The 60948-nt window shown below is 51.1% G+C and overlaps 2 protein-coding genes across 5 annotated transcripts; both read right to left on the bottom strand.

The window, feature by feature from the left end:
* Positions 1-463: 463 nt before the first annotated feature.
* Positions 464-32810, bottom strand: LOC144728765 (inositol-tetrakisphosphate 1-kinase-like). Of its 3 annotated transcripts, none has more exons than XM_078608402.1 (11): positions 32522-32810; positions 14058-14165; positions 12339-12363; positions 9944-10069; positions 9539-9656; positions 8080-8184; positions 6743-6783; positions 5774-5939; positions 4284-4351; positions 2175-2340; positions 464-535 (listed from the first exon to the last, which is right to left on the bottom strand). In XM_078608402.1, exons 2-11 carry the CDS (start codon positions 14141-14143, stop codon positions 471-473), a joined length of 966 nt encoding a protein of 321 aa, XP_078464528.1. In that variant the 5' UTR covers positions 14144-14165; positions 32522-32810; the 3' UTR covers positions 464-470. The 3 variants fall into 3 exon arrangements, with proteins under 3 accessions (XP_078464528.1, XP_078464527.1, XP_078464529.1); XM_078608401.1 differs by lacking the exon at positions 32522-32810 and adding an exon at positions 21428-21524; XM_078608403.1 differs by lacking the exon at positions 32522-32810 and adding an exon at positions 21428-21524 and having other exon boundaries at positions 8080-8181.
* Positions 32811-34146: 1336 nt separating this feature from the next.
* On the bottom strand, positions 34147-58335 carry LOC144728764 (calpain-9-like). Of its 2 annotated transcripts, XM_078608398.1 has the most exons (21): positions 57862-58335; positions 56696-56906; positions 55953-56022; positions 51140-51264; positions 49661-49794; positions 49024-49468; positions 48344-48429; positions 47561-47635; positions 46894-47054; positions 45999-46141; positions 45343-45354; positions 44114-44322; positions 43506-43539; positions 42672-42761; positions 41915-41972; positions 41303-41367; positions 40107-40169; positions 39190-39268; positions 38794-38910; positions 38052-38119; positions 34147-34719 (listed from the first exon to the last, which is right to left on the bottom strand). In XM_078608398.1, exons 2-21 carry the CDS (start codon positions 56900-56902, stop codon positions 34693-34695), a joined length of 2268 nt encoding a protein of 755 aa, XP_078464524.1. In that variant the 5' UTR covers positions 56903-56906; positions 57862-58335; the 3' UTR covers positions 34147-34692. The 2 variants fall into 2 exon arrangements, with proteins under 2 accessions (XP_078464524.1, XP_078464525.1); XM_078608399.1 differs by lacking the exon at positions 45343-45354 and having other exon boundaries at positions 57862-58334.
* Positions 58336-60948: the final 2613 nt, after the last annotated feature.

Below are 60948 nucleotides of genomic sequence, written 5' to 3'. Positions count from 1 at the left end.
ACAAGATTAACAAAATGGTTGTGCACAGTTTCTGCATTTCTTTGCTGATGTATAGTAGGCTAATACAATTAGATTTCGTTCGCTTACATTTGCGTAGAAAAATAGTGTTTCGTCGTACAGACTCACATCTGCGACAATATTAACAGCTTCTTGCGCAATAGTTCCATTAAAGAAATTAAACAATCCAATTTTACGGTCATAAGCATTACCATGCATAAAAATGGTAGACTTTAATCTCAACCCAATGTGTCACAATACGTTTCTTTTTCTTTCATTAATCCGCTGACAGGGTTGCGTTAATCAAGACGCCGGGTGTATGCGCGTAAGGAATGTGTTCCTCCGCTCTGCTGGCCTCAACTGAACCCAGGTGGAGCCAAGTGCGCAGTGAAGCCAAGGGTGTGATGGTGGTGGTGGCAAACTCAAGTGTACGTGCTCGCTCATGGAACAGGCTTCAGGGCGACTCTTTGTCCTCATTTCATCACAGAGTTGAGGTAGTCGGCCAGCCACTCTGAAAACTCCGGCACGCAGTCGTACGCTGCGACGACAAAATCATCACGGTTATCGTCGACGTCAACAGCATCGTGATCATCGTCATCATTTTAACCACCACTGGGTCACTGGGCAGCTGGGCATTTGCCTGGGTGGGCAAGTGGGTGCATCACACACTCAGAAAATCGTACACGTCTCAACTACAATCATCCAGCAAATAAAATCCGGCCGAGTGTGTAATGGCACAACTGCAGGACCTGATTATAAGGAAAATGCTTGGTTGCCTATAGGGTTCGACGAACAATGCCGCCACCACTACTATCATCAAACAATATCAATATATACTCTTTGGTTCTTTCGGTAAAGTCACGTAGGTAGAAAAAATAATTTGATCGCGACATTTCGATCGCAACACAAGCAACCGTCTTCAGGTGAAACAGAGGGGGAATCTGCTGAGGCAGGCTGTTTATCAAGGTGTAGAGATGGGCAGGGCAGCTAATGTTATCATGTAGGAGCGAGCAGCAGAGAGCGAGTAGGAGAGACAAATTTGCTTGTAAATGTAAATGTAAGCTCGGCTCAATTAGCTTCATGTAAAGGAACCACCCACTTACACAGAATTACCCACTTTCTATGCATGAGTCACGGTGTTTAAATGTCTACCCTTGGCAAAGGCCGCCAGGCACGGTCGTAGACATTGCAACCGCCGGGCGCTGGTGGCCATGCTGCTCGTGGCCTGTAATCGAGGAGCGCCGTGGAGGCAGCACCGAGCGATGGTGGATCGCACTCATCCGTGAAACTCTCTCCCTACCTCGGGGCTTTGTGGTTGCCATCTCCTGGCTCGCTAGATTCATGTATATCTGCACGGGGATCGAGTGCTAGCACCGCACCCCCGCTCCCGCGCACGTGTGGGTTTTGTGCAGGTGCTCTGGTTTCCTCCCACACGACAAAACACATTCCAGTATAGGTCCACAGAGCTTGGGCAACTAATCCCGCCGGTTCTGGCTGCCTTCCCGCTTCTCTGTGCTATTCTGCGCCGAATCACTCTCTCGCTATCTTTGACAGTTAATGAAACCTGCGTGCGTTACAAACTATACATGAATATTACGTTGTTGGTCTTATTATCATTGTGCGACTGGCAAGCCTTAATAGGTGCTCGCTAGACACCATTGCCCCCACAGTCTAGTACGCTAAATTACTCAACTGGGATTAGACATTGCAATCACCGCACCTTACTGGCAGACTCGTGCCCGAGATCACTCTTGTAAAAGAGACCCAATCCTGGTCTCTTGAGTTCTCACCTGGTTAAACATTATAAACTTGACAAGATGGCCTGCGGCCAGATCTGTAGCATGAAAGCTGTGAGTCTGCCTGCTGCACGTATTTCATTCTCTGCTTTTATCACCTGAAATCAAAAGGGAAGTTCGACCTCTGTATGCCCAGGACTTCCCTTTTTAGGACCCGCCCCCTCTTGCTTAGGCTCTGCCTCATCCTGCTTAGGCCCCACTCCTTCATCTAGACACTATGGTAGGCATGTTTGGGTGGTGGGGGTGGCAACAGTCAGGGAAGGGATGGGGCAGCTTCACGACGACAACAACCACCACAATCCCTCTTAGAGCAGCAAGCTAATAACGGATGCTGCAGCGGGCAGCGTGTGCGTGTGCGTGCTGTGCGAGTGCTGCACGTACAGGGCAGGGCGTTGACGTCGATGACATAGTGCCGCCCGGTGCCGTTCTCCACGATCACGTCCACGCCGACGAGCGTCACGTGCAGCGCGTCCTGCAGGGCGCGCACCACCTTGTGCACCCAGCGCTCGCACAGCGGCATCGGCATGGGCGGTTCCTCGTCGTCCAACTGGAGACCATTCAAAATGAGCGTCGTTAAAGGGATCACCGCTAAACCGGGTTCACAATCGGTTACCGCGTTGCCAAAAGCCAGGAAGCGGTAACCGATTCCGGCGGAAGTTTAGTAACGAACGCAGCGATTGGCACGCGCGAACATGAACAACGCTTCACGGTAAAAAGTTAAAGGTACAGCCTTGCAATTTCTTTGCAAGGCTGAACCTTTGGTGGATGAGCCCACACTGGAGGAAGATCTACCGGGCATTTTTGTCTGCTCTTCTTCCACGCTGACGAGGCGTGTTGGAAGAGGTGGAAGTACCCACGTTTTACTCCGCCACATTGCACCTGCTGATCGACTCACTGTGGCGCCTCCCTTTGTTTCTCAGTTAAAAGGTAGAACATTTACATTCAGAACTCAACATTCCGATTTATTGCTTGTGAGAAACCAGCGACCGGTTTTTGGCCACGTATTTTATGCCAGTTACGGGTAATGCAACAAAACCGATGTAATCCCAAACCCTCGTGGAGATGCAGCGTTAGTGACCCGCGCTCGCACGCACCGGCGGGCAACGCCTGTCGCGTTATTTTAACACGTGTCCACAACCTTTGATTTTTACACGTCAGCATTACAGTACTGCCACTTTATACCTTGGATTTTCTATAATCTACGCCTCGAGTTGGCTGGGCTCTTCTCTACCCCAACAGCGACTCTGTTGTTGTTGGTAGTGGCTGCCGTGGGCCACTGCCACCAACACCACCGACGCAACTGGCTAAACCGGATTTTTTGCGTAACCAATAAGCATCGAATTAAATTGAAACGGCGGAAAAAGTTTGAAAGACATAATCGTGACATCGAAGAGGTGGGAGTAACTAATACTGACACGGATATTTTAAAATTGCTCTAACTTTTCAATTTGTGCTATTAAAGTAATTATTTTGCCAGACTAATCTTTAAATCCAACAGAATATATAAAAAAAAATATTTTCACAATACATATTATCACGGCATTGTATTACATAAAAGAAGACTACTTTTAGTGTGCCAAGTACAGGCTTGTGAGTAGAGTATGAAAAAGACAGCCGTCTCTTATTTTGCTGCGGCAGAGCAACGCGTCCTCTACGAGTAATCGCAAACAAAAACGTCAAAGTGAATTTCTGCTCGAATGAGCTTTGTGAGCGGTGATGGGGATTCCACATTCCTATGGCTGGGGCAAGTCTGCTCCTCTGGACAACCACCGTTGACTATCAGCACACCGGGTGGCATTCACGAAGCATAAACGCTTCCCTCTGCCTCATACTGGCTGGTCCGCACCGCTCACGTTGCCGTTGGCTTTTACAAATAAGCTGGTAAGTGGGATGCTGCCCGTCTGCGAAGATGTTTATCCTGCATGGGTGAGGCTTTCTCCGTTCACACCTTTCTCCTCCCACGCAAAATACTCGCAGAGGAATGTATCGGTGTTGTGACACCAGCGACAGTTTTCTTGGGTACACAGAGTATAATAATCGACATCACGGGACCTCCTTTGTCAGTACCAAAATATGAGATTAAGTTTTTTCCCCTTTTTTCTGGCAACAAAAAAAGTATTCTCATAATTTGGAACTGGCAAAGGAGGTGCCATGATGTAGCTGCTCACCCCGAGCTCTCATCACTCTGACAGTGCAGCGTTGTCTTTGTGCTGTGTACGCCTTATGGCGTCCTCTGATCTAACACCGTTTGAGACGAGGCTCAAAAGAAAGCTGTCTCTGGTGTGGACCAATCAGATTCAAGGACAATGCATCATAGTATCAGAGTGTGTTTTTTGTTTGCATTCTGACCACGAGTATTGTGGTTAATGCAGACATGATTCCTTAGAAAAGGTGTTTATTTCTGCCAGAAAAAAGGGTAAAGAAACCTATTCTCAAAGTATAATAATAATAATATATTTTACTCGGGAAAGCCACGGTGAGTAAACTTACGACTGAGAGAGGGGAGTTCTTGTTTGGTTTGCAGACCTCATGGCTGTGAAAGAAAACCGTGTCTGCATCTGCAAGGCGACATCACCGCAGTGAAACTTTAATGAGTGCATGACACCGACTAATACATCATTTTTTACAATATATTATATAATGCATCCGAGGTGAATAAAAAAAAATGTGCTATCGGTTCACATTACGAGGTATCAGTAGGAAGCATACTTCGGGTTGCCACCTGTCCTGGTTTTCCCAGGATCCTCCTCTTTATGAGATCGCCGCCCTATAATATCTGCAAGTCTTCCGGGGACATTACCAGTCTCAGCTTGTCAGTTGCGTAACCATACACTTGTCAAGTCACGTCCTTCTCCCCTCTTACAATATTTCTGGATATTCCACTTTACATAACATGTGTGTCGGTTTAATTGTATCTATGAGGTGGCAACCCACGACTGCTAAGGACTTGAGGACAGGGCCACTATTTCAGTTTGTTTGCTTTTATCCACAAATTAAAATCGTGTTCTTGCCATGACACTAGGACGTTTTCGTTTGTAACTCCTACAACTCGCAGTGTACCACAGAGCTACTTCTGAAATCACTTCAATAGGCCTCTTTCATCCACGCTCGGGGCATACCTTTGATATGCCTTGCGAGGAGTGTTCATTGCATGCGTATAATGCCAACTTGTTAAATTCTCAAAGCTGGAAAATCCATAGGCGACTTATTTTTTATGTGCTGGGTTTTATTGTGCAGTTATTGGTGACTGGACTGAGACCAGCAACTCGTGAAATATGAGAACCCGGTTTCATCTTTGACAGTTGCTTGGAATTTGAGCGCAGGATCTACATGTTCTGTCACAGGCATCATTGATCACTGCGACAGTCCACCCGACTGCCTTCTCGTGCAGCTAAAACTTTGCTTATTGTTAATGCAGGACACTGTTAATGAAGGACATGAATACAAAAAAAAGCAGAATGCATTTCATCATGAACGCTTGCTATTTACAGAAAATATATACAGCACTGGCCCTTCTTCAGATCAGAGGGAGAGAAGGGCAGAGAGATTGACAGCATGTATACTTGGAGATCACATGATACTTGTAAATCTAGATTGAATATTCATTTCCTTAGAACTGCTTTTTGTGTTACTTTGTCGTCCTTCCCCCGCACCTCCGATTAGCACGGTTGTGACCACCATGCATTGAACAGGTGCTATAGGCTGCCATGTCCCCCACGTGCTCCCTTGCCTTCACCAACCTGCGCCAAACAGCGTGAAGTGTGGCCAAATAAACCCCCCAGGGCCCCCCCACGGCATGGGGAGGCCCTCATCCAGCAGTGGATTGACAAAGAGCTCGACAACAGAATGATGAAGGTGGCGAAAAGTTCGAACACTCTCTCTCTGGAACAACGCACGACGCACTGTGCTCTATCCCGAGTCCTACTTGGGTTAAGTAAAACGTGAAAGTTTGCACGCTCTCTCTCTCTGGAACAACGCACCGTGCTCTCCCTGTGGGAAGTTTTTGATGGAGAGCCGCAGGCTGTGCACCCAGCGAGTGCCCACCACGTACACCTTGTGCAACACGGCGTTGTGGTTGATGAAGCTCTGCGCCACGCACGGGAGCCGCACGTCCCTCAGGCCCCGACGCCCAAAAATCACCATCATCTGCAGGAGTCAACGCGGGGAGGCAATCATCGCCCACCGAGCGCGTCACTATATTTTATCCCGGGCCGACGTTAAATTAGCTACGGCGCCATCGGCTGGGCCAGGCCGAGCGGATGAGCGACTGCGGGCGATGCGACGGGCAAGACGAGAGATCTGCGTTATTCTTTGAAGAAAATAAAACTAAACGTGCCAAGCTGCCAACGCGTCGTGGGTTATTCGTGAGGCTACCATTTTGGCGAGGACACTTTTGGGGGGAAGGGAAATTGACGGCCGAGGGGTGGGAAAAAAAAAAGCACAATTCGTGGAAAAAACGGTCGGCAGGGGAGCAAATAATGATGTCCCCGTTTAATAACAAAGCTCCCACCCGAGGACACGAGTGTCGGAGCAGCCCAACGCCCCTCCCCTCAACACGCCCCCACCTGGCAACCATGACCCAGGCACCGCCCCACCCACCAAGAATCTGCAAATCTGATTGGGCGACCTAAAATACATTCTAAGGGAAAAGTCGAAGTGATTTCCTGCCGCTCAAATGAGCATTGAGGCAGTGCTCAGCCCTGAGCCAGTGGTGGAAAATACAATTGCCTATGACAAGGATGAGCCTCTCCAAAGGCTTCGTGGCTTCTACTCAAAGTGATATCTTTTTTTGGAATGCTAAATCTGTAATGAATTAAGTGCATCATAAGTTTGAACAACATCATTGCATTTACATTTAGTCCAGGACTAACATTTACCAAATTAGCATGGTTGGCTACGTACGATGCGAAATAAATTGCGCGTACACACACGTCGCCATGAGACCTTACCTCGTTAGAGTTGTTTGCTTCAGCCACTTTTGTCTTACAAACTGCAAAAGGCAAAAGGATGTGAACACGTGATAGAAAAGTGCATCATTTAAACATCTCAGATGAATGTAGACTGCAAGATGTATAGAGCACTAACTTGTATTGATTTGACCTCTATGGCCTCTCTATTTATGTGCAATGAATCAGGGTCATTGCCCAAAACGTCACCTATTGTGTTTGTCATTGACAAACACATTGTCATTTCGTCTGTGCTTGTGCACCACTGCCAACGCAGTATCACCACACAATTTGGATTCTCATAGCTGTGCATGTCTTTGGTTCTTTCTCAGCAATCCCAGTAGGTGGTGGAGGCTCCAACTCGACACTCTCCCCAAAATGTTAACAAGCTCGAGAAGCTGTGATGTCATCTTCTGCTGACGTTCTCCCACACAAGGCGATGCACTGCCAGCTGCTTTCGAACGCAAATTTAATTGTCTTGTGACATTGATGGCAATGCTACAATTTGATGTAATTTTAGGTAAAATAAAGAAACAACACTGGACTCATCGATGGCCGGTGCCCCCTAGGCATTCCCCTCCCTGGCTGTGCGGCACCCTGCCCAGTGTTGAACTGCTCCCCTCCCTGCCCAGTGTTGAGCTGTTCCCCTCCCTGCCCAGTGTTGAGCTGCTCCCCTCCCTGGCTGTGCAGCGCCCTGCCCAGCGCTGTTCGCGATTGGGAGACAGCGGCGGAGTTTAAATCCTGCCTCAGCAACCACCGTGGTGGCGAGGAGCTGTCGTCTCCCTCGCCCGGTACACCAGAGGGCATCGTGGGTTCCACCCCGACCCGGATGATGCCGCCTGTTGTATATTTCGAGTTCGAGTGTTCTCTCTCCCTCCCCGTGGTTGGTGGATTTTTCTCTGGGTCCCACCCGTTTTACCCCCCACATTCAGAAACGTGCGCTCAGATTATTTGGCTGTGACTATAAATTCCCAGGTGTGATGATATAAGCCACTGTGCGGTGAGCTATCAAGTCTGGTCAGGTTGCATTTGACAGAGAGCCAATAGCTCAGTGGGAATTACCTGGTAAATACAAAAAAAATGCAAACCGCAGTAGTTTATTTACTCTTGCTTTCAGTTCTCTAAATTATCTCCTATTTGTCTTCTCAGTATTTCCTCCGCACGGCGAACAACTTGTTTATTTATGGTGACGCACGGCACCGTGAACACCTTGTAGAAAGGCGCTTTGTAAAGGTGATTTGCCATCACCGTTGGCGCTGGGTGAACGTTTCTCTTGCGAGCGCGTGGGCTCCCATGCGGGGCTTGCATGCTGCATTGTCACCGTGACGCCCCCGTCTCACCGAATGGAAACGTGACACCGTGCTGAGCCATCAGGTCGCAGATCTCGCCCGGATCTGATGTCTTGAGCTCCACGAAGTTGGGAATGCAGATCCCATCATCTGCTGCTGCCCACAAGCAGGTTAAGGCAACGATCAACGGCATTCTTCCGTGGAAAGGCCACCTTGAGCTGGTACGTTAAACGCTCTGTCATTGGGGTATCTAACTCACGGTTGAAAAGGTTGTGTATATAGTAGTGTATAGTGATTTAGTGTAGCTAAGGGACGAATGGGGTGTGAAAGTTTGAATATGACGGCTCAGGAAAGAGTAGTCGTAGTAATAATAATATAGTCAGCTGACCGGTTAGCCAGCCAGTTAAGTACTGTGGCGTAAGAGCATTTAAATAACAATGGAAAGGTTGAATACAGTAAAGTGATGTACCGTAATTAAGTGCCAAATAAGGTATCATTTAGAATATTTTGCAGTTCGGAACAAAAAAAATATACATACATTAAAAAATTATGTAGAATGATATACAAATTTAACTAAACTAAAGTTTTGTGCAATCAATAAAAAAATATACGTATCATTCTAACTGGGTGTCTACTCAACTAATCATTCTTTTGGGCTTGAATAAATCAATACCACTTTTTGGAAATACAATAACAGTGGTTGAAATGGACTAAATGATCCCTGACATTTGAATGTGGATCTTTCAACAGTGGCTCATAACCAACTGTGGAAATAATGACTGTCAAATGCTGTGGACATGTGGCATAGTATCATGTCACATCCTTTAATGCAAACAAATAAAAAATGTGTTAAACTAGAATAGGTGTACAAGCCTCCTCCACAGGGGCTAATCTTGGCATCAATGGAACCATATGTTGGTGGTCCCACGAGGCTTTATATATCCCTTACCACATCAGCCTATCTCTTCTTTAGCCTGTCATGTCCCCAATTAGCCCCCTCTAAGCAGCCAAATAGGCTCCTTGAGGCATGCAGTAGCTTTGTTCGTGGGCTACATGACCCAGCAAATGGGGGGACTCTGTCCAGACCTCTCAGTGGTGTACGAGCTCCTCACAATGCAGACTTGGTAAAATCAATATGGATAATGGACAAGCTGACCTGCAAGTGTTTATGCTAACGAAGACAAAGATGCCTCCTCGCCCTATAGGCCTTCACAGACTGCAAGTGCTGTTAGCGAGCACCGATGAAGGCCGGAACGGCACACGAGGGGGTGGGTGGCCAGCACCAGGCCCGGCTGCCATTCGTCTCCCCAGTGGCGATGTTTACACACAGCCTCAGGTACTCATTTTAGGCCGAGTCGACCTAGGGGAGACCCAGGACCGGTTCAAATAATCATCAATGACATTGGTGGCCGTGAGCGGGAATCGAACATGGATGGCCGGGTTTGTAGCGCAGCTCACCAATCCATGTGCCACCGCTCTCCCTACACACACACGCAGGTGTGCCCCTGACCTGTTCCACCTTGCTGTAGGCGTCTGATGAGCGAGTAGGTGACCTCTCGGTCCAGGAGGGTCTTTATGCTGTCCAGGGGGTCCATTACCACCATGCCTGGCCTGGAGGTGATGTACTCCTGCGAGCCCACACGGAACCACACTCCATGAGCTTCAGGACCTATGAGTTCACACCTCACCACCGACATAACCAGAAATGTCTCGTCTCTTGTGTGCCAATGAGAAAATCACTCTGAACAATTCATACATTACATATTCTATTCAAATTTGGTTTATTCATATCACAGCTTTACAGTCGAATTGAACATACTTTGAGATTATTGCATGGACCTTGTTTAGACCTTACTAATAGTGATTTGGGGATGAGGATTACAATGACGACGATGATAATGCCAAGGACACGCACCTGGAAGTCATCTATGATTCTGCGTGCTCGTGTATCCCCGGTGCTGGCATTGTGCATCTCCTCCGTGAGCCGGTGGATGAGCACCTGGAAGGAGCCCTGCTCGCTCAGAGGCCGCGTCTGGTTTATCTGAAAAAAGATCAACAAAGATCCCCGTATAGCCTTAACAGACTGTAGGGGCAAGTGTTGTTAGCCTAGCACCTATGAAGGCCGGCACAGCACACAAGGGGGTGGGTGGCCAGCACCACGCGCGACCGCCTTTGTCTCCCTAGTGGCGAAGTTTACACACCGCACCAGGTACTCATTTGAAGCAGAGTCGACCTAGGGGAGGCCCAGGACCGGTTTAGATAATCGTCACTGGTGTTGGCCGCGAGCGGGAATCGAACTTGGGTCGCCATGTGCGCAGCGCCACGTGCTAAACGCTAAACTACCGCTCCCCACGTGCACACACGTGCAAAAACCCTCCTCTGAGACTACATACACTGGAGTCTACCGGGACATGCGCCATTAGCGGGCACCTATATTAAAGCCGGAAGGTACACAAAAAAGGTCAATGGACCCACTCACACCAGAACCTCCCTGTGGTCAGTGTTGACCGTATCATTGTCAACCTAGAAAAGGCTCAGGACAGATTCACAAACCAATTTACAACGGTGATGAGCATCACAAGTCAGGGATTGAACGATGGATATTGTGGCACTGCGGTGCAAAGGGATCACCCACGACGATAGCACTCGGCACGAGCAGAAGCGTGCGTTGCCTCGGTACACTTGCAAAGAGTAACCCTCCACTGGATTGTTAAAATTACTTCAGAAAGTGAAAAGATATATGTTGCATTACGTGACGATTACAACAAATCATATTTTTCCATGAAACAAACTCGATAAATGTACAGCGTTGATAGAAGGCATGTTGATGTCACTCCTTTATATATCAAGTTAATGATGTAAATTATCACGCCACGCCGGAGATTTAATTATGAAATCTTGGGGGTTGCAATCCAATTGAGAATTATTTCATCATCTTGTTTTTAACTGCGTCGTTTGCACAGGATAACGTCGCCAACCTGACCTTCCCATCTCCGCCCTGACCAATCAACCACCTGCACCTGGGGCAGCATTGGCACACGGTGTAACTGTCGTCCTCCAAAGCTGTTCCCCCATATCTGACCTTTCACATATCCGCCTATACCTCAATCCCCAGCGAGTCGGATACGCGACGTTGTACCGTATACTTTCTTCTTCATTCCGTCTCGATTCTACTTTTTTTTTACTCCGTTATCTTGACCGTCACACGAGCACTCATTTGCATCCAACTTTCAAAATCTTGAACAAACACAAGATCCAGGTTCGATTTTGGAAATCTTTTTGGAAAATATTTCCAAAATCTTGAACTAACACAAGATCCAGGTTCGATTCAACACAGTACACAAAATCCGTGATTTGATCCCATCTGTGAAAGATGTGATTCCTGACATGCACTACCCTGGTGTCTACAAACTAAGTTGTGTCTGCGGCAGTGGTTACATTGGGGAAACGAAACATGTCTCGGACCGTGTTCGCAAACGCAAGGCAGATTTGAAACACGGCAGAACCAATACCTCTACCGTGGTTGATCACTGTTTGAACGCGGTGGGCTCACACGATATTGTTTTTTTCCGAGACCAAGGTACTCTGCAAACCTTCGGGCTACCATCAAAGATTTGTCCATGAAGCCATCCAGATTTATAAACACAGACATAACTTCAATCGAGAAGATGGATACAAATTAAGCAATCATTGGAAGGACGTGATCAACCAGGTGAAGTTTTAACTGCTTTGATGTTCCCTTCCTACCTGCCAATATTAGCCGAATCTCAAATTTCCGGGCCCTAGCAGAGTTCGGCCCTCGCTGAGCTTATATTTCCAAACCAAATTTCTCTCTCCTACTCGCTCTCTCCTGCTCGCTCCTACATTAGCTGCCCTGCCCATCTCTAAACCTTGATAAACAGCCTGCCTCAGTAGAAGATTTCTTCTTCACCTGAAGACGCTTGCTTGTGTTGCGATCGAAACGTCGTGATCTATTATTTTTTCGACCTACGTGACTTTACCGAAAGAACCAAAGAGTATATATTGTTCACTTTCATCTTTTGGATTTTGAATGTTGTGAATCTGGTACAGTATAGTTGTGCATTTTGCTTTGCGGTGCTAAATTAAGAAATGCTGACGCATTGTTCTATAAATAGACGAGCTTTCTGGTTAATCCTCGCTTCAAACTGGAATTGAAAAATGTGGACAAACCCTGCTTAAAATACAAGGGCTATATTTGCCAGTTTCATAAAAAAGAATGTTGTATGTGCATCTTGTAAACGACATTGAAGCAATATTTTAGCACAGTCGTGTCTGTGTATTAACATCACCTTTATCACTTCTATTTTCTTTTCCCTAAAAGGAAAAAAATACTGTCAATTAATGGGATATATACACACAAATTAGTTCACACACACACACACGGGTGACTCAAAAGGTAACAATTATAAGACAGCTTCTTACATGACATGCTGTAATTATCAGGTTCCGCGTACTATTCAGTAATTCCATTACTGTGGAATGTACCGAGACCGCATATTTAACAAAAAACTCACATTCGTCAACAGCACCACGGCCTTAAAAGAAAACCGATATAAAAGAAAACCGATATAAAAGAAAACCGATATAAAAGAAAACCGATATAAAAGGCCACATTTTGGACGACCCTTCGTCATAGCACCTGAATCACTGCACACGTGTCACAGACTTGGAATTGTTATATAACTCAGAACACAAATAGTCATTAGCATCATCTAATGGTTGTTAAGTCACCGTTTGCCGAGCAGAGAGTGGCTTCACGGGTTCGAGACTGGACAGGATGTGTGTCAAGGATGTCTTCTTTCTCCGTATTTGTCTAACCCAGGGGTGGAGATCATTTTGCTTACTGAGGGCAGTATAGGACTTTCATTACCTCGGCAGGCCGTACGTGAGCACACACCTCGGCCACTTCTGGAGGGATTGTTTACAGAAGACGCGCGAGGGAGAAGGGAAGGCGAAAGAAGCGTGTTGGATGGGCGGCACGAGAGCGATGCTTGGGATGACCGCGGTGGATGCGCGCCGAGGTCGGTGCGAGTCCGCGAGAGACGGAGGCGATATTGTGCATGCCGTCACAGCCGTTCAGACCTCTGGGCATTCCGGTTAATGGTACACAAGCCTTCAGCGTGTGACATAGGCACGTGTTTGTGTGGATGGGTGCAATTCACGTGGTGGTCAGGGGCCACATACGAGTGGAGTCGCCAATGGAAATATGGGTCGGGTGCTCCGTAAGGCTCGCACGGTACTCGGGCACACTGCGATTAATCTCCGGTGTGAATAGGTGCGAAGTGTATGTCCACAACAATACGAGACTCCACTCACAGACTGAATCTCAGCCGTCTCTAGACCGGCTGAATAAAGAATGTAAACAAGGAGAGGCTCCAGCACTACCGTGCAGGTTTTCGCAGCGGTGCTGTAAAGCTCTTCGATGTATTTTCGGGGTTGTGCCGCACGTTTTCTTTGGAAATGATGTCAAGACTTGTCGCTTCACATGTTGGGAGCTTGTCAGAGTATTAATTCAAATGAATACATTTCTCTCTTCTAAAACCATGAGAGAAAGTGGCACTAATCTGTATATACATGCTACAAGCATATGGAAGTATGCATCTCCATAACATCCAACTCATGGTGAAATTCTATATGCTCAAGAGCTAAATTCCAATATTGAATGTGGTTGCCAAGAGTAGACTTCAGGAGAGAGTTTGTGTAGTTTGCTATTCCTCCGTTGAAGGAGTGCAGACTGTCCATAGTTTGCATTGCATGGCCACAATCACAGTACTGTGGCTTGTCGTCTTTAATGCATTTCTATGGGTCCGTGTCTTTGATTTTCCATTCATGAAGGAGACCTGCGCATCGGTCCGTCGATGTTCTGATGCGGTTGATGGTTCCACCGGTGTCTTCGAGAAGGAATGTCAAAGCCAGGAGGTGCAGTGATGTTTGGTGCAATTGGCGTTAGTTTATGTGAGGCAGCCATTAGCCCAAACCCTGACGTCACTGCCCCCCCCCGTGCTCACCGGCAGGTCTCTGCAAACTCCTCCATGTTCATGTCACGGAGTTTAGTGCCACTGACCCAGATTCCTACCCGGCCTCGGAAAGTCATACCGCCAGCAACCCGGGTCACCCTGGGAACAAAAGACAGAGACAAGAAGACCCTTCAAACAACCTTCAACAGACTGGTAGCGCTGTTAGCGAGCAGCACCTATGAAGGCCGGAACGGCACACGAGGGGGCGGGTGGCCAACGCCACGCCCAGCCGCCTTGGTCTCCCCCGTGCTTGTGTTTACACAAGGTGGACCAGGTCCTCATTTGCAGTTGAGTCGACCTAGGGGAGGCCCAGGAGCGGTTCAACTATTCGTCACCGGTCTTGGTCATGAGCGGGTTGCTGGGTTCGTAGCGGTGTGCCAACCGCTGCCCCACCGCTCCCTGTCATGAGAACAATACAGGTGCACACATGCACATACATGAAAATACACACACATGCATATGCAACAGACACTAAATAAACTTTCTTCAATACACAAACACATAAAACAAAGATCCCCATGTAGCCCACATAGACCGTATGCAATATGGGGGGACTGCAGGCTTCTAGAGGCACTGTCAGCTATCGAGGGCAATCTGTCACCACCCCCTCAAACTCAATCGCCAATATTCCTCGCGACGGCACAGCTCAGGCTTGCCTCTGGCTCAAGTGAGCAATGCAGCTCTTTTTCAGAAGCGACCAGGCCACAAATGATAGCTTACCAAAGTGGCTTATCATCATGTGGAAATGTCTAGCAGCCAAATGCTCTAAATGCATGTTCCTAAATGTGGAGGGGAAAAACCGGAGGACCTGGAGAAATATCCACACGACCAAGGGGAGAGAGATATGCAAACTCCAAATATACAGGAGTCCGGCTCGGGGTTGAACAACCTCCTGTATACCAGGCGAAGTAGTTCACATTTCTGCTCTTGCATTCTGTCTCTCGGTCCGTGCTGCAATGCCCCTTGGTAGCCCTGCGAAGCCACCTCGTCTGCTGCTGTGAATGCTCTCGCCCCTTCTGAAGAGTCGTACCTCTTCTAGAAACTCCCCATCTCCCTGCATCACAATCCACCCTCCTCCTTTGGGAAATAAATCATCGGTCATAGATTTTAGAGAGGATAGAAGAAAACATATCTGGCTTTGTAATCCACAACCAGTATGGGGAGGTCTCTCATCAAATCGTATCGGTCATCTCTGGCAACGTACAAATCGTCTCCCACAGCCATTTGATCACAGATGATGCCGGAAATCATTATTCTCTTTTCAGGACTGTAACCTAACTCCTGCATCCATGGAACACCCCGTTCTGCACTGCTCTTATCAGTTGCCAACAACTCTTCTCCCATTTCTATGAATACGTCATGGATTGTAGCCCCTCCTATTGCCTGTTACAATACATCTCCCCACCACGTGCCCGACATCCTTCAGCCTTCCACCATGACTTCTTGTTGTTGTTGCAACAATCATCTCCAATACTAAAAACATGTTCTCTCATCCTCAATTCTCTGTCCACCAATATTAACCCGTCGTTGTCTTGCCACCATGACTCCCAACATTACCAGCTTTGCCAATGCCTCATCTAATCCGGTGCTGTTTCCTTAGCTATCAATACCGCTCCTGTCACTTCCATCCTGAAAATATACATTGGACCTCAAAACACCCCTGCAAACATCTATTCTTTCTCAATCGCCCTTTCTTCAGAAACGTCTTCGGGATGAGAGATTATCTTCCTTCTCCAAGCATTTCTCCCTTCATGGTCTCCAAGACCCACGGCAGCTTATTCTCCTACGTGGATGGTAAATGATTTATCGTCAGAACGTGGATCGCTTTCACTCAAAGTGCCTCTACACCTCTCTGCTGCTGTTGACATCGTAGACCACTCATCCTCCTTGAGTACACACAGAGACACTCATACAACATAGTGTACATACGCGTGCATACAACATAGTGTACATACGTGTGCATACAACATAGTGTACATACGCGTGCATACAACGTAGTGTACATACGTGTGCATACAACATAGTGTACATACGTGTGCATACAACGTAGTGTACATACGTGTGCATACAACATAGTGTACATACGCGTGCATACAACATAGTGTACATACGCGTGCATACAACGTAGTGTACATACGCGTGCATACAACGTAGTGTACATACGTGTGCATACAACATAGTGTACATACGTGTGCATACAACATAGTGTACATACGCGTGCATACAACGTAGTGTACATACGCGTGCATACAACATAGTGTACATACGCGTGCATACAACATAGTGTACATACGTGTGCATACAACGTAGTGTACATACGCGTGCATACAACATAGTGTACATACGTGTGCATACAACGTAGTGTACATACGCGTGCATACAACATAGTGTACATACGCGTGCATACAACATAGTGTACATACGCGTGCATACAACATAGTGTACATACGTGTGCATACAACATAGTGTACATACGCGTGCATACAACATAGTGTACATACACGTGCATACAACATAGTGTACATACGCGTGCATACAACATAGTGTACATACGCGTGCATACAACATAGTGTACATACGCGTGCATACAACATAGTGTACATACGCGTGCATACAACATAGTGTACATACGCGTGCATACAACGTAGTGTACATACGCGTGCAAACAACAACTGACGTTTGCCATTCAAGTGGCAGTGATGCCACCATGGCGCTTGTGCCCAGTCAGGTGCACTTTGAGGCCACAAGACTTGTGTGCGCACACAGAGACAAACGTACAGAGACACAAATGCATAAAACCTACGCGCACACAAATGTGCACACACATACAAAGACAAAGGTCCCCCATATAACGTTGTAGTTTTTTGTCTATATACGTGACTTATAGGCTAACGTTGCAAGGCAATGAGCCTCCATCAGCACAGAGGGCCACAGACTTGATGATTACCAGCTCCAGCCACTGATGGCGGAACGGCCTCCTGGTTATGGGATGAAATCTTCGGCCTCCTCTTCCACGCGAGCCAGGCGTCTAGGGCGAGGCGGCCGGGTTACTCACACTTGACCCCACCACAAGCGCACACCGATGGTCACCACCAACACCGCCACCATGCGCCTGCCTTGGGGACTCAGCATTGAGGGCGACACACCAAACACGACGACGACAAAATGTGTGGTGATCTTGTGCGAACTGGGGGGTTAACCTTCCCATATTTACAAAGCAGTTGTTATCACTGTGTACACAATTCATATGCTAAATATACTCGTCAGGAATTGACCCCTGATATTTTCCGAATGTGTGTATTATACACACAGTGAATTATACACACACACACACATACAGTGCATTACACACAGTGTATTACACACACAGTCTATTATACACACAGTGTATTACACACACAGTCTATTATACACACAGTGTATTACACACACACACAGTGTATTATATATACACACGCAGTGTATTACACACACACAGTATATTACACACACACACACACAGTGTATTATATATACACACACGCAGTGTATTACACACACAGTGTATTATACACACACACACAGTGTATTACACACACACAGTATATTATACACACACAGTATATTATACACAGTGTATTATACACACACACACAGTGCATTACACACACACAGTGTATTACACACACACACAGTGTATTACACACACACACACACAGTGTAATATACACACACACAGTGTATTACACACACACAGTGTATTATACACACACACACAGTGTATTATACACACACAGTATATTACACACACACACAGTGTATTACACACACACACAGTGTAATATACACACACACGCAGTGTATTACACACACACACAGTGTAATATACACACACACACACACAGTGTATTATACACACACACACAGTGTATTATACACACACAGTATATTACACACACACGCAGTGTATTACACACACACACAGTGTAATATACACACACACGCAGTGTATTACACACACACACAGTGTAATATACACACACACACACACAGTGTATTATACACAAACATTGTATTATACACACACAGTGTATTATACACACACACAGTGTATTATACACACACACAGTGTATTATACACACACAGTGTATTATACACACACAGTGTATTATACAAACACACACACACAGTATATTACACACACACAGTATATTATACACACACACAAACACGCAGTGTATTACACACACACACAGTGCATTATATACACACAGTGTATTACACACACAGTGTATTATACACACACAGTGTATTATACACGCAGTGTATTACACACACACAGTGTATTATACACACAGTGTATTACACACACAGTGTATTATACACACACACACAGTGCATTATATACACACACAGTGTATTACACACGCAGTGTATTACACACACACAGTGTATTATACACACAGTGTATTACACACACAGTGTATTATATACACACACAGTGTATTATACACACACAAACACACCGTGTATTATACACACACACACAGCTTACACCCTGTATTATCGATCTCTATCAGGACGAGCGTGGCATTCTACGAGGTGAATTGAACCCCTGAGTCCCGAGCGCCAATGGTGACTGTCTGTGGCGCCCTTGGGGGGCAGACGCAGGCCCCCCACTGTGACCAGCGTGGTGAAGTATGGTCAACCCACACGGCCCTTGGAGGGGTCACAAGCAATAGGGGTGAGACAAAGGGGGCTCTGTGATCGATGATCGATGTTCTCATCAACACAGACGCAGACACAACAAAGACAAAGACCCCCCCCCCCGTAGTTTTATTTACGAGACTCTAGGGGGCAAGTGCTGCTAGCAGCACCACGCCCGGCCGCATTTGTCTCCCCAGTGGCGATGTTCACACACCGCACCGGGTACTCATTTGAGGTTGAGTCGACCTAGGGGAGGCCCAGAAGCGGGTTCAGGTATTCGTTACCGAAGTTGGCCGTTAACGGGAATCGAAATCGCGGGGTTGGTGGGGCGATGCGCTAACCACTGCGCCACCGCTCCCCACAACAACAGCAACAACACGTGCAGAGACAAAGCTCCCCCCCCCCCCCGCTTCTAACAAACTATTATGACGACTGGTGTGCACACTACAACATTAAATACACAAACAGGACTCTTCTTATATAGGCTACGACATGCATACGGATTAACGACGAACAATAACGGTGCTATTCACAACACACTCAACATTACTTTGTGTTATAGAGCCACTCGTGGACATACACAGAAGTAGCCAACTACAAAGGGGAGTCATTGACGAACGCAGTAAAACTCAAAATGCGAGAATCTCTCAGCTTAGAGGGCACCGCGTATCAAGTACAACACTGTACACAACACACTGTACACAACACACAGGCACTGTACACAACACACTGTACACAACACAAAGACACTGTACACAACACACCAGCAGGCAACGTGGCCCTACAGGTGACCACACATCAACACCTCCCCCCCCCCTAGAACAACAACACGACTCACCACACATCAACACCACCCCCCCTAGAACAACAACACGACTCACCACACATCAACACCCCCCCCCCCTCTAGAACAACAACAACACGTCTCACCACACATCAACACCACCCCTTCTAGAACAACAACAACAACACGGCTCACCACACATCAACACCACCTCCTCTAGAACAACAACACGTCTCACCACACATCAACACCACCCCCTCTAGAACAACAACACGACTCACCATACATCAACACCCCCCCCCTCTAGAACAACAACAACACGTCTCACCACACATCAACACCACCCCCTCTAGAACAACAACACGACTCACCACACATCAACACCACCCCCTCTAGAACAACAACAACACGACTCACCACACATCAACACCCCCCCCCCCCTTAGAACAACAACAACACGACTCACCACACATCAACAAACACCCCCTCTAGCACAACAACAACAACACGACTCACCATACATCAACACCCCCCCCCCCTCTAGAACAACAACACGCAGCTCACCACACCAAAGACCCCCCGTGCAGCCTTTGAAAGAGTGTCGGGGCAAGTGCTGCAGCTATGGGGGCTGGCACGGCACACGAGGGGGGGGGCATGCACCACGCCCGACCGCCTTTGTCTCCCCAGTGGCGATGCTCACTGCACACCGAGTCGAGCTCACACCACCACCACCGTGGGCAGACTTCGAGATCACATCAGAGAACCACCAAAGCACACGTGGTCTTCATTACACACACACACCAACACTACACACTCACCAACACTACACACTCACCAACACTACACATACACTCACCAACACTACACACACACATTCACCAACACTACACACACACATTCACCAACACTACACACACACACCAACACTACACACACACCAACACTACACACTCACACTCACCAACACTACACACACACTCACCAACACTACACACACACCAACACAACACACCCACACTCACCAACACTACACACACGCTCACCAACACTACACACACACACTCACCAACACTACACACACACATTCACCAACACTACACACACACATTCACCAACACTACACACACACACTCACCAACACTACACACACACACTCACCAACACTACACACACACATTCACCAACACTACACACACACACTCACCAACACTACACACACACATTCACCAACACTACACACACACACTCACCAACACTACACACACACATTCACCAACACTACACACACACACTCACCAACACTACACACACACACATTCACCAACACTACACACACACATTCACCAACACTACACACACACACCAACACTACACACACACCAACACTACACACTCACACTCACCAACACTACACACACACTCACCAACACTACACACACACCAACACAACACACCCACACTCACCAACACTACACACACGCTCACCAACACTACACACACACACTCACCAACACTACACACACACATTCACCAACACTACACACACACATTCACCAACACTACACACACACACTCACCAACACTACACACACACACTCACCAACACTACACACACACATTCACCAACACTACACACACACACTCACCAACACTACACACACACATTCACCAACACTACACACACACACTCACCAACACTACACACACACATTCACCAACACTACACACACACACTCACCAACACTACACACACACACATTCACCAACACTACACACACACATTCACCAACACTACACACACACTCACCAACAACACTACACACTCACCAACAACACTACACACACACTCACCAACACTACACACACACTACACCACGCACGCATGCTCACCACACAACAGGCGTCGGCTCGGCTCAGGTGACTCTGCCCAGGTGAGTTTGGAGCTCGGCGCTCAGCGCGTGTGACGAGCGCCGGCTACGTGTGGGGTGGGGGGGGGTGGTTGGTGGGGGGGGGTGGTTGGTGGGGCGGGGCGTGGGGCGGGGTGTCGGGGTGTGGAGGGTGTGTGGGATGGGGTTCGTGGGGGGTGTGTGGGGTGTGTGGGTTGGTGGTGTGGGTGGGGTGGGGTGTGGGGGGGTGTGGGGTGGGTGGAGTGTGTGGGGGGAGTGCGGTGGGGCGGGGTGTGTGGGACGGGGTGTGTGTGGGATGGGGTGTGTGGGGTGGGTGGGGGGAGGGGTGTGTGGGGGGGGTGCGGCAGGGTGTGTGGGGTGTGTGGGGTGTGTGGGGGTGTGTGGAGGGTGTGTGGGATGGGGTGTGTGGAGGGTGTGTGGGGTGGGTGGGGGGAGGGGTGCGGGGTGTGTTCCTGTGTGGGTGGTGTGGTGGGGGGGGGGAGCGGTGGCGCAGCGGTTAACGCGCAGCGCTGGGCACCCAAGTTCGATTCCCGCTCACGGCCAACACGAGTGACGAATATCTGAACCGGTACAGGGCTTCCCCTTGGTCTCAAATGAGTACCTGGTGCGGTGTGTAGTAAACATCGCCACTGGGGAGACAAAGGCGGCCGGGCGTGGTGCTGGCCACTCAACCCCCCTCGTGTGCCGTGCCGGCCTTCGCTAATAGAACTGGCCCCAATTTTCTGTTAGAGGCTATAGGGGGGGGGGGGTTCTTTGTCAGTTCAATACGCAGTAGGCTTTCACGACCAATATCATCCACAATATTGTTTTTTTGGGTTAAATCGCATAAATATAAATGTGTCGTTAAACTCGCCACCACCCGACACAGCCAATTAGTAAGGTTTGTCACGTAAACAGAACGTGGCAATTCGTCACTAGTACAGCACTAACCGGTGTGTCGGACAGCAAAGCCACAACATTTACAATCTGAGTTCGACGTTGCACCAGTAATTATAACCAGCTTCATCAGGTGGCAAGCAGCCACATTTATTAGGGATTCTTTGTGTTTGGAGTCTCAGGTAAATCTAAAGCTTCCGTCGGTTTTCTTGAATTTCTGCAGATGTTTTAGTTGTTCATTAACGCTGCTGATATTGTGCACTTCCAGAAGAAGGCCGTGTGAAGCCGATTGATTGTGCACATTTTAGTTTTATACGGAGAGACGGGTATAAATGGAGGTGATGTAGCTCGTCTCGTTTGTTACGAGTATTCTCCACAACGACGCCAACGATGTTTTTTTTTCTGTTGTGCGTTTTAATTTGGCGTAGCTACATCACCGGTCAGGTGGGGCCCTCATATGTGTCGGTTTGTCTCTCACGGTGGCACCTGGGCTATATGTGTCGCGCCCCCCCCTCTTGCCCGATCACACGAGTGCATACATGTTGTCGTTCCTTGACACTGTTGTTGAAAACAAACCTCATGGTGGTTTTCAAGGGGGCCCCAAATGGAAGCTTTGGCCACCAGGGATGGGCTGGAGGGGTCCAAGGCTCCCCTGACACTCGTCCCGCTGCTGGGATATTGCTGCTTCAAAGTCGGGCCCGCATCTTCAAGTGAGGTCTCTTATCTATACGTGGCACCTCACGAGCATTGGTTCAAATAACTCGGTCAACTTGGAACTTGTGGGCGGCCAATGCTGCGTGTCTACTGGAAGGCCCGAGTGCTGATGAGACACTGCCATGTCAGCAACGCTCCAGAGTTTGCCCGTATTTAATCAATGCTCCATATATCTTCATCATTGTTGTGGGTATACGATTGAACAAATTGAGTAGAATAATGCGTGAGTTGCTGTGCTTGCATAACGTTGTGTTTGTTATATAAGTGTTTTTAATTGAAATAAACTTGGCAGCACAGACAGGAGTCGAACTTGACTTGAGAGCTCTGTGACAATGAGGACCCTGATAGAAGGCCTTGAGGTTGACTCACAACGTGCCCGAGACATCCCCTCCTGCAGCTGCTCGTTATCGCCATCAGCTGTGCGCCTTACCAGGCACGGAGCACGAGGCCAAACACTGGAGGATAACATTGATGGCCAAGCTGTGGAGGTCCAATAAACACTTGCAAGGTCTCCTCCATTGCCTCGCAAGAGCGAGATAGCACTGCTTTGCCATGGGTAAGATCAGATGAGAACGGAAGTCATCAATATGTACACATTGGTCAAATCACGATGTTAGAATATCCACGCATGCCACCGCTGAACTGTGGGCAGACCAGCAGTGGCTGCGTCTCTGCGTGGTCCAGGGAGCCGAGGGGAATATCTCGTGCCATTGGAGAGCCGCTCCATCACGAGACGCGTCCCTACGCCGTCAAGACAAGGCACGAATAGCGGAAGGCAGTGGAGAAGCAGAAGAGGGGAGCTGTCACACAGCTGTAATGAAGAGCAAGGAGCCATAGAGGAGCTTTCAGGAGTCGAGGAGGTGAAACGATACAGCAGTGGAGCCGTTTGTGAGATGGATCTGAAGATGTCCCGTTGTTGCAGAGTGAACGCATGAAGAAGTCGTTGGTGAATACGTGGAGATAAGCACGACCCAAGGAGGAGATCCGCAACAGAGAGAGAGAACACTGACTGAACTGGACTGTGGAAATCGAGTTCTTTGTCGTCACCAACACGAGCTAAACAGTGACTTTACAACGACAAATCAGTGGGCTATCATCACGGTGAATGTGTGTGTCCAGCTGTCACCTGACGGGGAGAGAGTACTGTGCTGTCTACATCCACGAGGAGATCACGTGTCCACACTTCGTCGGAGTTCAGCACCGATTGAAACAGCTGCTGATGATGCCAGCTGCTGCTACCAGCTGTTGCTGCCAGCTGATTCTGCCAGCTGATGATACCAGCTGATACTGCGAGCTGCTGCTGCTAGCTGCTGATGCCAGCTGCTGATGCTGCTGCTGCCAGCTGCTGGCTGTGTCGCTGCGGTATTGCGCCATGAACGTGGAGCCGCACTGCACCGGAGCAGTCATAGCGCACAACGACCCCAGCAGGCAGGAGAAGCCGCCTGCTCGTCGACTTTGACGAAGGACACCACCAGACTGGGCTTCAAGTCCATCCATCAATACGCACCACAGCTACTTCGGGTCTGTGGTACCAAGTCTGTATTGATGTTGAGTCTACTTTTGGTATTAGTTTTTGTATGTTGATCACTTTCACATACAGAGCGTTGCCTGATTTATTTGCTGTTTGATTCATACCAATACCTTCGTAACAGTATGATAATGTATCCCGAACACCGGTTGCATACTAAAGACTGGTATTCTGGTTTTGAATCAAAATAAATACTGCTCGCATCAAAGTGCTGTTCCCGTGTGTGCTTTACCAGTGTGTTTAATCATTCCGTTGTGTGCGACAATATCAAACGAATTTGGTATCCGTAGGTTACCGTCATCATTCAATGATATCCTCGACAACAAAGCACTCAAATCATTAACAGTTACCAATTGGAATAACACCTTTCAGCATCATTCAATTCTCAATAATCATAACGATAAGTTCTACAGCGATGTAACATGGTGAGCCATTCACAAGCGCACTGAACAAACGACAAAAAAAAACATTCAACAACAATCACGAGTCTGTTGAAATAGTGAGAAGAAATATATGAAGTGTGAAAAGTGAGTTTTGAGTGAGGTTTCCAATTACAATTTGGCCAATGACTCAGTGTCTACGGCAAGCGGGAGCATGACTATTCCAGCCACGTTGGCTGGCAATGAAAAAAACGCGGTAGCCAAACCCTTTGTTGTGTTAGGGGCACACACACAGAGGGGTCACCGTGCTGCGCACAGGCCAGGCGACGTCAGGACCCACTGGGGGACCCTGACACACGCAGGAGTCGGCGAGACACTGGCCGGGTGGTTGGCCACCCCACCCACCACCCAGTGCCTTGTTGCCTGGCAGACAAGGTGTGAACGCCACACGCGGCAAGTTCTGCGACCAGAGTAGCCTGCCGCCATGCAGCACGACGAGTCGCATCGGGGCACGCGACCACTGCACCACAGAGTTAGTCGGAGTGGTCCAGAGAGCCACTTGCACACGAGGTGATCTGATCGCTGCATCTCCACGATGGAGGTCCTCTCAGGTGTGTGCCTCCCTTTGGCTGTCATTCCGTCACTAGTCTCGACCATCGGTCTGCACCCCTTCAAGCGAAGTGTCCTGCCTGTCAAGATGTCTCTGACTGCACGTGTTGTCTTATCCGTAGGCTCCTCCTTCTGTCTCTCAGTTTAATTACAAGCATGCACCTCTCTGCATTTCTCTGTGAACATTTCAGTTTTTATTACATTTACTTTGTGAATTTCCACGTTTCCAATCCATATGTTGTCGAATGTTATATTAGCCGATTGAAAACGTTGTACTTTAGGAACGTTGGTGTGTTGCTTTTCAATTCACTTTCTAAAATAACTCCCGCTCTGCTGTATTCATCTCTCTATAGCTACGCTTTTCTCCCAATATGCTTTCAATAATATTCTGCAATTGAGGTTTCAGAAAAGTTGTTTTATAGTGCTGATGAGTAGGCTTGCTCAAAGCCGTATCTTATTGCCTGACTTCTCATTGTTATGTTTGCTGCTCTCTGTATGTAATCTTGCTGTAACAATAAAATTATTTACGTTATTTTCATTACTTCTAAATGCTTATTTGAATTAAGACCTTGTGAGAGCGATGGGCAACTCTACGGAATTACTGTGGACATCATCAAAGAAACAGGCCTACCTCTCAAGGTCATAGACCTTAATGGTACAAGGGGGCAATATTGTCGGTGATCGTTTCAAATTTGTGGCTCAAGCACTGCGGTACGGAGAGTGGCGTAGCAAAGTGAAGGTGCTGAGTGGTAACGCAGGGGGTGGAGGGAGCTTGAGCCATGGACCTGCCCTCTCGGTAGACGACTTGAGATGACAAAGATCAATCGGGAGTAGCGAGGTGTTTGTGATTTTTTTTTAGTTAATCGAAATAACTGAAAATCTGGCATAGATACGAAATTTATGATTATCCAAAAGGTTTTTAGATTACATGAATCCGAAAATTGTTCATCACTTGAAGTGACCGCTTCCATGACACCACGCCAATGCTATTCCCACCAAAACACGTGTTACATGACGTCGGCTGACATTTTTATTGGCACGAAGACCCCCCTTATACTATTCCACAAGAACAACAACAACCGCCATTCGCCACTAAGTGTCGGTGACGTCTCCACGGCAATTGTGCCATACTAGGTGCACTTTTAGGCCACGTGAAGCGTCGAAGGACCGCTGGCAGGAGGTCACAAAACAGATCCAGGGGCCACGGTTTGACTGAGATGACTGGAAGATGCACCACCTGTGCTCCAAACTCTGCTAACTTTATGCACTTTAGCCGCTCCGCTCGTTGTTGTGAGCGTCGCTCCTCTGCCCTCCATTGTTACTGGAGGGCGATTGCCTTCAAATCCCTAGCAGCGTCCTTCACAGACCACCTGCGGAGATGCCAATCTGACACTGCTGGTACCAGTCAAGTAAGCACGTACATTTATAAACACGCAACCCGTATAACCGAGGTTATCCAAATGATTTGAACATACGAAATTGTCCTTAAATATCTAAACTTGAAAACCAGAAGCATATCACCATAATTAATCCTCAGCTCGGATTCAGACTCCAACAGCCAACATGACTGCGGGCAGCATGGCTGGCCATTGAACCCACGTGACCAGCGTTGTAGTGCAATGCATAATCCGCTTTTCGCCGCGTGTAAACTTCTGCACACATTGTTTTTGTGTGCACATGCATACCACTGCAGCATAGTTACAGTAAACACTTCAAGATCAGCTCTCCTAGCCTTTGACGTGCTCTCGGAATGTTAAGTATCCTAACTGTAGTTGCATGTTATTGTACTGCACATCATAACCTGTTAGGCAACTGCAAGCTAGATCGGTGCCTTTTTTTAATTATTAAAAGCTGTTGACTAAGACCACACATAGTTGTGGTTTAAACAACCCAATTTCTTGCGGTTTGACATTCTTCATCGCACGTGTCCTCAACTCATATCAACTACCCTAGAAAACCTCACAGAGTCTCAAGACTCATGATACTTGTTTTTTATAAACCTTTCGTAGAAGTGTAGGGTGTACCTTGCGTTCCAACCGTAGTGCCTTATACCGACAAGCTCCACTCAAAGTCGGCCTAAAAGTGGTCTGGAAAATATCGAAGGTGAAAATAATCCCTGCAGAGTTTGCACATTGACTACGATCTGGTACAACAATCTAAAATAAATTTCTGTGTGCATCATGCCTTTCAACAGCATTCCATTCTCAATAATCATCACGACAAGTTCCACAGCGCTGTAACGTGGCGATCCATTCACAAGGGCGATGAACAAACGACAAAAATATATATTAAACGAAGAGTCATCAGTCCGTTGCTTCAAGAAGTAATACATGTAGTGCGAGAAGTGAATTTTGAGCGAGGTTTCGAATTTGAATGATTCAGTAGCAAAGCCATCCCAGGTGCGTGGACTGGCAACGGAAGAGCGTGGGGGTAGCCAACGCCCCTTTTAATTTTAGGAGCACACACACACAGAGGGGTCACCGTGCTGCGCACAGGTCAGGCGACGTCAGGACTCACTGGGGGACCCTGACACACGCAGGAGTCGGCGAGACACTGGCCGGGGTGGTTGGCCACCCCACCCACCATCCAGTGCCTTGTCGCCTGGCAGACAAAGTGTGAACGCCACACGCGGCAAGTTCTGCGACCAGAGTAGCCTGCCGCCATGCAGCACGACAAGCCACATCGGGCACACGACCACTGCACCACAGAGTTAGTCGGAGTGGTCAGCCATGGATCTATAAACTCCCTGAGACAGAGGGAAGCATCAAGACGTTTCAAGCTTTTAAGTATGGCCCTTCTTTATGGAAAAATAAAAACATTCTACGTATTTTCTAATAAAAAGTGGGAAAATACCAATGTTCAGGATTTCAAGGATGTGCCATGAGTTTGAGTCTTGAGATTACTCAGCCACAATATTGATGTGGTCTGAGGCCACTGCTGATGGCACTGATAAGTACGTGAAGAGAAGACGCGCCTAAAGTTGCTGCAGGTGTTCTGCAATGCGTGGTCGTCATCATCATACTCCTGATATTAAAAATCAAGCGACTCTCACGCCTAGGTAAACACATTAAAACATCCGTTATAAGCAACAGGATCATCATCATTATAGTCAGCAGCCATGATCAGTCCACTGCTGTATGAATGTCTCCCCAAGCTGCTGCCAAGAGAGGACATCAGTGGTGAAACTTGAGTGTACTTTGTCGTGGTTTCCGACGGGGTCCATACCACGTCAAAGGCGGTCTCAATAGCCCATCCACGCTGCACATACCATACAATACTCTCTTGACGACAGAAGTCATATTTACTGCACTTACCTTGCAGCACGGCAGTGTGCTAATTCCCCTATTTGTGTGTATATGCGATACACAGCAGTGCCGCTGTTGTTGCATTGCTCCAATTGGCACGAGACAATGCACTGCTCTCCAGCACTGTGCGTGCTGCCGCGATGCGATGCCATGTAATGTACCACAGTAATCGAGTGTGCTCATTGGGTATAATTCCTAAAATAAATAATGACCGCTTCTCTCTCGATGTTTTACAATACCATGCTCTGCAGTGACACGTTCTGAATATGCAGCCAAAGAGAAAACAAATATATAACTGAAGTCATTGTGATAAAAAAAACCACGTCAGCTCATTTGGCTGATACATTCATTGGCTGTCAGCAGTGTGACTGAGAACACGCGTCTGTCCGAGTGGAGTGAATCAGCGGGGCAGTGGAGCATTGACGACGCCGCAACACGTGTCCTTAAGACTGCACCGCGTGCCTCCCTCCCGGCACAAGCGCAGAGGAGGCGGCGGCAGAGGCGGCGCTTTCAGAACCCCGCAGCCAGGGACGCGAACGCGCCGCCACCAAAGCAGTCGAATCTGGGCACGACGGGAATGCCCCCATCACCGCAGCGAAACGAGAGCGTGCCAGGCCCTAGAACAGCGACTGTCACCCCCCCCAACACACACCCACACGGCACCCCGCAGGAAGCAGACAGCCTCTGTGCACCGTGCGCAATCCACCAGCGAGTGCGCGTGGGAGTCCGCCGTGTGCCTCTGGTCTTAGCCGCGTCCTGCTCCAGCTGCGCCGACACCGTCGTCTGTCCCCTGCCCGCTGCCGCCGCCGCCTGCCAAGCTGGGCCCAGCGCGCTCACATTGACGACTCGAGACAAAGAGGGCCCAGCGCGCTGCTTGCACGAGTTTTGTTTAAACCGCGTGAAGTGGACTCGCTCGGGACGCGTGCCTAGAATGGATGATGGAGCAGACCGGTGGACACGGCAGCCAAAGGGGAGAATTCCACCCCGCGAGGACGTGCAAGAGAGAGATGGAGCGATTAGATCGGCTCGTGTGCAGGCGACGGATTCTGCCATCCTAGAACTGAGAGTGGGGGTGGGACTTCATCCAGCAGTGGATAGAAAATTGCTGGTGACGTTGCGATGTATGTACTATATGAGCTTGCATTGTTTGCAATAATTTACGGGTTTTTATTTTATTTTAACGAATAGATTGTACGTACAGGAGTCGAATGACTTGCTTTGTCAGCAGTAGCAGCAGCGCTGCGTAATTATGCATTTGCGTCAGCGTGACACGATGGCATCATCAAACGATGCAGTCTTCGTCTTCTTCGCTGGAGGTTTAAATCCCCAACGTGAGTGCTCAGCAAGCAGCGAGCTGGGCACGAATGCCCCGCGAGTCAACTTTGACAATCAGTCGCCGCGCCACTGGACGGGCAACACACAAATACAGAAGACCCCCAAAGCGGTCGCTCTATCGGGGAAAGTGTGTGGGCCGGAGGACAGACGTCTTTTCTCTCATCTCTCCCATCTGTCATCTGTCTCGTTCGGTGGCTTTAAACAATAGCTCTCGAACTCACGGCTCTGACAGCCAGGAAGTAAATGCTGTGGATTTGCTCTCCAGCACACAAACGGCGCGCTGTACTCGTAACGAATTGGCACGTTCTGTTTACATGACAACCCGTACTAATTGGCTGTGTCGGGTTTTTACGACGCATTTATATTTACGCGATCTCACCCAACACAAACACCTATATTATGGAGCCAAAATGTGATCTCACCTCCCACTGACGCCCATAATCATTCTGTGTGCATAGGCAGCAGCAGCAGTAACAGCACTTGTGTGCACACTCGTGATGCGAGTGGCGGCAAGTGGCTGCTGCTGTTGATGATGGGGGCACGAGAGGCTTGCCGTGATTTTCAGGATGTGATCGGGTTTCGCGATACGACAGCGATTGCGATATTACGTCGCCATGACTTTGTGTCGGTGTGTTCACGCGTTTCAGTGCACCGCGTTTGTGTGCTGATATTCTCCCAGCATGAACGTAAAGGCGACTTAAACGTTCTTCAGCTGTAGGTCACTCAACGCATAAAGCCAGTCACGTCCCATCATTACAACCCACCATGCTCATGACGCACACGCTGGCAGTTACACAAGGCACGCTACCATGGCATCATCATTATCAAATCAAACTATTACCAAAACGACTACGTCACGTACTGTAATTGCCAAGCCATTCAAATGAATTGGAAACATTAAACGGGAAACAACTTCAATTGTCGAGTTAGTTTTTTTTTCTCACAGTCATCTTACTCGGGAATTGAATACTGTACAGTGCGAATAAAAACATGAAAGGGGCCAATGGTGAGATCCTCTGATTAAATAAGTCATGGGGAAAAGTGCCGTACCAGAGTCATTCATGTATGACATTCACAAATGTCTCACTGCTGCGAAGCGTGCTCCAAACATTGCCTTGGGGAAGTTTGGTCGCAGAGATATTGCCGTAGTAAGAATGCATAATGAATGTGTTTACCAGACGAGAATTATTAGCTTACAGGGCTGGATCATAGCTGCTTCTACCAATGATTAACACAGACAACTCCGCTCGTCCTTTCACTTGTGAGTGGCACGTGGACAGATTCACGCTCCACGCCGTGCCCGTGTTCCCCCCGTGATTGCTTCAACACGACGCCGTCTTCTTCTTGGTTATTTTGGTAAAGTCACGTAGAATGGAAATAATAAAATAATAAAAAGAAAACATAATAAAATTATTCTCACGTTTCGGCCACAACGCAATCAGTCGTCCTCAGGTGGAGAACAGGTCTGTCGAGAAGACAGAGTCTGAATGGATTCAGACGTCGTGAGAATTATTTTATTATGTTTTATTTTATTTTTATTATTTTATTATTTCCCTTCTACGTGACTTTACCGAAAGAACCAAGAAGATGAATCCCTGCAGTCACGAAAGCTTTAAATCGAAAAAACGACGCCGTCTCTCGTGTGGACAGTCGAACGTCCTTGTGATCAGCGCGCTCGCCACTTGGCCGCCCTAGACGTCTCCACGGTGGGATGATGATGATCCCCGCCACGGAGTGTCCCTCTCGCCAAGTTGGCTCAGCGTTGGCCATCAAAGGCGCCGTCGCGTTTCTGGTGTGTGCACGTGGGGCCATTGTGCGACCAAGACGCACGCCTACAATGAAATAGCACATTTTGAGAAGTACTTGTGAATTATTTGTAACTAAATAAGTCACTGAACGTGAACAAGTCACTGTTCATAATTACCACTGTTATTCAGGTCGCGCTGGCAAAATAGGTCATGTTGTTACATCGGGCACTCCCCTGAGTAATTAAAGGATGACCCACATCATCGTGCATTCCAATACACACACACAAACATCAACAAACTGTTATGAGGCCAATATGCATTCACTCATTCAGCGGTGAACAGATAATGCTACTGCAGCTGCTGATAATAATGTTAAAACAAACACAATGCAAACAAAAAAACACAACCTTACCATAGTCAACTTTTTTAGGTAAGCAAGAAAAGCATCCGGCCATCAGTGCCATACAAGAGTTAACAGAATACTTTTATCTTTTAAAGGCAAAGAGAAACAAAACAAAAGCCCATCCACACTTGTAGTGGAAGCTCTCTGTCAAAACCCTGGCTCAACAAAAACCCACCCACCTTGACACAGCACAAAGTTGTGAGTAAAACGTCTCGTGGTTGTGGCGTGGTTGGTGGTGGTGGAGGCAGCCGTCACAGCGTTCTGGCCACGTGGTTGGTGGTTGTGGTGGTGGTGGTGGAGGCAGCCGTCACAGCGTTCTGGCCACGTGGTTGGTGGTTGTGGTGGTGGTGGTGGCAGCCGTCACAGCGTTCTCGCCACGTGGTTGTGGTGTGGTTGGTGGTGGTGGTGGAGGCAGCAGTCGCAGCGTTCTGGCCACGTGTGCCACCCACCCAAAACCCCGCCTCTAGTGAAGTCCTCCCGCCCCAGTTGGGGATGTGGTGAGAGAGAGAGAGGAGGGGGGGGGTGAATTCCTCGGGTCCAAAACCATTGGTCGGGAACGGCTCCCCACATTGTCATGTCCGGGCGGCGCAAAACAGCAGTGCGACTGTGGCCACGGCACACAAACCACTGTCGTCTGCCCCTTCAACCGAGCCGCAGAGGAATGGCAAAACGACACCAACTCTCTCTCTCGCGAAGCCCTCTCGTCGAGGCGAGCAGAGCTCGACACGAAGCTCGCCCCTGCACACATTGCTGCTGCCAGCAGAGAGTGTCAGGGTTGGGTTGGCTTCAAGTGCTTTGCAAAGCCGTGGCCAAACCAAGTGACGGCCCCCATCCGCTGCGTGCAGGCAGTGGCTGGATTACGTTTGACCGAGCGGTGGGTGGGGGGCTGGCGCTGTTGAAGTTGTTTTTTTTTGGGGGGGGGGGGGGGTGAGGGCCCACTGTGTATATTCAAACTCCCTTCCATTTATACGTTATATAGATATGTTTGTAACGAGCACCCATCCCCAATGTCAAACGTGCAGTTATCTATTGATTAATCTAGGTTATTTCAGGTCTGTTTTGTTATGATATTCGATTCGTATAGTTTGAAATAAAGTTAAACCGAACAAAACTGATGTTCACATTCTGCACATGACTGGTAGCATTACCCAGAGCGGCGCTATGGCTACAATGACCCCCAATGGCACTCCAGCGTGCTAAAGTAACTCGTTTCGACCATTCTAGAGAAGTTCCTCTTTTTATTGGGGGGGGGGGGGGTCAATGCGAGGCTCTGGAACGCAGTGAACCCGGCCCGGTATGCACGTGCTCTTCCGTGCAGGGATTATTGGCCGTGTGCATGCGGCTCGGTGAGGCCTCCATTCAGCAGTAGATTGAACAGGGCTGCTGCTGATGACGACGTTGCAGTGTTTGTGTGCGCGTGTGTCAACTCGTGCCGAGGCGGCCTTCAACAAGCCCTTGCCCCAAAAGTATGTTAAGGCTATACGGGGGGATCTTTGCGCTAACGTTAACCCGACGTCCCGAGTTCGATTCCAACTCGCGGCCAACATTAGTGACGATTATTTGAACCGTTCCTGGACCTCACCTAGGTCAACTCAGTCTCAAATGAATACCTGGTGTAAACATCGCGACTCGAGAGACAAAGGCCGCCGAGCATGGTGCAGGTGACCCACCCCCTCGTGTGCCACAGTGCCAGCCTTCTCATTGAGGCCACACGGGAAATCGTCGTCTGCTTTGCGTGGTGCCCCCTGCAGCCATCTCAGTCTATCAGAGGCGTGCGGGAAGAAGAAGAACCTCAACACAAAAATGTCGATTCCTTAGTTTATTTACATTCATACAGGAAAGTGTTTAAAAGTAGTAACGTTTAATCACAAAACCACGTTCTGGATCCAACTTGCGATTGCATGCAACCTCCAACATGAATCTCGAACATTTATAAATATATTGCAAATATAAAATACATAAGAGTAAAAATTATAAATAATGACACCACCAGTTGATGTGAATTTAAGAAAATAAGTTAACTTTGTTTAGATCATGCCGTGATCAGAAACAATCCAGTTTTACTTTAAAAATCTAAACACGCAGGTGCCCTATTGTGATGATCACGCACAATCGGTGCAAGGCGTGAGCAATAAATATATAATTCACGTAAAAAAAATATTCCTGAAGTTTTAAATTGACCAGCTAGCGCAGCAGTAGCGATCTGAGTATGCGTGTTTCAACGCGAGTGATTCGCGCCTGCGTTCACATTATCCTCACCATCTCGTTAATAAAAAAAACCCACATCTTCCCACCGACCCACAGAACCCCGGATTCTCCGCGCGTCTTCCCCACACGTCAGCGCCTCTTCTTAGCAGCACAGCATCAGCCTTAGAAGCTGTGAAATAAACAAACAAAAATGTATCAGAAGGAGGCATTGCGTTAAAAATGTGTCTTACTCTAAAGTCGGCAGAGCACGGTGCCATGCGAGGCAGGATCTGGAAGAACTCTGGTGAACAGAGCGGACATCCAGAATAAAGATGTCATTCGAGATCCCGAACACCACCGCACCTCCTGTCTTTGACACTCCTCCTCGAAAACACCGGTGGAGCCATCAACCGCATGAGGACATCAACAGGCCGATGCGTGCACATCCCCTTCGTGAATGGTGCGATTGTGGGTTTACCATAAAGTCAACCCATGGAGATACATTGAGACACATTGAGATGCATTAAAGACAAGCCACGGGGTAGTGCGATTGTGGCCATGCGATCCAAACTACAGGCCACGTAGTGACATCGCTGTAGCCTGCACTCCTTCAAAGGAAGAACATCAGAAACACAAACTCTGCTGAAGCCCTCTCGTCGCGGCACGCAGACCTGCCACTGAGCAACTCGTGAACACTGCTGCATTGGCAAGAACAGAATAGCACTGGAATGTGATGACATCATCATCATCATCACCGTGGGACTAATCCTGCCACATTAACAGGGCCCCTTTTGCCCACCGCTAAAAACACGCTCATTCAAGCTCCGCCAAGGTTACCTGCGTGTTTCCAGCTCAACAATTCCCATGCATTCACGCCAGCGGCTCAGGAGGGTATCCCAAGCTTGGGGGGTCTTAACATATCATCGTTTCAGGACGGGCTTTGAGAACGGCGTCCCCAAGTCGTCACCATCCCTCAGGGTCGGGCGCTACTGCCATCCGACTCACTCCGTGCACGCCAAGTGCTGATCTCATCGCGGCACGTCCCTGGCAGGCCAGCCGGCGGGGTGGGAGCGGTAGCGCAGTCGCGGTTAGCGCCACGCCGCGCTACAAACCCGGCCAGCCGAGTTCGATTCCTGCTCACGGCCAACACCGGTGACGATTATCTGAACCGGTCCTGCGCCTCCCCTAAGTCGACTCAGCCTGAAATGAGTACTGTACCTGGTGCGGTGTGTAAACACTCGCCGCCGGGGAGACAAAGGCGGCCGGGCGTGGGCCTGACCACCCACCCCCTCGTGTGCCACCGTGCCGGCCTTCCTCGGAGCTTTCAGTGCTACTCGTTTACACCACTTGCCCCAACAGTGTTGGTAAGGCTACACGGGGGATCTTTGTCTTTGGGGATCGGCGGCTGCGGTGGGGGGGGGCTGCATTGGCACCAATCCAGCCCCTGGCAGGTCAAGGCAAGTGCCGGGGCCGCCTGCACGATAACCCCGGGGGGGGGGGGGGCTACGATGCTCCCTCACACCACGTCACCAGTTGGACGTTGCAGCCAAGTCACCGGCGAGCTGCACGGACACGACGATGCTGGAGCGCGGAGCTTTGCTCTAAAAAAAATGACAGCCAAGGGGAGTTTTTTCAGCCGTCCACGTTTACAAAGGTGGCGTGGCAATGTGCTCGTGCAGCAGCAGTAGCAGCAGCTTGGCAGGGCGGCCCGGGGGGGGGTGGGGAGAGTGGTCCTGGCTGCGAATCTTTGGCAAGGAGGGCCCCCCGCTGTGCGGCCAGGGGTGTGATGTGAATAATGAGGCTTTTGCGAACCGGCTTAGTGGCGGATGCAGTGGCTCAGAGGCTTTTGTTGGGCACAGGCACAGCCATTCCCCCACCCAGCCCATGTTCAGCCCCTCCCTCTGTGCCACGAGCAGCGAAAGTCAAAGCCAAGTTGGCGGAAAGTCCTGAAATCTCTGCGTGGAAGGGCACCCGCTAAAGTTGGCGATGTATTACGCAATGGTGATACCACTGATGTTATGAGGATGGCAAAAAGGTGAAGAGGTGCAGCCTCGCTTGTACCGCTGGGACGCCGCGGTGGCTAGGAGATGTTAACTGCCTCGCCTGCTATACAGGAGGTCGTGGGTTCGATTCCGACCCTGATGCCTGCTGCTGTATATTTGGAGTTTGCGTGTCTCTCTCATCATCATCACGATGGCTAGATGTTAACTGCCTCGCCTGCTATACAGGAGGTCGTGGGTTCGATTCCGACCCAGACGCCTGATACTGCTGCTGTATATTTGGAGTTTGCGTCTCTCTCTCCCCGTGGTCGTGTGGATTTTCTCTGAGTCCTCCGGTTTTTCCATCCATAATCAGAAACACGCGTTTAGAGTATTTGGCTGCTATACATTTCCACGCGATAAGCCACTTCGTTGAGCTATCATTTGTGGCCAGGTCGCTTCTGCAAAAGAGCTTGAAAGCTCAGTGGGCCTTACCTGGTAAAATAAAGTAAAAAAACGAGGTGATACTGCCTCCACTAGAGGGAGCTCTAGACAGCCCGACATTCTTAGAGCGCATGGCCAGGGGTCGGCAACCAACACAACAAGGAGACTTGTTTTTCGAGTTTGGTAAAAAAACAAAACTCAATGTCAAGAGCCTCAATGCCATGTGAATCCGAGACGGTGGTCCTTAGTGAACGACGTCACGAAGCGGTCTCTGAAGAGCCGCATACGGCTTCGGAGGCGAGTCCTGTAAACATCCAGAAGGCGCGACCGTTTTACAGACGCGCGGAGTCTGCCGGCAGAGGGCGATGTCAGAGCCTTGCTACAAACGCCCCGATCTCCCTCTCGCTCCCCTCCATCCCAACCCCATCTCTGTGCCTCTCGAGGGACTGGGGGAGCGGTGGGGGAGCGGTGAGCGTGCTGCGCTACGAACCCGGCCACCAGAGTTCGATTCCCACTGGCACCGGTGACGATTATATCTGAACCGGTCCTGGGCCTCCCCGAGGTCGACTCAGACTCATAAAGAGAACCTGGTTCAGTGTGTAAACATCGTCACTAGGGAGACAAAGACGGCCGGGCGTGGGGTTATCCACCCAACCCCTCGTGGGCCGTGCCGGCCTCCATAGGTGCTCTCTAACAGCACTTGCCCTAACAGTCTGTTAAAGGCTATACTCGGGATATTTGCCTTTGTGCGCGTGCATAGCACTTGCGTATGTATATTGAACTTCGTTTGCACCATACATAGTCAACCGTGCTAATCACAAACTAAGCAACAAAAAACTGTTTTTAAGAAATGAGTTTTCAATCTGGATGATTTAGAAGTGCATAGTTCCAGTGGAAGGAAGAGCGTTCCAGACGGCCGCAGAAGTGCATCTGAAAGCGCGCGATGATGCAGTGACCCCCCCCCCCCCTTGTTCGATAGCCAACAGCCAAAAGTCGCCGTGGCCGCCGCTGCTGTGAGGACGATGAGCGGCGTCACCTGGCGGCGTCTCCACCCCTTGACGGGCCAGCGAGGCGTTGCGGGTCATTAGCGGCGTCTCACCTCCGTCTCGGAGAGCAGCACGCCGTTCGCCGTCGCCTTGCCGCTCGAGTAGAAGGCGCCGAACGCATCTGCGGCGGGGAGAGCGAAGACGCCGCGAGCGTCAGGGTCGGCTCGCCTGGCGCGAGACCCGTGGAGCCGACTCGCTCTGCTGCGCGTGGGCAGCGTGTAAAGGGGCTGTGTGGGCAGCATGTACAGGGGCTGGGTGGGCAGCGTGTACAGGGGCTGTGTGGGCAGCGTGTACAGGGGCTGGGTGGGGGGCTGGGTGGGCAGCGTGTTCAGGGGCTGGGTGGGGAGCGTGTACAGGGGCTGCGTGGGCAGCGTGTACAGGGGCTGTGTGGGCAGCGTGTACAGGGGCTGTGTGGGCAGCGTGTACAGGGGCTGTGTGGGCAGCGTGTACAGGGGCTGGGTGGGGGGCTGGGTGGGCAGCGTGTTCAGGGGCTGGGTGGGGAGCGTGTACAGGGGCTGTGTGGGCAGCGTGTACAGGGGCTGTGTGGGCAGCGTGTACAGGGGCTGTGTGGGCAGCGTGTACAGGGGCTGTGTGGGCAGCGTGTACAGGGGCTGGGTGGGGAGCGTGTACAGGGGCTGTGTGGACGCGCTGATACGACGGCAGCGAGCGTGTTGCATGGCAAGGGTTTAGAGGCGTTGCACATTATGAAATTCGGGAAATGTTATAAACACACCGTGAGCATCGAGTGAGTGAGTGTCGAGTGAGTCAGCGGTGAGTGAGTGGGGTGAGGCTCACCTGAAGTAGCAGTCAGGGTGGACAGGCAGCACACGTACTCCTCGAAGCCAACGCGGCCGCGTGCGTCCGCGTAGCGTGCGGTGATGGCGCGCACCGACTCGGACGAGGGCGCACGACCTGCACTCCGCACCGCGCGCAAGCGGGCAAACCGGGCGATGAGTCGACTCCACACAGGGCAGCTTAGCAGCCAGGCAACACGGTGACTAAACAACCTGGCGAACGGTAACTGGCTCATCCAGGCAACATCTCAAGTGATCGACCAGGCAGCATGTAATTATATAAACGAGGCAGCACGACAGCTAAACAACCAGGCAAGACGTCAATTAAAACAACTATGCAGCTACTTGTAACAAATGGCACTCGGCGTGTGAGACTGCGACCACATCGGTTGCTCACCGAGTGCTTGCAGGGCCGAGCTCAGTTCCGTGGGGCTCAGCGAGCCGTGCACCTCCTGGGATGACTGCACGAAGATGTTCTGTGCGCAGGAGCAAAGAAAACGGCGGACAATAAAAAAAAACGCCACATCTGCGAGCGAACATTCACGGCTCTCCTTGAGGAACTGAAGAAGCTCCCAAGCGAAACGTCGGACATGGTGCATAACAACATGCGGGATATTCTTAAAACCCATCATAGAGGTAAAAACTAAACTAAAAACTGTAATAAAATAAACTTTTTATTTTATCAGGCAAGGCCCACTGAGTAGTTCTTTTTCAGAAGCGACCTGGCCACAAATGATAGCTCAACGAAGTGGCTTATCATGTAGAAATTATAGCAGCCAAATACTCTAAACGCGTGTTTTTTAAATGTGGAGGGAAAAACCAAAGAACCTGGAGAAAATCCACATGACCACAGGGAGAGACGCATGCCAACTCCAAATATACAGGCGTCAGGATCTAACCCATAACCTCTTGTATATCATCCCTACATCAGGGGTTGCAGCTCTGTGCCTAGCACCTTTAAATCCAGCTTGGAGACCGACTGTTTATCACTGGCTTTCTGCGACTTGTCGTGATTGGACGTTACATGTGCTGCGAGTGCGATCATTGTTATTATTGGCTTCTAGCGTGGTTTATTCTTCATTGCATCAATATTGTGAGTAGAGTTTCCATTGTTGTACTATTATTTAACTGTAGTTTGATTGGATTTTATCTAAACTATTACATCCAGCGCTTTGAGATATTTCGACATGAAAGGCGCTTTATAAAATCAAGATCGTCACAATCACCACGATTATGAACCGTACGCGTACCGACCGGTCACCGATGCTGCCAAGGCCGACGCGCGTGCCGTGGGGAGCACGGCGAGTGACTTACGGTCCAGTCCTTCAGCTTGGTCCAGAAGGCGGTGAACTCCTGGAGCCCAAGCTGCCCATTGTGCTGAGCGGGGCGAGGGTCAGCGGGTCAAGGTGAAACTAATAACACAAGATGAACCGATTCCGGCGGTGGTGGTGCACACCTGCAATGGTGGTGCACACCTACAGTGGTGGTGCACACCTGCAGGGTAGCCAGGGAGTGCGGCAGGGACAGCTGCGTGTATGTGTGTGTGTGAGTGCTGTGTGTGAGTGCCGTGTGTGTGTGCTGTGTGTGTGCTGTGTATGAGTGCTGTGTGTGAGTGCTGTGTGTGTGCTGTGTGTGTGAGTGCTGTGAGTGCTGTGTTTGTGTGAGTGCTGTGTGTGTGTGAAACAACCGCCCTGCGGAGCAACGCGGCGCTGCCTGTAGGCGGCAGTGGAGCAAGTAGGCTGTCTATCCGCATTGTTGATTGTTTCACCCTTCCCGCGAGCGTGTCACAGAGTGTGCCACGCACGGGACCCGGAGTTCTAAATTCTGCCCACGGCCGCCACCGTCGCCACCGTCACCGTTAATATTGTTGCCATCACAATCGCCGGCATTGTTATTATCTTGTAATCTCCATCGTCGTAATCATCATCATCATTATTATCAGCTGTAATCATCGTTAATCAGCCAACACCAGTAAAGTTGGCGCCGACTGGTGAGGCTGCAAAGGAGTTGAATTCCGCCCGATGTTCGTTTGAGGAAGGGCATGCAAGGGCACGCTGTGGCTGGTTTCATTTTTATCATTTGGAATTTGTGCTAGAACGGCAACACACAACGACCTGTTCTCTGCGAATGATTCCTGAGAGGCCACTCAGAGTTTTTGTTCCAGACTGGACAGCACAAATGGGAAACAACAAAGACAAATCGTACATACGCATGGATTGTGTAACTCTCTATGATGTGTGTTCGTCTTCTCAAGAATTTAATTTGCAGTATGGAAGCCGACAGGGAGCTGTCAGGGTAAAGTGCATTTGCAAAAGTGTTTCTAGATTGTCCTTTCAGCTCTGAATTGTGTCTCCAAATTTTTGGGAATAACCCTTTGAAAAATGTTTCCAACTGAACAGCAACACAACTTCGCACAACAGTTGAGTTCATATTTGGATCGTCTTAACGAGAGCTACTGCGACCCCACATTGCAGACAGACAGAGACAAGGCGAACGCGTAAAGAGGATACGCCCTTGAGTCCCACGATGCGACGGCTGCCCTCCAGGCTGAAGGATGTCGTTCCCAGCTCCGCTCCTACGGCGATGAGCACATTAACGGATTAATAACCGGACGAAAAGAACTCCTCTAAAACAACACAGCCAGCCCTCGCGAGCCGTGAAACTGGTGGAGCAGCGGGGCAGTGGTTAGCACACCGCTCTAGAAACCAGGCCAGGGCTGACATCATGTGCACCGATCCGGAGTAATGACCCGCACTGAGAAGTGCGGTGAAGGATTGTCAATCGACCTCCAATGGGTGGATTGACAAAGGGCTGTTAATGATTTTGTTTATAGACATTATGACAGCGAATGAATTCCCAATGGCGAGATGACGGTGATGATGAGGACACTGAGATATTGAAGGTAATGTAGTAGTATTTATAATAAGTTGTATTTGATGATGATGATGATAATGATGGTGATTATGAAACTGATAGTGATGATGGTGATGACAATGATAGTGATGACTGTAATGGTGATGATGGTTATGAAAATAATGGTTATGGTAATAATCATTATTACACGGATGGCAATGATGATAATAGTGACGATGTAAATCATGATGATAACTATATTTACTTACGGGTAGAAACTAGCTTGGTCAGTAGATTCTGCAGGACGAAGGGGTCCATTATTCCTTTCTGCGTGGACACAAATATAACAGCGGAGAGATTCAGCAACATGTCCCTCACCTGTCTTCTAGCCCCATGGCAAGATGGCTCACTGCAGTCACCTAATGAGACCAGGGACTGAGGTTTCAAGTTACTTTAAAAAGAATAGACAATGAGCACCATATGGTGGCCACCTCTGAGGTTGGAAACAACCACGAGGTATCATCTCATAGTGCCAGAAGAGGGGAGCGTTTCGTTTATCATTACAAGTGGTGTATTATTAGTATTATTAGTACAGTTGATAAAATACTGGTTCTGACTGTACATTTTTTTTCTGTTTGCTAAACACAGGTGGTACGTGCATGTGTGTGTTTGTGCAGGAGGCTCGTGAAGGACGCTACCGGGCAGTTGGAAGCGGTCGCCCTCCAACAACAACGGAGGGCAGTGGAGCGACGCTCACAACAACGAGTGGAGCGCCTGGTGGCTAAAGCACAGCAAGTTGGCAGAAGAGGGCACAGGTGGCACATCTGCCAGTCGTCTCAGTCGGTCAACCCGTGGCACCCGCTGGGTCTGTCCCGTGACTTTCTGCCTGCGAGCCTTTGACGCTTCACGTGGCCTCGGAGTGCACCTGGCCTGGCACAGGTGCCGTGGTGACGTCACTGCCACTTAGTGGCGAACGGTGGCTGCTGCTGCTGCTGCCATTGTTGTTTGTGTCCATGCGTGACTCACGTTGGGGGCCGTGTACTTCTGGAAGATGTCTCGGCACCACCTCCGCGTGGCGTCCTCCACGGGCTCCGGCGCCTTGGGGACCGAGCGAGGCTGCGTGACCAGAGGGAGCAACGGGGCCACCGGTTACATTACACCGAAAAATACTTGGCGAGAAACGTGTCGATGCGAACCCGGTGTGTGATCACTTTCAGAGCAAAAAGCATTTCTCGAGGGCATTCATTTAACCCGTGGCATGACCGATAACATCATTCGTATGCAATCCGTGAAAATCCACGAGCCTTTTTTCTAATGTCTGGAATAATACGTACTTTGCGTATGACGTGGTTGATAAACAGTGGTATAACATTTATTGTAAATCATATTTGTAGTACAAAAATGTTGAAGTCAATTTGTATAGGTTGCAGTGACACACGTGTATGCATGTAGAACTTCCTTCGCACTGTACATAACCAACCATGCTAATCACATGGATACGTTAATATTAAAGATGCATGTAAAAGACTTAAAGAAAACCCTTTAAAGGTAAACTTAAAAATAATAATAACAATCGTAATGATACTCAAATCAAGGCCTTCAAAAGAAAAGCCTTCCGGAGAATTGTTAACATTTCTACACAATGAGCATGCAATGAAGAAGGTAGTCCTGGAAAGAAGATAAGTAGAAGCAAAGCTACCCAGTCTGATCAAGTACAGGAAATCACAGCATCTCATGAGCAGTCACGCCTCGAGGGCCCAAACGACCTCAACGACCCCGAGGGCCCACGAGGCCCAAACGACGTCAAGGGCCCACGAGGCCAAGGAACTGGCGAGAATAGAAAAAATGTGAGATTCTTACCTGGACAGTGGCGTTGCTTTCTCTTCCCATTTCCCTGAATTATGAAATAAATAAACAACACGAGAGGGTGGAAATTAATATTTAACTTTTGTAATCAGAAAGTACTCGTGTTTAATGTTCAGTGCACAGTTGAGTAAAAGCAAAGTGATTTAAATAAGATTAACTGCAATTGAAACTGAATCTACATTAATTACAATAATACAAAGTGTTTGACTTTTCACCCAGATAAAATATAATAAGTAGTGATATTGACACATTAATATTAAGGATTTACCGGCCTTCACAGATGCTCGCTAACAGCACTTTCCCCAACAGTCTGTTCAAGGCTATACGGTGGATCGTCTGGTATACAGGAGGTCGTGGGTTAGTCCCCAACCTTAATGCCTGTAAATGTGGAGTTTGCATGTTCTCCCCGTGGCCACGTGGATTTTTCTCTAGGTCCTCCAGTTTTTACCCTCCACATTTTAAAACTTGCGTTTAGAGTATTTGGCTGCGAAACATTTCCACATGACAAGCCGCTTCGTTGAGCTATCATTTGTGGCCAGGTCGCTTCAGATAGAGATCCATACTGCTCAGTGGTAGAGCAATCTTTGTTTGCCTCGACGTACTCGGATTGCAGGCCGTCGCGCTGAGCGAAGATGCGGAGGATGAACTCGGCCTCCTCATTCGGCTGGAACGTGCACGGCACGACGACGTAGTCGCCGTACGGCAGGCGGAAGCGACCCCCGACCTCGCGCAGGTTGCTCCACGTCGCCGTGCCCCCCACGGAGCTCGCTGCCGTCAGCGCCTCCTGCGGCAGCCAGGAGGCGTCCCGCAACTGGAACGCGGCAGACAGAAAGAGGCGAGCGTCAAGCGAGGCTCACCCGACGCTGTCAAGCCCACGTGCACAAGGCTGCAGCGGCTTTTGGCGAACCGTCAGACAAAGATGGTCACCGCATGGCAAGCCATCGAACAAAGACGGTCGCCGCATTGCGCACTTGCAGATACGCTCCTGCGCCCGTCTGGCATGCTCTTCCTTCCGATATAAGGATGCCGTTGGAGATATGCACTTTTAAATCGTTTAGATTGAACACTCATTTCTTTCAAACTGCTTTTTGTGTTTGGTTTGTCATCCTTCCCCCGCACCTGCGAGTAGCACGGTTGGCTATGTGCGGTGCGAGAGAAGAAGTTCAACGTCACATACACAATGATTTTATATTGTCATTGTTTTTGTGCTGTTCGTCTATTGGCGTCCTTTGGTCTAAAACCAGATAAGGCCATAAAGGAGGCCAATGAGTTTCATACATTATTATCAAAGCACGTGCGTGTTTGCACGTTTTACCACGAGTGTGTGTGATTAATGCAGACTTGATGCCTTGCAAGAGGTGTGTCTATTTGGTGTTTGAACATCTTAACACCTCCTGTGTTATTGCCAGAAAGGGTAAAGCAAAAAATGTTCTCCATCAAGGTCACTCTTGTAGCGTGACCTCGTTTATAGAGGTGGGGGGGGGGGGGGGTACCAAAGACCAACACCAAAGGGGGGAGCGAGGGAGGGGCACGACCCAGTCAATGCTGCCCCTTCAGAGGGGTCATATCTGCTGTGGCAGCTGGGCTTTAACACATAACGACGACACAAAGAGAAGCGAAGCCACGGGCTAAGTGAATTGAGGTATTGAAGTGGGAGGGGCTGGTTCCCGCGACGCTCTTGCGAGGAAACCATCGAGAGGGCCACAGCGCACAGCGTCATTGCGCGTCGTCCACACGATCGTGCAAGGAACGAAAAGTGACGCTTTTGTGCAACTACGGTCGAGACATCGTCTTCAGTGAGAGTACGCGAGAAGGGTGTACATGTACTCACGTCTTTTGGAATCTGCAGAAACAAACGGTAGATAAAGATGCACGTTAGCAGACTTATTCAATTAAAATAAACATTCAGTGCCTTTATATTCAAACGAGCGTGCGGCAGTGTACATCTTCACCGGTGGCACTGGGTCAGTGGTGGAAATTCCACGTTGGCAAGGGGTTGGGTTGATCACTTCCTACAAAGTGGTACTTGATCCTGCAGAGCTTTACGAGCCAAGTCCGTCTTAAGGCGCTCGAGGTGTGAATATCTCGAGGGATCTTTTGCGAGGCTCTGGTGTGGCCACCAGGGGGCAGTGCAGCACAAAGCCCAACGTTGTGGGCGCCAGAGGGACCCAAAACAAACAATTTGTGTTTACCAGGTGAGGCCCACTGAGCCGTGTAGCTCTTTCTCAGAAGAGACCTGGCCACAAATGATAGCCCAATGAAGTGGCTTGTCGCGTAGAAATGTATAGCAGCCAAATACTCTAAATGCGCGATGTTGATTCTGAATATGAATATGGAGGGATAAACCGGAGGACCTGGAGAGAAAATCCACACGACCACGGGGAGAACATGCAAACTCCAAATATACAGCTGGCGTGAGGGTCGAACCCACAGCCTCCTGTATACCAGGCGAGGTAGTCAACATCCCGCCAGCGCGGTGCTATGTACCTGGTGGATGAGGAAGCCGATGGAGAGCAGCGGTTGGCGGTTGCGCTGCAGGTCGCGTGGTTTTTGTAGCAGGGTCAGGAGCACCTCCCCGCCTTCCCGGGCCAGGATCCGCACGCGGTACTGCGGGTTCGTGCGGTACGTGTCTGCGGGCATCGCGACGTCAATTGCACGTTAAATTAATTCGTTCGTCGATTCATTCATTCAGCGTTCGTTCAAATGCCGGCTGCGTGTAATTTATTGCCGATCTCCGGTGAAGCGAACGGAGGCAGCGGGAGATGCAGACACTTGATGATGCCGATGATGATGAAGCACAAATGGAAGATTAACATTTTAAAGGACTGTGGTAGTCACCCAGAACAGGAGCATGGAACACGACTCAACGCCCGGTTCTCAAATACAAAGGAGGGATGGTCACAGCGATACACCACCCTGGTCCTCCTGACGCAATTATCTGGCTCATTAACAACCTCGACGTGCAATTGCAACTGTTGCTCTAAGTCAACGTCAGCCGTACAAAGGCGATCGTCTTGCTCGAAACGGGCGCTTCTTACTCGTCGTGAGGAACGCCGCGCTGCGGTTCATTCGTGACGTGACAACATCAACAATAAATAAAATAATTAAAAATAATAAATACAATGAGTAAGATTCAGCCGCGGCAATGTGAGAGCCGTAATGACCGCCGGAGGGGAAACAAAAACTAGAGGACCCCGAGAAAAATCCACGTGCCCACGAGGAGAGCGAGACAGAGACGCGAAAACTCCAAATATACAGCAGCAGGCGTCAGGGTCGGGGTCAAACCCACGACCTCCTGTGCACCAGGCGGCCCCCCGTATAGCCCCGGACAGACCGTCGGCGCCGGTGCCGTGAGCCGCGGTTGCGCGCGAGGCGCCCGCACCTTGGTGCTGGCAGGTGCCACCGGCCGAGTGGCCCCTCCTCCACTCGCCGGCGTGCGTGGCGACGGCCCAGCGGTGGCGCTGGCCCTCGGCCAGGTCGTCGGCCGTCAGGTGGCACATGTCCAGCGTGTGGAAGTTCTTGCGGAAGTGGCCCATGAACATCCTGTGGCGGGGACGACGCCGAGAAGCAGGAGGCCGTTACAGACGCTCAAAACGGAGTGCGTGGAAAGGTGAGATTGATGGGCACGCAATCGTGGGCGGTCACGTGACCTGTGTCTGCGATCTGATTCGACGTCAGCATCCCAAGTTCACACTTGAAGGAGCAGCAATCGTCTGTGCCCAGATGTGTGCGGCAATGTCTGCTACAATACAAAACGGTTCGGAAACGTATTTCCTTTGAGAATTGCTATAGAAGTGCCCAAGTGCATCATGGCTTGATGATGATGCTGCGATGGAGCGTGCTGTGAGCAAGCGCTGAGGAAGGCGACCGAGTGACGGCAGTAAAGCAAGTAGGTTCGTGAACTGGTCTGTGCAAGTGTTATCATCTCGTATGCAAGAGGGGTCTCTCTCTTTTCCTCCCACGTGATGCAAAACATTACTAAAAAGAGTGAAATCAAGTCCCTGCAAAGTATAAAGAATATTGATAATTAGTAAGGCTGGAATAATCACCAGAATTCCCCATCCTCCAGAGCGTTGCGCATGCGCCGCACGACGCGTGGGTCCACCTCGTTCCACTGCGGGGCCCTGGGGAGAGGAGCGCACGCGGCGTCACGGACAGTGCGGGGCGGGTGATGCGCGTGTGCATGTGTGTACGTGTGTGCGCGTGTACGTGCTATTGTGGTGGTACAGCATGGGGAGCGGTGGCAAAGCAGTTAGCGTGCTGTGCTACGAACCCGTTGACCACAGTTCGATTCTCGCTCACAGCCAACACTAGTTACGATTACCTGTACCGGTCCTGGTTCTCCCCTAGGTCGACTCAGTCTCAAGTGAGTACCCAGTGCGGTGTGCCAACATCGCCACTAGAGAGATAAAGGTGGCCGGGCGAGGTTCTGGCCTCCCATCCCCTCGTGTGCCGAGCTGGCCTTCATTAGGTACTGGCTAACAGCTCTTGCCCCAACAGTCTATTAAGGCGATACGAGGGATCTTTGTCTTTGTTATTGTTGTGGTACAGGTAGAGAAGTAGTTAACGCGATCCGCTACAAACCGGTGACAAATAAATTAACCAGTCCTGGCCTTCCTCAAGGTCAACCCAGCACTAAATGGGTATCTGGTGTGCTAAGCAAACATCAGCGCTGGGTAGACAGAGGCGCCGGGCACGGCGTTGGCCACGCAGCCCCTCGTGTGCCGAGCCGGCCTTGACAAGTGCTCGCGAACATCACTCGTCCCCACGGCCTGTTACGGCTCCAGCTGGGGCCTTTGGCCTTCGTGGACCAGTGGAGAGGATTGGCTCACCTGTCACTCCAGTCTCCTGACCACTCGACGCAGCCCCAAGGGTTTCTCAATCGGACGAGTTCCACGGATTGGCCACGGTAAATGACCTAAGCACATCATAATTATATTATTGTAATTATACTAATGAACATCGTTATGAGCATTATTATCATTGTCGCCATCATTTACCATCGTCGACAGTCCCCTTCATCATCATCATCATTGTAGTTATCATAATGATTACCACCATCATCATTATCATCTTCAGTTGTCGTCACAGTCACCAACATCAACATGATCATTGGAATCACGATCATCATAATTCTAGTAAACATTACTTCTTAGGTAAACCCATATGTTATGGTGTGGTGAAAGTCAGAGTTGAAACAGCCGACCAAGTGAACGAACAAACGGTATCAGCGTGTGAACAACACCCGCCGCTACTTTAATCCGGCAAGGACCATAAACACCGTCACCAAATCTGTTGGCAAACGCAATTCAACGTGATCGGACAGGGCATTCTGTTCTTGCAGCCATGAATGAGAACGTCATGTAATCATGGGCGTCTGGGGCCCAAATTCAATTAATGAAACATTCAATCAACCGCATCTGGTTGTCGGCCCAAACATCCCAATGCTGCAAATGAACCCAACGAAACTGAACGTGGAGAGACGCGCACCAGCGGACACCCCCCGGCGCACCTTCTCGACGCCCGTCACGGAGTAGGCGTGTCCCAGCACGATGCCCTCCTTCGTCTCCACCTCGGGCCGGTTCGGGAAGCTCAGGCCGCCCGCCACTCCGCCGCAGCACAGGCCCAGCGCCGCCGGGCCGCTGCCCGCGCCGAGCGCGCCCTTCTCGAACCACCGGCGGCCCCGTACGCGTCCCAACAACCCCGGCGTGGCCCTCGGGCCCTTCCCGCGGCCGGGGGCCTCGTCGGGGTGGTAGGTGGAGGCCCCCATGAGGGAGCCGGCCTCCTGGGCCATGCGCATGTAGTCCCACAGGCCGTGGAAGGCGGCGACGCCGCCGTCCGGCCGGTCCTCCTCCCCCTCGCGGCCGACGCGCCGCCGCTCCGTGAGGCCCCCCGTGAAGTCCATGAAGGCCTCGGTCAGCATCCCCCCGCGCATCGCCTCGTAGGAGCCGCACAGCCTGGGGGGGTGGGGCGGGGGGGTGGGCGGTCAACGTGGAACGAACCCGGCCGCGACCCGAGTTCGATTGCCGCTCGCAGCCAATAGCAGCGGGGGGAATATTTGAAGCCGGTTCCAGCGCCTCCACTAGGTCGACTCGGCCTCAAATGAGGTAACGATTTCTGAGCGAGTGCGTGTGTGCGTGCGTGCCTACTTGGCGTAGGCTTTCTCGAGCAGGGCGCTCCAGAACTCGTTGGAAGTTTGCGAGTGGACGAACAGCAGCTTCCCGTTGACTGTCGGCAGTCGGTCGTCAATCACAACCTCCACCCACTTGCCGTACTGCCAGAACTACCACAACAACAACAACAAGTCAGTACAATCCACCTGTACTACCACAACAACAACAACAACAGTAAAACCCACCTGTACTACCACAACAACAACAACAGTACAACCCACCTGTACTACCACAACAACAACAGGACAACCCACCTGTACTACCACAACAACAACAACAACAGTACAACCCACCTGTACTACCACAACAACAACAACAACAATACAACCCACCTGTACTACCACAACAACAACAGGACAACCCACCTGTACTACCACAACAACAACAACAGGACAACCCACCTGTACTACCACAACAACAACAGGACAACCCACCTGTACTACCACAACAACAACAACAACAACAACAATACAACCCACCTGTACTACCACAACAACAACAACAATACAACCCACCTGTACTACCACAACAACAACAGGACAACCCACCTGTACTACCACAACAACAACAACAGGACAACCCACCTGTACTACCACAACAACAACAACAGGACAACCCACCTGTACTACCACAACAACAACAACAGGACAACCCACCTGTACTACCACAACAACAACAACAGGACAACCCACCTGTACTACCACAACAACAACAACAGGACAACCCACCTGTACTACCACAACAACAACAACAATACAACCCACCTGTACTACCACAACAACAACAACAACAATACAACCCACCTGTACTACCACAACAACAACAACAACAATACAACCCACCTGTACTACCACAACAACAACAACAGGACAACCCACCTGTACTACCACAACAACAACAACAGGACAACCCACCTGTACTACCACAACAACAACAACAACGACAATACAACCCACCTGTACTACCACAACAACAACAACAATACAACCCACCTGTACTACCACAACAACAACAGGACAACCCACCTGTACTACCACAACAACAACAACAGGACAACCCACCTGTACTACCACAACAACAACAACAGGACAACCCACCTGTACTACCACAACAACAACAGGACAACCCACCTGTACTACCACAACAACAACAACAGGACAACCCACCTGTACTACCACAACAACAACAACAGGACAACCCACCTGTACTACCACAACAACAACAGTACAACCCACCTGTACTGCGAGCAACCAGACAGCAAAAGGAAGTGGCCAAGTGGCCAAGGGGCAAGGTTTGTGGCGCCGCTTGCTTCAAGGTCTCGGCCGTCGCGACCTCTGCACCTCGCGACGCTTCTTACGCGACGCTTCTTACGCGACGCTTCTTACGCGACGCTTCTTACGCGACGCTTCTTACGCGACGCTTCTTACGCGACGCTTCTTACGCGACGCTTCTTACGCGAAATCGGAAGATGCCCGCGTAGCCGTCCACGGCGCTGAACGACTGCTGGCTGGGCAAGACCCTCTCCAGCAGGCGCGGGTGCAGGGTCAGTGACGCGAGCGCAGCCAAGAACCAGCAATCCCCTGCACGCAGACAAAGACGAAGGTTCTCACCTGTGTAGCCTTAACACAGTGTTGGAGCAGGCGCTATGAAGCAGCAATCCACATGCACACACAAAGAGACAGATTAATGTCCCCCGTGTAGCCTTAACCTACTGTTGGAGCAGGCGCTATGGAGGCGGCCGGCAGAGCGCGTGTGGGGGTGGAGCGGATCTATCTGTGCGGCGCTTTGAATGTTACCTCCTTGTACACGTGGCTTCTCTCTGGATAATCTGGATTCCTCCCACTGAATTTGTCGATGACGTGACAAGGGCACGACTCTCCTCGAACAACACACGAGTCTGGAGACTCAATGGGGCTTTCTTGGGAATATAAAAGTGTGGGCATCGTCAATATTAACAGCGGAAGTGATTTTGTCGCCTTAACTGAGACGATGCTCAGCGACAAAAGAATGGAAAATTCCACTGCAGGAGTTCAGAGCCACTGGACTTTCTTGCCAGAGACATTATTATCTCAGTGGGCTATTTTTAAAATGGAAGAGTTGCCAACTTGTAATGCGCACACTTTTCGTAGATTCATTGGCGCGGGAAACTGCAGGCATGCGGAGAAGGTAGCCATATGATCCGCGGCCCTACGTTTGGTACATCTATCCAACTAAAAGGTTGAGCCAAATAAATTAAAACGTCTGAATTAATTGGCATTATAAAAGCATGCGTACACAACTCACACGCATCAGTTGTACTTGCTATTAATAGAAGTCCGTGTTTGTTTTCCGTTTCTGACATACCTGGTGGAACTTTATACACCGGTGCCCCTATTGAATTCACAACAACATGAACCCCTTTGGAATTTGAGTGTGATGATGCCTCGTGACATTTCCTTACAGAATTTCGCAATGTGTAATTAGCACTTGAGGGCTTTCGTCACCAACGCCCGCCGAACAAAGCCGCGGTGTGCGTCGGGCTCAAGTCTCACGCAGGGTTCTCTCGTGCAATCCCATCGGCAGCTTTGTTTATTTTATTTGAACCTATCTACGTGACTTCACCGAAAGACCCAAAGAACATTACAATCATTATTATTAAACGGTAGCCGGTAACCGTTTTCAGAACCCATAACCGGTTGCGGCTTTCGTCAACGATGCACCGATTGATTCCCGCGCCATTGTTACAACTGGGATCGAACTGGCGAACCTCTCCCACCTCAAGGGCCGTAACGCGACTCGAGCGATGCACACCGACACCCACAGCCACCCACAGCCACACACAGCCACACACAGCCACCCACAGCCACACACAGCCACCCACAGCCACACACCGACACCCACACACAGCCACCCACAGCCACCCACAGCCACACACAGCCACCCACAGCCACCCACAGCCACACACAGCCACCCACAGCCACACACAGCCACACACCGACACCCACCGCCACAGCCACCCACAGCCACCCACAGCCACACACCGACACCCACAGCCACACACAGCCACCCACAGCCACCCACAGCCACACACAGCCACCCACAGCCACACACAGCCACACACAGCCACCCACAGCCACACACCGACACCCACACACAGCCACCCACAGCCACCCACAGCCACACACAGCCACCCACAGCCACACACAGCCACACACCGACACCCACCGCCACAGCCACCCACAGCCACCCACAGCCACACACCGACACCCACAGCCACACACAGCCACCCACAGCCACCCACAGCCACACACAGCCACACACCGACAACCACACACAGCCACCCACAGCCACACACCGACACCCACAGCCACACACAGCCACCCACAGCCACCCACAGCCACACACAGCCACCCACAGCCACCACCGTCACAGCGCGTGACAACACGCTGCGTGCTCACCACATTCCAGAGGCCCAAAACATGCGTCGTCATCACCAGACGTGTTTGTACTGTAAATGCCAAGTCACTAACACTTATTTAATTATATTATTTGCAATTTCAAATCATATTTGACAACAGCCAGGATCAATCCACTGCTCGATGAAGCACCACCCCCAGTTCCGTTTCTTGTCCTTCCCCCTGAGATAGAAAGAAGTTCAACACACACGTCGCTACATCCCATCTCCAAGTGCTGCCTGGCGCATATTTCGAGGTTTGATGGAATGGGCGATTTAGTTGGAGGCAAAGTGACACGCGGCTGTTTGGCGTATCATCGTGAGAGCCAAAGAGCTTGTCGGTACGTGTGTGTGTGTGCGCGCGCGCGCGCGCGCGCGCGCGTGTGTGTGCGCGTGTGTGTGTGTGTGCGCGCGCGTGTGTGCGCGTGTGTGTGTGTGATATGCTGGGCTGCACGTGGGCGTTGAGTTGGGCAGCAGCGTGGCGCTGCGCGGCTCGCAGTGTGGGCGGCGTGCGGCTCGCAGCCTCCCATGCCGCGGAGCCACTGGAGCTCTGCGCTTTTACAATCCAGATTGTAAACGCGTTCCCTTCGCAGGGCTTCTTTCTGTGTTGTTCAGTTTGTTGTGATCCCCCCCCCAACCCCGCGCACCTCCGATTAGCACGGTCGGCTACGGACGGCGCGAAATAAGTTCACCGTACATTTCGCGAAAGCCTTGGAGGAGATGGAGGGCGAGATATGCACTCCTCGCAAAACCGGATTGTTAGCAACAGACAAAGACCACCCCACCCCCCTGTAGCCTCGACAGACTTTAGGGGCAAGTGCTGTTCGCGAGCGCCTATCAAGGCCGGCACGGTGCACGTCACGGCACCAGGTGCTCGCCTTGCGTCTGCATCGACTCAGGGGAAGATCGCACCGAGGTCTGATACCACTCGTCACGTTCGTTGCCCACGGCCAGGATTTGAACTCGGACTATCATCCATCCCCGGGGTCGATAAAATTGTTACCACTTAGTGGGGACGCCAACAGTGGTTGTCCTATGGAACAGACTTGCTCTCAACATAGGAATGTGGAATTTCCACCACTGACTCTGTGCCGCAAACAGGAGGCAAGCGACACTGCCTCGTTGCTCATATCCGAGGATAATTGAGGACAACTCCTCGTTTCTGTAATTGACGCTGGTACACAATCGCCTATTATTGAGAACAATCGTGTCACGTGCTCTCTAATGACAGCCACTTCACGGCAGCTGATGCACGCTGACGCGGTGGTTAACTCACGGCAGAGGTCGCATAGCAACTTGTAGCAGGGATCACGACTCAAATCATCCATCAGCGTATACAGAGCAAATACACACACCGGGGTATCGATAGGAAACCGGGCAGCACGTTTTACGCCTAAACCATAGCTAAGATAAACAGTATACACACGACACAGTGCGCAAATAATGGTGAATGGAAAACGATTGCTTAGGTCTCAAGAGCGAGATTGTTGTGAGATCCTGGCTTGGGAGAGCTATTGACAGAGCGTGCCGCGTGCGCCGTGTGGCCGCGTGCGCCGTGTGGCCGCGTGCGCCGTGTGGCCGCGTGCGCCGTGTGGCCGCGTGCGCCGTGTGGCCGCGTGCGCCGTGTGGCCGCGTGCGCCGTGTGGCCGCGTGCGCCGTGTGGCCGCGTGCGCCGTGTGGCCGCGTGCGCCGTGTGGCCGCGTGCGCCGTGTGGCCGCGTGCGCCGTGTGGCCGCGTGCGCCGTGTGGCCGCGTGCGCCGTGTGGCCGCGTGCGCCGTGTGGCCGCGTGCGCCGTGTGGCCGCGTGCGCCGTGTGGCCGCGTGCGCCGTGTGGCCGCGTGCGCCGTGTGGCCGCGTGCGCCGTGTGGCCGCGTGCGCCGTGTGGCCGCGTGCGCCGTGTGGCCGCGTGCGCCGTGTGGCCGCGTGCGCCGTGTGGCCGCGTGCGCCGTGTGGCCGCGTGCGCCGTGTGGCCGCGTGCGCCGTGTGGCCGCGTGCGCCGTGTGGCCGCGTGCGCCGTGTGGCCGCGTGCGCCGTGTGGCCGCGTGCGCCGTGTGGCCGCGTGCGCCGTGTGGCCGCGTGCGCCGTGTGGCCGCGTGCGCCGTGTGGCCGCGTGCGCCGTGTGGCCGCGTGCGCCGTGTGGCCGCGTGCGCCGTGTGGCCGCGTGCGCCGTGTGGCCGCGTGCGCCGTGTGGCCGCGTGCGCCGTGTGGCCGCGTGCGCCGTGTGGCCGCGTGCGCCGTGTGGCCGCGTGCGCCGTGTGGCCGCGTGCGCCGTGGGGACACGGTCATGTCGTGGTCGGCACACTGCACCACCAACCCGCCAGTTCCATTCGTGCTCACAGCCGACATCGGTGACGGATATCTGAACTGGTCCCGGGCCTCCCCTAGGTCGACTCAGCCCTTAAACGAGTTCCGTCTGTCACCATTACGACTCGAGAGCCGTAAAAGGCGGAATGGAGTCGTTGCGCCCTTAGAGGGGTGCTCAGTCACGGCACTTGCCCCAGCAGTCTGTGTCCAGGCTGCGTGTGGGATGTGTTTGTACTTTATCACCAAGTAGATCACCACAACAAGAAGCAGGAACTGACACGGGCGCTGCGCTGCGAGGCACGAAGGGTTATGCCCAGTGGCTGTGATGTGTGCCGGCATTTGGCGGTCTGTGTCGATACCCGAGTGGGCAACACCAGGGTGTTCACGCTGGTTTCCCATCCTTAATAGGTGCTCCCAAACAACACTTGGCCACACAGACCATGAGGCTACGGAACTTTGTCATCGTGCGTTTGTAGACGTAGGAGAGTACGTCACGTGCGTGTGCGCGTAACAATTGTTTGTGGAGTCTTACCAATTTCGCCTTGACAAAGGTCGAATCTGCTTGCATCGTCAACGATGAACTCCGGGTTCTTGCATATCTCCTGTAAGTGACAAGGTGAGCATTTTATAGCGCACCAGAGCCATGCCCGTAACACAAAGCACGTGCGCACATAAATGTATCTGCTCATCAGTTTGTATGCATGTTCAATTTCTTTTGCACCGTACGTAGCCAACCGTGATCATCGGAGCTGCAGGAGAATGACAATAAACTAAACACAAAGCAGTTCTAAAAAAAGTACATCTTCAATCAGGATGACCTGAGTTTGCGTGATGTTTGACGAGATCAGAAAAGTTTGGTAACATTGCAGACAGCATGGCCCATGTCTGGATATCTGGAAGTTCACCAGCATCGATTCCGGTGAGCTTGACTGCGTGCCAAAACTCCAGATGGTCTAAATTGCCGTTGCCAAACTTCTCACCAACACTCGTAAATGTGACCCTATCACGTCCGATGCTCCAATCCAGGTGTGTGTACCCGCATATACAGGTGTGTGTACACGCATATACAGGTGTGTGTACCCGCATATACAGGTGTGTACACACGCATGTACAGGTGTGTACACACGCATGTACAGGTGTGTACACACGCATGTACAGGTGTGTGTACACGCATGTACAGGTGTGTACACACGCATGTACAGGTGTGTGTACACGCACGTACAGGTGTGTGTACAGGTGCGTGTACACGCGTGGTACAGGTGCGTGGCCACTCACGTGCGGCCTCCTCCAGACGACGGCGCGCGCGAGCTTGGAGCCGGCCCCGAGCTCCGCGTAGCCCAGAGACGCCGCCTCGGGCGGGAAGAGGTCGTCCGTGAAGTGGCGGCGCAGACGCAGGCAGTCGGCGCGGATGCGCGTGTACACCTGGCGGCCGCCCAGCCCGTCGGGGACGTCGTCCTCGCCCCGCGGGAGCATAGCGCTCATGGCGCTGCGGGAGACGCAGCGGGGACGGGGGACGGTCAAGACGGGACACGTGGGCCGCGCCGACTCCGAGCGAGGCCCCTTCGCCAACCCACCCGCGGGGTCGGAGCCCCACGCGGGGTGCTCGTCAAGGGCCGCTTCGCGGCGTTGCCCATCAAGGAACCGCCGTCTCTCGTATTCACGCGGCATTGCGGCTCTTGAGATAGAGGGGATTTTTGTGTTTTTGTTACCGAATTCGAAAACAAGAAGTATCTTCTTGTTACATCATGGGACCTTCTTCGCCAGGACCAAAATATGGGAATAGGTTTTCCCCTTTTTTCTGGCAACGAAACAGCTGTGCTAAGATGTTAAAATACCAAACTGAAACCTTTTACAAGGAATCATATCTGCATTAACCACAATGCTTGTGGTCAGAATGCAAACAAAAAACACACTCTTATAATATATGTATTGTCTATGAAACTGATTGGTCCACACCAGAAACAGCTTTATTTCGAGCCTCGTGTTAGACCAGAGGACGCCAAAAGGCGTTTTGCCAAAAGGCGAAAACGCCTGGTACAACATCAACAGACTGATGGGGCAAGTGATGTTAGCAAGCACCTATTAAGGTCGAAATGGCACACAAAGAGGGCGGTCCTCATTTGTTTAATTTAAGGCCGAGTCGACCTAGGGGGAGACGACTGTTCCGATATCACTCGCCACTGATGCTAGCCATGGTCGCAAATCTCCCGTGGGGTCCTTGTGCACAAAGCAGTGCACACAAGCCCTACGCCACCGCTCCCCATTGTGAACACACACACACAATGCTGCAGCTTGTATTCGAATAATAACCAGTTTGTTAGTAATAACTAGTCTGTATGTCAACAATAACCAGCCTTCTCTGTGAACGACGACCAGTCCGTCTTACACGATGAGGAAGCCTGCGGTGCTCGACAGCCTGCAGCTAAATCCGCGTAACTCACCTGGTGACGAAGACGCGACTCGGAGAGGAGACGGTGGCCTGCAGGGGTTGAAGCGAATCAATTCGCTCCGGAGATACTGCCCGGCCTGCTGGTGGTTGGTGGTGGTGGTGGCTGTTGTTTGAGTGCGTGGATTCCTCGGTGGTGTTGAGCAGCGAACGTCTGTCGTGCCTTGCGGACGGGCAGGTCGTTATATACACGCAGCGAACTCACGGTACAAGTCACGAGTACGGGCAGGTCGTGATAAACACGCAGCGCACGAGCAGGTCGTTATATACACGCAGCGCACTCACGGTAGAAGTTACGGCTCCGACCTGCGTCGTTTGCTCGCCCAGCCCCCTCCCCCGCCAGGCGCAGTGAAGTCAATGAAGGTGACGTCACTGATGGTCGCTTGAAGGAATTCCCCAGATGTGTAACGCGAGACCCAGCCACCCCTCCCCCGCAGAGAAGACGACGACGAACCACAGAGCTCTCTCCTTGGTTTGACGAAAACGAAAATCGCCACATCCGTCGATACACCCGTGGCTTTAAAAAGGGAGGGGTGGCGGGGAAACAATCGGAAACGTTTCGGGTGACGAGCCTTATTTCATAATCACGTCAACGGAAGGGCCAGAGGGAGTGAATGCGATTCGGAGACTCGCTGGCAGGATATCGCGGACCAGAGCCACGGAGTTGTGGCTCGATCTATCGGGAATTGCCGCCGTGCCGCCAACTCGCACAAGGTGGCACGTGACGACAGAGAGCGCCCCCCCCCTCAATGTCGCCGTTCCCAGGCCGAGGGCGCGATGCGACTCGCCAGCCGCAGCATGAAGGGCGGTGCGGCACCAGAGCTCGGGGGATGGGCGGCCGGGATCTCGCCCAGCCGCCTTTGTCTACCCAGGGCTGATGTTGTTGACTCGCCACGCCGTGCACTCATTTGAGGCCGAGTCGACCTAGTTACAGTAACCGTGTGGTGCTCATGTCAGAACATTAACTCCAATGATGCATGCCGCCGGCCCCGCGCCGCCGGCCCCGCGCCGCCGGCCCCGCGCCGCCGGCCCCGCGCCGCCGGCCCCGCGCCGCCGGCCCCGCGCCGCCGGCCCCGCGCCGCCGGCCCCGCGCCGCCGGCCCCGCGCCGCCGGCCCCGCGCCGCCGGCCCCGCGCCGCCGGCCCCGCGCCGCCGGCCCCGCGCCGCCGGCCCCGCGCCGCCGGCCCCGCGCCGCCGGCCCCGCGCCGCCGGCCCCGCGCCGCCGGCCCCGCGCCGCCGGCCCCGCGCCGCCGGCCCCGCGCCGCCGGCCCCGCGCCGCCGGCCCCGCGCCGCCGGCCCCGCGCCGCCGGCCCCGCGCCGCCGGCCCCGCGCCGCCGGCCCCGCGCCGCCGGCCCCGCGCCGCCGGCCCCGCGCCGCCGGCCCCGCGCCGCCGGCCCCGCGCCGCCGGCCCCGCGCCGCCGGCCCCGCGCCGCCGGCCCCGCGCCGCCGGCCCCGCGCCGCCGGCCCCGCGCCGCACGGAGGCGCCGTTACGCTCGTGGTGGCTAGCGAGTGGTTTATTGCGTGCGCGTGCAAGCCCGCAGTAAACGCCGGTGTGGCATCGGCATGCAAATCAGACGAAACGACGGCGGCACATCCGAGTGCCGCAGGCGGTCACGCGGCGGAGTTGTACAGAGACCCACGCCGGCGAGCTGCGGGTCGGGGTGCTGTGTGGGGGGGGGGGGTGCTGTGGGGGGGTGGGTGCAGTGGTCTAAGCGCGCTGGCTGCGAGCTCGGCGCCCCGAGTTCAATTCCCACTGACGACCACCAACAACAACGACGACGACCAGTGGCGATTATCTGAACCGGTACTGGGCCTCCGTTAGCTCGACTCGGCCTCAAATGATTACCCGGTGCGATGCGTAAACAACGCCACTCGGGAGACAAAGGCGGCCGGACGTGGTGTTGGCCACTCGCCCCCACCTCGTGTGCCGTTGTCCATCTTTATCTGCGCTACTCGCGAACAGCACTTGCCCCAACAGTCTGTGAAGGCTATACGGGGGTGTTTGTTGTCTTTGTATTTGGTACGTGTCAATGGTCGACGTCTGCCCCTGGAACATGGAGGAGGCACAGCGCGGCCCCGACGTCAGGACCCATGGGGTCGTTTCATGTATTTTACCACTGGCGTTAAAACATTGCAATTGTTTCTTCTTTAAGTTAAACTGTTATCTGTCGTCATTTTTACTGTCCACTTTCAGAGGGTGCACCTCTAATTCGTTGTTGACGAAACTCGACCAAGATGCGTGAATGGATCGAGACGAAGCATAATCTATGAATGTTCAACGATGACACCTGCCTTCTTTCAAAAGTCCTCAAGTCATCGCAAAATATTTTTTTTTGCAGGAATACATGTCAATAGCAGACAGTTTGAACATTTGTCAAAATAAGTGAAATAACCCGATGTGATATGTTAAAATGAATATAAAACCATGTTTCCTAACTTTTGGACCACCCTTTGTAAATAATCAAACATTGTGCACCGCGGTAACGAGATGTCGACTGCCTCGCCTGGTCTGCAGGAGGTTGTAGTTTCCATCCCGACCCTGGCGCCTGCTGTGTATTTGGAATTTGCATTTCTCGCTCCCTGTGATCACGTGGGTTTTTTTCCGGGTCCTCCGGTTTTTCCCGCCACATTTAGAAACACGCATTTAAAGTCTTTAGCTACGATAAATGTCCACGTGATAAGCCATTTCGTTGAGCTATCATTTGTGGCCAGGTGGCTTCAGAATAATAGTCGTATAGTGGGCCTTAGCTGGTAAAATAAAAAAAATATAGCAAAAAATACACCGTACAAAATTGGCATTGAGGCGGTGGTCAGATCCGGTTTAGAGTCCTGAGCGCAGTTGTGGAAATTCCCACTTTCCTGCAGCGTGGGGCGAGTCTATTATCATAGAACAATCACCCTTTGGATTCCCCCACTCAGAACCAGATTCCGTATTAATTCTGAAGAAATTCGATGAGCTATGAAGCTCTTTTTCACAGATGTGCAATAGATACAGAGATGCCCAGTGGCCATAAGCGACCTGGCCACAAATGATAGCGCTTGTGTGGAAATGTCTAGCAGCCAAACACTCTAAACGCACGTTG

Source organism: Lampetra planeri, chromosome 30, assembly GCF_965212315.1.
Source record: "Lampetra planeri chromosome 30, kcLamPlan1.2.h2, whole genome shotgun sequence".
Taxonomy (NCBI): domain Eukaryota; kingdom Metazoa; phylum Chordata; class Hyperoartia; order Petromyzontiformes; family Petromyzontidae; genus Lampetra; species Lampetra planeri.
Note: the sequence above shows the minus strand (reverse complement) of the source record. Positions and strands in the feature narration are given on the sequence as shown.

What these genes read in the sequence shown, in the direction of transcription:
- LOC144728765 (XM_078608402.1), bottom strand. Translation starts at nt 14,143, where the DNA reads ATGACTTTCCGAGGCCGGGTAGGAATCTGGGTCAGTGGCACTAAACTC. An exon ending in CGGTGTCACGTTTCCATTCG is followed by an intron (nt 6,784 to 8,079) that starts GTGAGACGGGGG and finishes TGCCTTTTGCAG; the next exon opens with TTTGTAAGACAAAAGTGGCT. An exon ending in AGAACTCCCCTCTCTCAGTC is followed by an intron (nt 2,341 to 4,283) that starts GTAAGTTTACTC and finishes AATGGTCTCCAG; the next exon opens with TTGGACGACGAGGAACCGCC.
- LOC144728764 (XM_078608398.1), bottom strand. Translation starts at nt 56,902, where the DNA reads ATGAGCGCTATGCTCCCGCGGGGCGAGGACGACGTCCCCGACGGGCTG. An exon ending in GACCAAGCTAGTTTCTACCC is followed by an intron (nt 41,368 to 41,914) that starts GTAAGTAAATAT and finishes TCATCGCCGTAG; the next exon opens with GAGCGGAGCTGGGAACGACA. An exon ending in CCAAGCTGAAGGACTGGACC is followed by an intron (nt 39,269 to 40,106) that starts GTAAGTCACTCG and finishes TCCTGCGCACAG; the next exon opens with AACATCTTCGTGCAGTCATC.